General features: G+C 39.7%; 2 protein-coding genes across 5 annotated transcripts; both read left to right on the plus strand.

Annotated features, from left to right (window-relative positions):
- The first annotated feature begins 18,776 nt into the window (after positions 1–18,776).
- Positions 18,777–40,936, plus strand: LOC129720230 (uncharacterized). Its single transcript, XM_055671680.1, has 2 exons — positions 18,777–20,786; positions 40,350–40,936. Exons 1-2 carry the CDS (start codon positions 18,777–18,779, stop codon positions 40,866–40,868), a joined length of 2,529 nt encoding a protein of 842 aa, XP_055527655.1. The 3' UTR covers positions 40,869–40,936.
- Positions 40,937–50,417: 9,481 nt separating this feature from the next.
- On the plus strand, positions 50,418–55,533 carry LOC129721002 (phenoloxidase-activating factor 2). Of its 4 annotated transcripts, none has more exons than XR_008727329.1 (6): positions 50,418–50,564; positions 50,629–50,711; positions 50,776–50,951; positions 51,008–51,213; positions 51,330–53,412; positions 53,477–53,501. XR_008727329.1 is itself a non-coding variant. In XM_055673020.1 (6 exons), exons 2-6 carry the CDS (start codon positions 53,600–53,602, stop codon positions 55,495–55,497), a joined length of 1,281 nt encoding a protein of 426 aa, XP_055528995.1. In that variant the 5' UTR covers positions 53,328–53,408; positions 53,477–53,599; the 3' UTR covers positions 55,498–55,533. The 4 variants fall into 4 exon arrangements, 3 of the variants coding, with proteins under 3 accessions (XP_055528997.1, XP_055528996.1, XP_055528995.1); XM_055673020.1 differs by lacking the exons at positions 50,418–50,564; positions 50,629–50,711; positions 50,776–50,951; positions 51,008–51,213 and adding exons at positions 53,687–53,850; positions 53,978–54,111; positions 54,479–54,644; positions 54,706–55,533 and having other exon boundaries at positions 53,328–53,408; positions 53,477–53,624; XM_055673022.1 differs by lacking the exons at positions 50,418–50,564; positions 50,629–50,711; positions 50,776–50,951; positions 51,008–51,213; positions 53,477–53,501 and adding exons at positions 53,687–53,850; positions 53,978–54,111; positions 54,479–54,644; positions 54,706–55,533 and having other exon boundaries at positions 52,491–53,331.
- The last annotated feature ends 11,436 nt before the right edge of the window (positions 55,534–66,969 follow it).

Here is a 66,969-nt window from a genome sequence, read left to right on the forward strand (position 1 = left end):
CAAATTCGTATTTCGGCACTGAAGAATTTTATACCTAATTAGGTAAACGACTGGGGCAAATTTTAACTCAGAGAACGTAAACAACTTGAGTTAGGTAGAGAAATGTGCGGCCTGGTGATCCATGCCTTGTCGGGGAGTTTTCGGTAGAAATTTAAAAAGCCAAGAGAAATGATTACCCTGATCTCTGTTAAGGGTAGTTGGGTTTTGTTTGAAAATTTCTAAACATTCTGCGACATCTAATTTCCAAGGGGATGTTACTGATCGAACTAGACTAATGTTGTCGGTAGTCATAGCGTAATCTTCATGAAATATATGTTCGGCTATTTTGGATCTGAAATGGTGAGTTATTCCATTTTCTGAGTCTTTCTTAGCCTTTACAAGTTCTGAAGTATGTTCCTTATGCCGGATGTCTAAATTTCTTTTTGTTTGGCCAATGTAAACTTTATAACAATGTGGACATGCAACTTTATAAACACCCGCCCTATGTAATTTGTCAATAGTGTCTTTAGTAGACCCCAACTTTGTTTTCATTTGATTATTTCTACTACTGTAGATAATATCGATACCAAATGTTCTAAATTTTTTACGAAGTTGACGAGTAAAACTGACGTCATATTCAACCACTACTCTTTTCCGATCTTCTGTTAGCGGAGTGAGTGTTGTGTGAGATTTCCTATGTTGGATTCGTTTCTTTTTATCATAAATGGCTTGTATGGTTCATCTGTTATATCCATTCTGCTCACCAATATCAAAAATATATTCCATTTCGTTTTTCTTACCTTCATTACTGAGAGGCAAAGATTCCATACGGTGGATCATATCACACAACACTCACTCCCCTAACAGAAGATCGGAGAAGAGTAGTGGTTGAATATGACGTCAGTTTTGCTCGTCAACTTCGTAAAAAAATTTTTAGATTATTAGAAAAAAATTAGAAAATTTGGTATCGATATTATCTACAGTAGTAGAAATAATCAAATGAAAACAAAGTTCACTCGATTTTCTCAGAGATGGCTGGACCGATTTCAATGAAATTAATTTTAAATGAAAGGTCTATTTGCCCCATAAGACCCTATTGAATTTTATTGTAATCGGACTTCTAGTTAAGAGGTTATGTATCAAAATGTGAAAATCACGAAACAACAATATCTCAGAAACTACACAACCGATTTGAACAAAATTGATTACAAATAAACGGGCTACCTAAAAAACCCTTAACTTTCGAATTTCATAAAGATTGGACGTGTGATTAAGAAGTTATGGAAAGAAACGTGTTTTCGAGTCTATTTAATCTCACTCATGTTTCTCAGAGATGGCTGTACCGATTTTCATAAAATCGGTGTCAAATGGAAGGCCTTGACGCCCCATAAGACCCTTTTAATTTTTTTGGCAATCGGACTTTTACTTTGCCTGTTATGTTTGAAAATGTGAAATCCAGCTATGAAAAGAAACATATTCCGAGGACTACTTAAACTCACTTTTCTCAGAGATGGCTGAACCGATTTCCACTAAATTAGTGTCAAATGAGAGTTCCAGCTGCCTCATAACACCCTATTGAATTTAAATGTAATCGGATTGTAACTTCGTCTGTAATGTATCGAAATGGGAAAATCACGAAACATCATTATCTCGGAAACTACACAACCGATTTGAACAATATTGATATCAGATGAACGGGCTAGTTAAGGGTTAACTGATGAATTATGATTGAACAAGTTGTTTCATAATTCGGCTGCTCTATACGTTCCCATTCCATTCGATTATAATCGAACTTAAGCAACCGTTATGTATTAAATTGTAATAACAAACAAAGGCTAATATTTCAAAGATTACACGACTTATTTGAACATAACTAGTGTCATACGAACGAGTTATCCCTCAAACTTACAAATAACAAACTTCATAACAACTTGATATGTGGTTCAAAAGTTATGGAACGAAAAGAAATTCAAAGACTATTTAAAACTATACCTGTTTGAACGATATATATAGGCGCAAAATAATTTGAATGTGGTATCGTACTATTTATTTTGTCACAAAAGATAAAAAAAATGGTCGCAGTGATAAAATATCCAACACGGAAAAAAAATCGTGCTATTTGAACGTTCCCGGTATCGCTCGTGATGAAATTGTTCGATATATAAAGTCTTTCTTTTTGCCTTTCTCCTAGAAAGGTATAGCAATCACTGCAAAAACTAAAGGTATAAAAGTGCTCAAAAGGGCCGAATGTCGTATATCACTCGACTCAGTTCGACGAGCTGAGCATTTTCTGTATGTGTGTGTGTGTGTATGTGTGTGTAACGCTCTCCCAATCTCACTCGATTTTCTCAGAGATGGCTGGACCGATTTTAATAAAATTAATTACAAATGAAAGATATAGTTGCTCCATAAGACCCTATTGAATTTTATTATAATCGGATTTCTAGTTTAGAGGTTATGTATCAAAAAGTAAAAATCACGAAACAACAATATGTCAGTAACTACACAACTGATTTGAACAAAATTAATTTAAAATGAACGGGCTACCTGAAAAACCCTTAACTTTCGAATTTTATGAAGATTGAACTTGTGTTTCAAAAGTTATGGAAGAAACGTGTTCTGGAGACTATTCAATCTCACTCATGTTTCTCAGAGATGGCTAGACTGATTTTCATAAAATCAGTGTCATATGGAAGGTCTTGATGCCCCACAAGACCTCATTGATTTTTTTTGCAAACGGATTATTACTTTGCCTGTTATGTTTGAAAATGTGAAATCCAGCTATGAAAAGAAACATATTCAGAAGACTACATAAACTCACAGATGGCTTAACCGATTTCTACAAAATTAGTGTCAAATGAAAGGTCTAGCTGCCTCATAACACCATATTGAATTTTGCTGTAATCGTAACTGTAACTTCGTCTGTAATGTATCGAAATGTGAAAATCACGAAACTTCATTATCTTAGAAACTACAAAACCGATTTGAACCACATTGAAATCAGATAAATGGGCTAGTTAAAGGTTAACTGATGAATTATGATTGAACACTTGGTTTCAAAGTTTGGCTGCCCTTTTCATTTGATTATAATCGAACTTAAGCAACCATTATGTATTAAATTGTAATAACAACGAAAGTCTATTATCTCAAAGATTACACGACTTCTTTGAACATTAATTAAACTTCATTAACTTCATTAACAACATTAGCAAACTTCATAACAATTTGATATGTGGTTCAAAAGTTATGGAACGAAAAGAAATTCAAAGACTATTTAAAACTATACCTGCTTTGATCAATATATATGGCCTCAATATGATTTAAATGTGGTATCGTCCTATTCGAACGTTCCTGGTATCGCTCGTGATTAAATTGTTCGAAATTAAGAGTCATTTCTTTTATTTCACTATCTCTTAAGCACTAACATTACGTCAAATTTTAAGTTTTATACTCCAACTCATGGCAGAGCTGAATGCCACCACGGGTCGGTAATTGGCGATTACTGAAGGCCACGGAAGTGCTCACTGCTAGCAAGCAGTCCCGGACCATCAGCGGGAGCTAGCCTAGGTCGTGGCGAGATTCAGGCACTGGGCCGCTGAATTCTCGCAAAAGCCACACTGGCCGGAAGCAGCTCCGACGGAGCGAGTAGTGCCGCTCCCACCACCCAAATGCACCATACCGGCCATTGGGACTGATGCTAGTAATGCTCCCAATTACGGCAACTGGTCGCATCACTATAGGATAAGAGTCGGATTTCGTTTTCGTACCATGATTTTGGGCTGGCACCTGCGCCGAGCTCCCTTAGTAATGTCGTGTGATAACGGCTTGAAACGGCGAGATTACAACCGGTGCAGGGGTCTCCGTCCCGTAAAACCTGGCAGGCCTTCCAGTACGTTCCGAGTCCATTGCCGGGTGGGAACCCGGCAGGAGTAGGATCAGATGTCTTTTCCTGACTTGCGCCGGTCGGGGGTGTCATAGTTGCCCATAAGGCGCTATGGCAGCCGCCCCTAGCCATGGCCTCACTGCTCCGGCATAGACTACCTTGGGACCATTTAGGCGACTACTCCATTATGGATAAGGATAGCGGCTGGTAGGGGGACCCAATAAACAAAAATGTTGAACTCAAAAACAAAAGAGACGGGTGCGGAGGGGTTACCAAATCTCTTCGCACGAGGTGGCATCCAGCGGTCTCCGCAGAAGAAGGCGGAGACGGATGCGGCGAAGTCTGGAGGTGGAAAAACGGCGAATCCGTCGGTGTCCACACCAAACATCTCGGTAGACGGTCCCTTGCTAGTCAAGGCCGTCGAAAGGTGTATGGACACGCGGCCAAGAGTGGCGGCGCTGTCTGAACAACTCGATGCCATAATCGAGTTCTTGGCGAACAGGCGAAACATCGCTGGCGACCTGAAGCAGAGCCTCCTCCTGCTTCGGAGCACCATTGATGAAGCCAGAAAGGAGCACGAAGAACTCGTAGCTCGGGTGAAGGCGGCCGAGAAAACGGCCAGGACCGGGAGGGCGACTGCATCTAAAGAGGTGCAGACAGACGCCCCCTCGTTCGCGTCGGTCTGCTCCACGGGGCAGGTCGCTAAGCGAACGAGGCAGTCCCCGGGGGAAACGGCCCCCGGGAACACCAAGAAACGATTGGTCGTGCTACTCCCACGGGAACACACGCCAACCGGTTCAAGGTTCACCGCGGAAAAGGCACAGGTGGAGGCTACGGGCAACCCTTGGACTATCGTAGAGGGTAGGAAGCGTCGGGAAGGTGTGACGCGACATGATGGCGGAGCGGCCAGAGGACCAAAAAAGGTCAAAAAGGCGCGGAGTAGGGGTGATGCCCTCATACTCAAGACGGATGGGTCGAAGTACTCAGAAGTCTTGAAGAAGATGAGGGGGGAAACCCAGCTCAAGGATCTGGGGGCGGATGTGCGGAGTATCCGCCGATCTCGCACTGGCGAGATGATACTTGAGCTCCGGAAGGACGCCAAGAACAAGGGGGCTACCTACAAAACGGTTACTGAAAAGGTCCTAGGGAAGGAAGTGCAAGTGCGGGCACTCACCTCAGAAGTGACTCTCCAGCTTAAAAACCTAGACGAAATCACTGAGGGGTGCGACATTGCACAAGCCCTAAAAGCGAAGTGCGGGGTGGAGGTGGCTAAGGAGTCAATCCGCCTCCGCAAAGGTCCGGCGGGGACCCAGATAGCTACCTTCCGACTACCGTCGGCGGACGCTAACCTGGCCCTGAAAGAGGGCAAGTTGAAGGTCGGCTGGTCTGTATGTCCTCTGGGCATACTACAGCAACCAGACATTTGCTTCCGGTGCTTTGAGGGCGGACATAAGTCCTGGACCTGCAAGGGGCCCGATAGGAGCCAGCTGTGCAGGCGTTGTGGAGATGCAGGCCATAAAGCAAAGGACTGTGTGGAGTCTCCCAAGTGCATGGTATGTTCCGGGAAACGGGACGCCAAACACTTTATGGGAGGCCCCAGGTGCCCAGCCGGTAAGCCGGCTGCGAAACCACGGGCGTAAGGGTGACGCAACTGAACCTGAACCATTGCTTCGCGGCTCAGCAGCTGCTACACCAAGCAGCCACTGAGTCGTTGTCGGACATCGCCGTCATATCGGATCCCTACCGCATCCCTCCCGGAAACGGTAATTGGGTTGCGGATAAGTCCAGTTTGGCGGCCATATGTACGACGAGCAAGTTCCCGGTTCAGGAGGTTGTCTCAACCTAAGAAGAAGGGTACGTAGTTGCTAAGGTAAACGGAGTGTTCTACTGCAGTTGCTATGCTCCGCCACGTTAGTCTACCGAAAGGTTCACCCAGATGGTCGACCTCCTATCCATGGAGCTAACGGGCCTAACGCCGTTGGTGGTGGCGGGCGACTTCAACGCTTGGGCTGTTGAGTGGGGAAGTCGCTTCACGAACCAGAGGGGCCAGATCCTGTTGGGGGCTTTTGCAAAGCTCAACCTAGATCTGGCCAACGTTGGGAACAAAAGTACATTTAGCAGAAATGGTGCGGAGTCGATCATCGACGTGACGTTCTCCAGCCCAGGACTGATCAAGAACTGGAGGGTAGACGATGGCTACACTAATAGCGACCAGCAGGCGGTCTGTTATAGTGTAGACAACAACGAGAGGCGGCAAGCGACGGGTAGAGCCAACACTCCGACCGTTCGCGGGTGGAAGACATCGCACTTTGATGCCGAGGTATTCGAAGAGGCAATGAGAAGGGAGCGCGAGGGGGGCAGTTGGCTCCGCCCGACTGCTGACCAACTAGTTGCTATGCTATCGCGGGCGTGCGACGCCACCATGCCTAGGACTCGCCAACCTAGGAATGGAAAGCCACCGGTTTACTGGTGGACGGACGCGATAGCCGACCTTCGCAGTGCGTGCCTCCGTGCAAGACGGAGGATGCAGCGTGCGCGAAACGAAGAAGAGAGGACAGAGCGCCGCGCAGCATTCAGTTCGGCAAGATCGATGCTAAAGAGTGCGATAAAGGCCAGCAAGAGGGCCTGCTTCGATAGGCTATGTGCGAGTGCCAATACAAATCCGTGGGGTGACGCCTACAGGATCGTAATGGCCAAGACTAAAGGCGCGCTGGCGCCTGCAGAGCGATCACCAGCGATGCTGGAGCGTATCATCGAGGGACTCTTTCCACGCCACGAGCCAAGTCCTTGGCCTCCGGCAGTCGAGTCTCACGTCCGACGTTCCAGTATCTCAGACATAGACCAGAGATGGTCGGCCAACCTGCCGAGCATTCAATCCGTGAGCGACGACAGCCGTGTCGAGGCAGGGGAGGAGGCAATGGTTACGAATGAGGAACTCATCGTGATCGCCAAATCCCTAAAAGTGAGCAAGGCACCGGGACCGGATGGTATCCCTAACCTGGCGATCAGGCTGGCGATAAAAACGGCCCCCTGGCTGCTCAGGGCAGTCATGCAGAGGTGCCTGGATGACTGTCTCTTTCCGGACAGGTGGAAGCGGCAGAGACTGGTCTTATTGCCGAAGGCTGGGAAACCGCCAGGGGACCCATCGGCATATAGGCCTATCTGCCTGCTGGACACCGCGGGCAAGGTGCTTGATAGGATCATCCTCAACAGACTGGTGAGGTACACGGAGGGTGTACACGGTCTGGCAAGTAACCAGTTCGGCTTCCGGAAGGGCAGGTCCACGCTGGACGCAATCTCTTCCGTCATCAAGACGGCGGAGGTAGCAATCCAGCGCAAGAGAAGGGGAATACGCTACTGCGCAATCGTCACGCTCGACGTGAAGAATGCGTTCAATAGTGCCAGTTGGGACTCCATAGCGCTCGCGCTCAGGAGCATCCATGTACCGGTGTCGCTGTACAAGATTCTGGAGAATTATTTCCAGAATCGAGTACTTGTTTACGACACGGAGGAGGGTCAGAAGTGCGTCCCAATTACCGCAGGAGTTCCGCAAGGTTCTATCCTGGGCCCGGTGTTGTGGAATGTCATGTATGACGGAGTGTTGAAACTCAAGTTCCCTGTAGGGGTTGTGATCGTCGGCTTTGCAGACGACATAACGCTGGAGGTTTACGGCGAGTCTATCGAGGAGGTCGAGTTGACGGCCGCGCACTGTATACGCAAGGTCGAGGACTGGATGCGCTCCAGGAAACTGGAGCTTGCGCATCATAAGACGGAGGTCACGGTTGTGAACAACCGTAAATCGGAGCAACAGGTGGTGGTCAGAGTCGGAGACTGCACCATCACCTCGAAGCGATCCCTGAAGCTCTTGGGGGTTATGGTGGACGACAAGCTCACGTTCGGGAGTCACGTCGACTATGCCTGTAAGAGGGCCTCATCGGCTATTGCAGCACTATCTCGTATGATGTCCAATAGCTCAGCGGTTTATGGCAGCAAGCGGAGACTTCTTGCCAGCGTGGTTTCGTCCATACTTAGGTATGGTGGGCCAGTGTGGTCCAGAGCGCTAGGTACTAACAGTTACCGTGGTAAACTGGAAAGTACCTACAGGCTCATGTGCCTGAGAGTTGCGAGTGCGTATCGTACGGTGTCATACGATGCAATCTGTGTCTTGTCCGGCATGATGCCTATCAGCATCGCCATCAAGGAGGACAGAGAGTGTTTCGACCAACGTGACACAAGGGGCATACGAGGTACCAGAAGGTCATTCTCGATGCTCCGCTGGCAGCGGGAATGGTCCAACTCCACAAAGGGCAGATGGACGCACCGACTCATACCGGAGATATCCGGCTGGGTCGGGAGACGACATGGTGAAGTGAACTTCCACCTGACACAAATCCTGTCAGGCCATAGTTGTTTCAGGCAATATCTGCACAGGTTCGGACACGCGGTGTCCCCCATGTGTCCCGAGTGCGTGGAGGAGGAGGAGACTGCTGAGCATGTCTTCTTCGTATGCCCCCGTTTCGCAAGAGCGAGGAGCAACATGATGGCTGTGAGCGGGCCTGGCACTACTCCGGACAATCTAGTCCGGAGGATGTGCGACGACCCGGACATCTGGAACGCGGTCTGTGCGGCCGCCTCTCAGATTGTTCTGGAGCTGCAACGTGTGTGGCGGGTCAACCACCAACACGCCAGTGGTAGCTAATTACCAGTCTCCAGGTAGTTAGCTAGGAGGTTATAAGAGTAAAGAGGGTGCATCACGCACAAAAGCCACTCCCCGACGTAATACTTAACCGTCGTTCCGGGAAGACCAGGGCTGGAGACTGGAGGGGTTTCAGTGGGTCGGGACAGGGATCAGTAGGTGTCTGGGCGAGTGTTACTACCCCAGCATCTCTCCCCTAGTCTCATCCCCACACCCTGAGTTCTCTTCTCAGGTGTCTGTTTGCAGATTTCCCCGCCACCTTAAAAAAAAAAAAAAATACTCCAACTACGACATCAATATTTTAAAACCCAAAGAGTGAATATACCTTTATTAGATTTGAGCATTCATGTAAATTTATTTTTGCAAATAATAAGTTTGAATGAGAAAGGCTGAGTCTGACCACTAGGTGGATTAATTTAGGTTTTTTAACACGAATTTTTATTTTATTTGAAGACACTATTAAAAGTATATTATTTTTTATTTAATGGAAGTTGGGCTGATACAAATTTTGAATAGTTTTTATGTCCACGGTTATCAAAGTGAGCTAAGGGGTGGGCAAAAAATAAATAACACTGAGAAGAAAAAAAAGGAATAGCTTTCATAAAAATTGTGTGCAAGTTACGACGTTTGTAATTTGCATGCAAAAGTGTGTTGAAAAATATCACATTATTATCATTATTTATCATTTAGTTTGCCTTTTGATGACACTTTCACTGTCACTGGACTTGTTTGTTGTCAAATCAAGCATATACGCTGTCGAAATGTCAATAATATTAACAAAACGGCCTCAACTTTTTTTACTTCCCCTTACAATTTCTAACATTTTTGAAGACAGAAAATGAAAATAAAATTTGTATCGGCCTTATTATATTTTATTTAAGGGGTAATATCCACCAAAAAAATTTTTTTTGACATATTTTTATTGGCCTAAATCATGCTAAAACTCTCCTAGAATCGAAATATACATCGCCCAAGTACAGATCTAAACTCCAAATTCGTTTAAATCAATTTTAACCGAACAACTTTTATGCTCCAAAATCACATTTTTCGTTTAATTTGGCGATGCTCGGCTTTGTAAACTAGTAGAAGTTACCTATGATCGATATCATGTGGTTTCCATCAAGTCAATTGTTTCGCTAACATTAATGGAAATCTTCTTGACCTCGCATTCACAAACTCACCAGAGCACCTGGACTTAATTGAACCGCCCACGCCACTGTCACGGCTTGATCCCCTGCACACGCCATTCGTTTTACTGATTGACGTAAGCCCTGACAACTGTATCAAGCTTGACGACTGTTTAGACAATTTTAGTTTCGACTTCAAGACGTGTGATTACGATCAGGTGAAACTGGCGTTCAATAAAATTAACTGGGATTCTGTACTGCAAACCGATTCAGTTGACAGCGCTTTAACTTCCTTCTATGACCAGCTCTACGCAGTTTGTAACGATTTCGTTCCACGGAAAAAACGATTGTTCAATTCTACCTTCAACCAACCCTGGTGGACCCCTCAGCTGCGTCTTCTGAGGAACAAACTAAGAAAAGCACGCCACTGTTTCTTCCTAACGAAATCTGACAGCGACAGACTAAAACTGCATGATGTTGAAGCTTTGTATAAAACGGTTCTACAGGCCACTCACGATAATTATATATCAAAGATCCAGGCTAGTGTGAAACAGGATTCCTCACGCTTTTGAGATTTCGTGAAAAAGCGAAAATCATCTTCTCGCATTCCATCCAATGTAAATCTTAACGATGTTCAGTCCAGCTCCAATTTGGAGGCAGCAAACCTTTTCGCTCTTTACTTCGAAAGTGTTTTCAGTAAGTCATCACCAGTACCACGTCACAACCGTTTCGCCCACATTCCCTCACAAGACATCAACCTCCCGTGTATCCAGTTAACATCAGACGAAGTGAGGATTGCCATCGATAACCTCGGCTCTGAAAAAGGACCCGGAATTGATGGCATTCCACCGCTGTTCCTGAAAAAATGCTGTGCAGAACTGTCAGCTCCAATTACATCATTGTTCAACCGTTCGCTACGTGAAAAGACGTTCCCGGAAATCTGGAAAACTGCATCTGTCATTCCAATTTACGAGTCCGGCAAAGTAAATCGAGTAACAAACTACCGTGGTGTTTCCATTTTATGTTGTTTGGGCAAAGTCTTTGAAAAACTTGTGCACAACGTGCTATATACGGCATCAGCACCTCTCATCTCCGACAGCCAGCACGGTTTTAGGAGACATCGGTCAACTACAACAAACTTGATGTGCTATGTTACCACACTATCACGGGAAATGGAAATGAGGAGGCAAATCGACGCGGTGTACGTTGATTTTGCGAAGCATTCGATACCGTTCCCCACTACCATATCATCGAAAAAATTAAGCATATTGGCTTTCCAGAATGGGTTTTGAACTGGATTTTGTCATATTTATCCGGCCGCATCTCATTAGTTGTAGTCAACTCAGCTCGATCCCGCTCATTTTGTATCACGTCTGGCGTGCCCCAAGGTAGCGTTCTTGGACCGCTGTTATTCAACATCTATGTGAATGATCTGTACCCACTCATATCCTCTTTCAAACTCTCTTTTGCCGATGACCTGAAAATATTTCGTGTAGTTGCGTCTACGAATGACCACACTGCCCTTCAGGAAGACATCAAAATTTTGCTGATACTAAATGCAAAATTATATCATTTACACGCTCTACCAATCCAGTTCATCACGGGTACAGTATAGGACACGGTGTCTCTGGTAGAAGAAACTTATCCGAAAAAATTAGTATCGCTCTTATACTCATCATTCGAAAGCTCAAGGTGTCCCCTTTAATATGCTACTAAAATTGAGATGTTCTATCGGCGGGTCCAGAACAATTTTTTTTCAGACATTTTTTTGTAATTGAAAACCTGGTGGAATGGGAACTATGTACAGTATGTAAAAAAAATTATAGACACCCCCCCTGTACTGTTGCTTACCCAATTGAAAACTTGCAAATGGGCATGCAAATGGCTTTCTTTTCTCAATGGAGTTATTCATTTAGAGTTTATCTTTCATTTAATAACAAAAACAACATTTCATAGTTAACATTTCTCTTAACATAGTTATTTAAGTGAAAAAAGGCATAAAATTCATGTCAAAAAATTTAACACACCCTGGGAACTTACTCGCCTAATATTTAGTGTGGCCTCCTTTCGCCAGAATCACGGCTTGGCATCGATCTGGCATAGACTCCACAAGTTTTCAGAAGGTATTTGGTTCGATTTTGTCCCGTTCCTCAGAAATGACGCGCTTCAGTACATTCAAATTCGTCGGGTTCTGTTCTCAAACTTTTTTCTTGAGAATAGCCCAAAGATGTTCAATGGGTATGTAAAAAAATTAAAGACACCCCCTATTGTATCAGCACATTTATACAAAGAAACCTAGTTTGCTGCATAATACGACTATTTTTTCAAAACTGTCGAATGTCATCAAGGCAAAAGATAAAGAAACTGTCACAGGAGTTTTTTTAAACGCTTTATTTTTCAGTGTAGCAGTTAAGAAACTCGATCATTCCAACATGTTATCTCAAAAAAATATGCACACCCCCAGTCAAATGTCACTCTGTACTCGCAAAAGTTTTGTTTTGTAAATATATAGGCTGAAAACCTTAAAGTGAAAGTGTTGCTTGCTGTTGTTGTTGAAGTACACCTGCGTTTTTCTAATGTTGTGAATCAAAATGGGCAGAAAACGTGAAATACCTCTGGCCATCAAACAACTTATAATTTCACACCATAAGTTGGGACATGGATACAAAAAAAATGCTGCTATGGTCGATTTGAGCAAGAATACAGTTGCTACCATTGCACAGTGGTCCAATAAGGCAAAAAGTGGAACTTAATTCCATAGCGCCTTTCAACATCATCCTAGCTTAATAATGTCTTCGGAGCAATTGTTTGTATGAATGACCCGCATAATTGCAAATTGTCAAAAAATATGAAAAGTGTACTATACTTAAAATAAAAAAATTAACTTTTCTGTGTGAAGAGATAGAAGAATAATTTTATCAGCAAAGTTGTAGAAAATTTAAAAATATGAAACTTTGTTGAACAAATGAAAATCCTATCTCTTTTCGGTGCAAAGTTATAAAGTACACTACATGGAACTTATTCAAAAGTTAGTTTTTTGTACTTAACTTTTGTTAGTTGCATTCTACACGAAAGTGTGGTTCGGAGGAATTGTTAGAGCATACAAAACACACATTTTTGCCGAAGACCATATTTCTCCAGGACTTTTACTTACAAAGTTATATCATATTTTAGCTTATTTTTTCGATAACTTCAAGAACGTATAGGTTAAAAAGGGGCAAGTGGAATCATGATGTCAATACTTTTCCTTGAAGTTAAGCTGAAGTACTATAAACCTCTTTAGGTTCCATTTGTCCCAATCCACTCATTTTAGAGTACGGCGAGCATATGTCACTGTAGGTTTTCATATATCAAAAATACTAACTTTTTTGTGTTAAGAGATAGAGAAATGGTTTATTCGGCAAAAGTTTTAGAACGTATAAAAATATGAAACTTTGTTGAACAAACAAAATTTCTATCTTCATTGGGAACAGAGTTCCAGAGTATTTCATGAAAAAGTTACTTAAAAGTTAGTTTTTTGTATTTAACTTTTGTTAGTTACATTTTACAAGAAAACGTTGTTCTAAAGAAGCATTTGGGCATACAAAACACACGTTTTTGTTGAAGGCCACACATCTCCACGACTTTTCCTTACAAAGTTATAGCGCATATCAGCATATTTTTTCTAATTCTCAGCCACAGCAGCACCTTCTTGAGGAACTTAACTGTGTGTTAAATGAAATTTCCCTCGGAGCTCTCTTCTTCGTGAAGGAAATAAAATACGAAGCGCCCTGCCAGTCGTTGCCATCCATTATCGCCAGGCAATTTTCACAGTTTGGCCGGTGGCACCAACCGGCCGACCAAGCGCACGCAGCGATGTAGCCACTTTTCCCTCGGTCTTCCTCTTCTTGCTTTGATTCTTGTCCAATAGTGCCAAGAACATATAAATGTCGAAACGGGGGTATCCGGCGTCCACGAAGTGTCGCACGTCCACGACGTGTCGGACTTCTGGTGAGGCTTTACTTACGGTAGTGAAAGTCTCATATTTCTGACCAATGAAAAAATGCACGAGAGTAGCTCTTAAAGTTTTCGGAATCGAAATTTTGTTTGATAGATAGCAAATCGCTTAGAAATGCATGAAAACTGTAGATATCCATTAAAAAGTTGTCGCTCGCACATGTGCACGGCAATTTTAAGTTTCGAAAATAGAAAAACTTTTTTTTTTCGGTTTCGTCTGATAATTCCGGGTGGGTAAGTACCCACAGGGATTTTTTCCGAGTGGGTACTACTACCCACACTACCCACATGAAACGCAGGCCCTGGCCAGATCGATGCCAAGCCGTGATTCTGGCGAAAGGAGGCCACACTGAATATCAAGCGTGTAAGTTCCCAGGGTGTGTTAAATTTTTTGACATGAATTTTATGCCTTTTTTCACTTAAATAACTATGTTAAGAGAAATGTTAACTATGAAATGTTGTTTTTGTTATTAAATGAAAGATAAACTCTAAATGAATAACTCCATTGAGAAAAGAAAGCCATTTGCATGCCCATTTGCAAGTTTTCAATTGGGTAAGCAACAGTACAGTTTTGACGTTGGACTAACGTCTATATCGAAGTTAGGCACCTGAATTTGAAAATCTAGTAATTCAACCGGGGAAAACCAGGGAAAAGTGGTCAGGTTTTGAGCGCTTATATATCAGTCATTTCTTTTCAGAATTTCGAGGTTTTGGCATCAACCGATCAGAAATTCTTTTACGGTTGAATTTATGTAACAAAAATAACCTATTGTTCGAGATACACTATTGAAAAATTGATGAATCACATCGATTGTCTAAATCATACCGAGCAACCAATCACCACCTCTCTTCACAAGCACAGTCGACACTAACGGATACAACCGATCTGACTTTGTAAACAGTCTCACAGCTTTCAACCAATAACGAGCTCGCTTTCGGTAGCTGAAACAGGTGTTTCAACACCGTTTTAAAATGCTTCTTTTATCATTATCACTGAACAGATTCTAAACACCAATGGCTTGATTGATAGGGGAAATATTGCGCAAGATTGTCATATAATAATTTAAATATGTTTTCGATACTAAACTGGTTAAAAGTTGTGTTAAAAGTCGTGCACATTCAACCAATCACAAGCTCGCTTCTTGTTTGCTCGCGGATGGATTTTTGCTTTGGGCTATATAATAGCCTGTGTCGTCTCATAGCAGTCATCAGTTAACAAGTGAAAGGCCACCAGGCCGGTCTTGTATAATCAGCAGCGGTGGCTGATTCCAACGGCCAAACTGAGCTGCAGCAGAACCAGAGCGGTGGTATCAGGCAGCAGCGGCGGAGGTAGTGGGAAGCTGCATTTCTTCATTCAGTTCGGTGCTCCTTCGATCTGAGTTGGACCCCACCAGCGGTAATCCAATTCAGATATCGTTGGGTGAAAACGTTGGGTGTGTGTGCAGTGTGCACATATAGCGTATGTGCATCTGTATTGCTATGACATTTGCGATGATAGGGATGGCGCTGTTGCGTGTGTATGGCTAGCTAAAGCGTGTTTAAGACACTAGCATGTGTAGCATATTATGGCTATTGCGTGTATATCTTCAGCGTGTGTACGGATAGTTATAGCTTGTGTGTGGATAGCTGCTGCGTGTGTAATGATTAGTTATAGCGTATGTATGGATAGTAATAGCACATGGTTGGATAGCTTATGCGTGTGTATAGATAGTTGTATCGGATGTATGGAAAGGAATAGCGTGTGTATGGATAGCTATAGCTACAGCGTGTGTATGAATAGTTTTAACGCGTGTTTAGATAGTTATAGCATGTGTGTGAATAACTATAGCGGGTGTTTATCGAAGATTATTATTGTCATTGAAAATATTAAAACGTCTTAACGAACACAGTTGTTAATTTGATTTTACAGCAGCGATTTTAACTTCTTCAGCCAGTCTTTATTCATCGAGGAAAAATTACTACCTATGAATGATCAACACTTATTTACTAGAAATTTGATTTAGATCAAAACGGGTTCTTTTGAGTATCATAAGTTATTGGTAAAAAAGAGTTGCAAGTTTTCTCAATGAGCATTCATTAAATTTTCGTTTTTGTTTCTCGGTGCGCGGTTTTGATTTTGTTTCTCGCACACAGAGAAAGAAACAAACTTGTCGCTATCGTGAAAAATAACAAAACAATTAGAAATGCTCTAAATCACAACTGAAGAAGTTAAGATATTTTCCTGTCACTCGCCCAAACCTTGATAACAACTACCGAAAAACGTGTGATTGAGCTCTTGCTATATTGAGTTATTGAACCAAACGTTTTTTTTTTTCAAATACATGAAGTTATATGCTGGGCTGGAACTAACCTAGCATGAGTTTTATCGATTAGATGTCAAACAATTTTCAAATTTAAAATTTTCGGTTGAATCGTTCTGGGCTCCAATTTCAGATAGTTTCGTAAAGTTTGCTTTTTGCTTAGAGAGGAAAATTTTACCAATTCGCTCAATTAAATGATTGTCTTGGTAGTGCAGCAAACAAAGGGTTGATTCGAATATGTATGAAATGACAGCGATTAAATAAAAGATATCCATTCTTTTAGTATATATTATTATTTATAACGTTTTAACGTCTCAGCATCCAGAAATGCACTGTTAGATAAAATTGCAGCAAATACTAGAGTTGCAATTCTCTCTATTATTTGTTTTAATGGAATACAAGAATACCGTAGTCCAACGTCATGCGGTCGTGTCTTGAATACCACCCTCCTACTTTTTACATACTGTATACTTATCAAGGGATTTAGGTATTGGGGGGCCCGATCAGATAGTGTTGAAACCTTCAAGTTTTGTTTTTTCATATAATGAAACAATACTTGGCATGATCTTGGATTTTTTGAAAAGGGTAAAGTGGGGGAAAAAAGACTCGAAAATTTTGAGTCCAAAAACTGCTGAAAAGACAAAAAAGCTATAACTTTTTGTACGCCTAATCGATTTCTCTGAAAATTGATATGGTAATTCTATCCTATAAAAATATACAATGTCGGTTATTGAAAGTTGCTGTCGAGACTTCATAATTAGATATTAACATTTTTCTTCAAAAACATGGCGATTTTTGGAGTTTTTTTCCTTTGTCACTAGAACTAGGTCCTAAATTTAAACAATAAGTTTTATAAATCAACTCAAGAGCTTTTATTGGACGTATTCAAAAAGTGCTTCGTTTAAAAAAAATCGATTTTTTCATAACATGATTTAGGCTATCATTTGAACCTGTTGCACAAGAAGCGCAACTCCATGTTGCACCTACTTTTAAAATGCTTGCTATAGCAGGCCATAGCTCTATAACGTCCCAATTGGTCTCGAGGTACGATGCTTGTCTTACAAGCCAGTCCTCGTATGTTTCAAAGACCGTTGGGAAAGACCGTTGAAATCAATCACATCTTAAATTTTTGTTATTGATACTCGCTTTGCATTATTTTCACACAATATCAGAAGCAAATTGGTTTAAAAGATTGACCTCCAAAAAATCTCGGGTTCGAGTCGGGCTCGGGTTTCACAGTTTCGGGTTCGGGTCGGGTTCGGGTTTCCCAAAAATAAAATTTTCGGGATCGGGTTTGATCGGAAAAAAAGTTTCGAGTTCTGGTTTCAACCGGAACAAAATTCGGGTACGGGTTTGAAAAAAGCCAAACCCGACCATCTCTAGTAGCCAGTACTTCAAACATTCTTAAAGGTACAATAAGCATACCAAATTGCAGAAAAATCGAAGCATTCTACTCAAAGTTACAGTAACATTATGATTTTAGCAGCACCTGGACATTAGAGTTTAGAATGCCATTTCACCAGGCCCGGATTCAAAATCGGCGAGCAGTAGAACTGAAAAAGTTTACATCCGATTGACTTGAAATTTTAACTGTAGCTTTTTCATAAGATTATCTAGTGAAGTACACACGATTTTAGCGATTGATTAACAACAACAAAAGTTATAAATAATTAAAGTCGATTTATTTTGTCGAAAAAATTTTTTTTCTTCCAAACCGTTGCCATTTTGCGAAGAAAAATTCTTGAAAAATAATCATGTGTACTTCACTAGTGACATTTATGTAAATAATGAAAAAAAATTGTTTTGGTGATAGGTGAAATTGGGCACGACTTCTACTGCTCGCCGCGGAACAACTTTTGAAAAAAGCGGTTCACGGCAATCGCTGCACAGCCGTCATTTTGTAACAAAAATAGCAATTTTCTGCTCTGCAAGAGTTGCCTTATCCAATGATATATCATTTAATCCGGAAAAAATTGTTTTTCGAGCATTCGGTTCATATTACCCCTTAATAGTCTTATTTTTTAATAACTAACAACTGTGTAAAGTTCTTCTAAAATCTATAATTTTCGTTATACTCCATGAAATTATTTAATATAAGAAACAGCAATGAACCTAATGAAAGAGATAATAATCGACAGATCACAGACTCAAAGTAATAAAAACTTTTGGTAGAGCACAGAACAACAAGTGGGTCATCTGCATGGTAATGTTTTCAATTATAATTTCGGTGATTCCAACAAACTTGCTCGCCATGAACACCCATCAATGAATACGTACGCATACATCATATGCTGCGACCGAAATCACGCTTTTTCTGTCTATGTGGATTAACTTGTGATTTTAACTCTGCTAACTGAAAGGATCTTCAGCTATACCGCGTGTAACGTTGTATAGTGTTGGTATTTGCAGAAGCAACAGCTTTGAAAACAACATGTCGTAAAAGCAATGCCACAACCAGATGTCAAGAGGATTTGGAGATTCGCATTTTTTAAACTTGCCTTGTCAAACTTTCAAGCTGGAAACATTTTCCAGACAATTTAAATGATAGGTTTTTACGTTTAATATGATATTTTTTAAGATTTCTATTACTACTCATTATACATGTAGAAGAGTTTTTTTTATTGATTTAGCTATTCACAAAACTGGACGGATCAGTGCATTACCGGTACGTTAGCAGAGGCTTGCCAATCCACTCGACGCTTGTACGTTTATCTAGTTGCTTAGGGCGGGGGAAAAAAGTTTGCTTGCAGAAATGCTGAACCCTAACCGATGAGTCTACTTGTTGGCGTGCAAAGATGCATACCGAAAGTGAGTTGCTCTGTGTTACTTCGAGCATAATTCTTAAACTGTTAATATTTTGTGTTGCCGGTATATCTGGAGAAGCATTGCCAGAAAAACAACTATGTTCAGAAGGAGTTTGTGTTTTTTCCTATCTGTGTGGAACAATAATTGAGCAGGGTGAAGGTCTAATTGATGTTCGCCTCGAAAATACCGAATGCCCCTCGGATATGGTGTGTTGCAAGCCGCCAAACGAAGCCCCCGCGGGTGAAGCTCATTGCGAAGGAATTTGTGTTCCTTTTAATCAATGCATGCTTGGTGATGAGAAGTACAATATTGATCTTCGACTTGACCAGAAAGACTGCAGTGAAAATTTGGTATGCTGCCATTCAATGTTAATGGAACACAAGGAAGATGAACATCAAGACCGGTGTGAAGGAAAGTGTGTTCCCCCAGTACAGTGTCTCAATACAACATCCGACAGTGCCCAATATGATTTGAGAAGTTACGATCATACTTGTCCTGTTGATTTAGTGTGTTGTCAGGAGTTTTCGTTTGAAACAACAATAAATAACGGCCTCCAAAGAGATTGTCAGTGTGTGCCATTTTTCGATTGTTTAGACGATGTGATTAACACTGCAAGTATGATAAATTTAAGACTCTCTGAAGACGAATGCCCTAATGATCAAATATGTTGTAAAAACCCACGGCCCATTAGTAGTAACAACAACCAGTTTCACTGTAAAGGAATGTGCGTCCCAATAAATCAGTGTCCAAATGTATTATACAGCCTAATTGATTTGCGTAGTAACGCTGATTGTGCCCAGGATCAAATATGCTGTGCTATGAACGTTCAACTACCCCAAGTTTGTGACGGAACATGTGTACCTTTTGATCAATGTCTCACACCTGGACATTCTGAAATGATTCAATCGGGTAGTAAAAACACGTGTCCTCCAGATTTATTCTGTTGTCCGGATAGTTTTCCCACAATTCCAGACATGAATGAAGAATCTGGAACATGCCAATGTGTTTCGCCATCACAATGCGCGGATCATGGCATCGGTGACATTAAAGACCTCGATCTGAGAACTGCCGGCTGTTCCTTCGACCAAATTTGTTGTGTCAATATTCGGGATCAGAAAAATAATGAGGAGAAAAATCATTGCCGTGGTTCGTGTGTTCCCGAATATCAATGCAGAACTAAGAATACGGCAGATCGGTTGGACCTTCGAATTGGTGAAGAGTGCCCGAAGCAAACGATATGCTGTGAAGCAACAGATTTGATATTAGCAGTCAATTATACCTGTGAAGGAACATGTGTACCCAGTGGCGAATGTTCAACAGTTATGGCAAAAGATTCGATTGATTTGCGCTATGGAGAAGCCTGTCCCAAAGGATTAACCTGTTGCAAGGATTCTCTGAAGCTGCCCCATGCAATTTGTGAAGGAACCTGCGTACCAATCTCTATGTGCCATGATTACACTCAGCATTTTGACAGTTGTTCCAAAGGGAAAGTTTGTTGCAGAAACGTTACGTTTGCAGCGGAATATGCTCCAAACTTAAACGTTTGCCGCGGTACTTGTGTTACACTTCAGCAGTGTAACGACTATATAATTGACAACACAGATTTCCAAGGGAACATCCGCCGCCAAATTTTCGATAACGGTTGTCCTGAGAGTTTAGTATGTTGTGAAAGTTTTTCAAAACAACCCGGTCCCGAAGTCCCGTGGACTCAATGGATCACGGATACCAACAATATGATCGATCAAGACAGTAATAGAGTGAACAAGTCGTGTCTAGTGAACTTAAATACCGACAGATACAATGATGGACAGCAAGAGTTCTCTTGGGTGGTAACGGTTTGGAGAAAACATGAGACTGCACAAGAAGAGTATCGTTGCGTTGGTACACTGATTAAGTCCGATACTGTGCTTGTTCCAGCGGATTGCATTTACGATCTATCACATACACAGCTTTTTGTGAGATTCAGGACATCGAATGGTCAAACGAGAGAAAATGATGAGGTTGGTATAGTTTTCAATTGAACAGATAAATAACACTGGTCAACACAGGTGTAAAGCTCAAGTTGGGAAAACGGAAGATAAGAGCTTTTCAACTGTGAATTTTGATGCCCCTTGCCACCAACATTTTCTTTGAGACTTAAATGGGTTTTTTCGTAAAAATAACGTTGAAGCGACGAACCCGGCGAGCAATTAGTATGCGACACTTTGACGTATGCTGACGCGTATTGACAATTGCTAGAGGCACCAAATTTCACAGGAATGGTTAAAAACCAAATCTTTTTAGCGGCAACTATTTTGAACTATGGGGCAGCATTTTTTCGCTTTTGTCGACCGGTGTGGTTAAAAATAGAATATAGGTGCAATTTACAGAAAGATAAGTTTCCGCCAGTTCAATTTTGTTCACTCAATCAATTTTGTGTACTCTATCTTGCTGAGTAGTTATCGTGCATATGTATAAAATATGTCTTTTTATATATGCTTATTTTACTTCGGCATTTTTCAGCTGTGCCAATAACATATAACCCCTAATTTGACAGAATGGCGCAACTGCAAATCTAGGCCAGAAATAAATTCAACACAACATATAAAACAAATCTCAATCAAACAACTTTTTATTAAAAAATATTCAAAAATCAACCAAATGTTATAAATGAACTAGGCCTCCATTTTTAATACCTACGTGCAATAACTCAATGCTTACTTGCGAAAAAAAAAATAGGATTTGAGGATGTTCAAATGATCAAATAACAATTTCAGGAATTAAGATATGAAAATAATAAAAATATTATATAATTATTATCACTTTTTCCATGAAAATGAAAATCTCTAGGAGAAGGTTTTGACAAAATCATGTTTATGGTTTTTTAAATAATCCATAATTTTCAGTTTATTACATATATATTGAAAATGTGAAGGTTGTGTATCACTGATGTTTGTAGTTTTGTCATAGTTGCAATAAAAATATCAAAATGAATATCTCCAGATCGACATGAACTATCCTACAGTACGGTTGCATTTTACCAACAGCTCGAGGCTAAGTCTTAGACTACCGAGAGATATTAAAATTTTGTTTTTCGCTTTCAACAGGCAATCTTTTTAAAAGACTACCTGAGCAAAATCATTTCAAATCGCCTGGAAATACGCGAAAATTTAATCGACCATTTTTGATTTGAATGAAACCTTGCACACGTATTTGGCTTAGCAAACTGACCATTTTTCACAGGGGGAGAGATTTTTTACACCCATGAGTTACATTCTAAAAGGGCGTATGCCTTTTGGCATAGGATTTATTCGAAGCATTGTAGCCCAGAAACCGTTGGATGTATAGAAAAACTGTCTGAGAATGAGTTGTAGCGAATTGAAAATGCATCATAAAAAAATCTCCACTGTACAAAAAAAAATTTTTTTGACCAAAAAAAATTTAAAATAAAAATTAAATTTCAATTTGAATATTACAAGCGCAAAAGAATTGTATGATTGGTCTAATCAGAAAAGTAATAAAAATTCATCAAAAATGTCATTTAGTTGGGTGTCATATGACGAATATGAACAAGGATATATATTTATAGCACTTAGAACATTTAACTCTTTTCTTGAGAACCGTTCGCCCAATCGTCTTGTTGTCAAAGAATGAATTGTATATTTTTGATCAAGCAGTCCAATGAACGTATGGTTTTTGCTGGAGAACCATGGACAAAATAAGAAAAACGGACTTTTTTTAAAAAGTTGCGTATTAACGTCAACAAAAAAATATTCAGCTCTTTTTTTTAAATTGAAATTTAATGTTAATTTTTTTTTTGGTCAAAAAATTTTTTTTGTGCAGTGTATATTTTTTTATGGTGCATTTTCAATTCCCTACAACTCATTCTCAGACAGTTTTTCTATACAACCAACGGTTTCTGGGCTACAATGCTTCGAATAAAACCTATGCCAAAAGGCTTACGCCCTTTTAGAATATAACTCATGGGTGTAAAAAATCACTCCATCGGTGAAAAATGATCAGTTTGCTAAGCCAAATACGTGTGCAAAGTTTCATTCAAATCAAAAATGGTCGATATTCGACCGTAGGTCATTTGGCGCGATCTTGCTCACCTGTTGAAACGAAAAGTAATAAATTTGTTTTTAGCGTTAACGAGTGTTTAGTGAGTAAACTTGGTTTGAGATATTTCTACTTAAATTCTATAGTGAAGTGAAAGTGTAGTGAAGTTTTCCAGTTATGCCTGGAAAAAATAAAAAAGCTCGCATTGATGCGGCTTCAAAGAAACGTGAGGCATCTCCTCCAAGTGACACTGAAATTTCGACTAACAGGTATGATATTCTTTCTTCCGTTGGAGATCAAGAATTTTTCAAACTTCTCATACTGAGCATAAAGCCGTTATGAAGAAGGTTAAAGTTCCACCTATTGTGGTATTTGTAGCTAATTTAAAAGCATTTCGATCAGATCATTCCATCATTTCTGTTGGATGTAAAAGTTAATTTTCAAATTGGCCGCCAAGGCGAAATTCGTATTTTGGCCGAATCTGTTGATGGCCATAAACATCTTTTACAGTATTTGACTGAAAAGATGTATAAATTTTATTCTTTTGATGCCAAAAACGAGGGACCGTTTAAGGCTGTTTTGAAAGGTCTCTCAAATGATCAAACTATTGATGAAATTAAAGATTGTTTGTCAGAATTACTTGGTTTTGCCCCCAACTAAGTAATTTTGATGAAACGAAAGGCAAATGCCAAAATTAATCAAACTGGAATACACCAGGAAAATTACTTAGTACATTTTGATCGTACCAAAGTACATAATTTGATATGTTTGGAAAAAGCACGTGTTTCATTTAACATGCGAATAAAGTGGGAAAATTTCAAGAGACACGGAGGAATCCATAATCTTACGCAATGCCGGAATTGTCTAGCCTATGGTAATGGAACTCGAAACTGCCATATGGCAGCAAAATGTATGATTTGTGGTGACACTAGTCACACGAAAGATATCTGCTCCGCGAAAGAGACCACTAAAAGTTTCAAATGTGTAAACTGTGGGGGAAATCACAAATCTAATTTCTTTAATTGTCCTGCAAGGTCAAAAATTATTGCTTCCAGACAACGTAGGAATTCTAAACAACCAGTTGTCAATGTGGGTATACAAAAGACTTTCAATACTGTTCAGGCATCACCAGCACTTTCATTAGCAGGTGTATCTGTAGGTAATATTTTAAAATCAGGTAAAAAATTTCAGACAAATAATCCTGTTCAGGCAACACCAGGCTGTTCATATGCCAGTGTCCTTTCAGGTAATATTTCAAATTCAAACACTAACAAACCATTCGTGTTTGATACTGAAAAGTCAGCCAGTATTGATTTAGGTATTCCAACACCCGAAAAGATTGATTACCTACAACAATCCATGCTGCAGTTAATGTCCGCTTTGTTGAGCTGTAACTCGATGTATGAGGCTGTTCAAGTAGGTATGAAATTTACAACTAATATTGTTATGAAATTGAAATTCAGCAATAATTTTAAATAATGCTGTAAATTTTCTAAATTGGAATGCTCGCTCTTTAAAAGCGAAAGAGGATGAATTTTTCAATTTTTTAACAGTCCACGATGTGCATATTGCAGTTGTGACTGAAACGCTTTTAAAGCCAAATATTAAACTATAAAAGAACCCGAATTATATAGTTCATTGGTTTGATAGAATTGATGTTGCCGGTGGTGGAGTTGCAATAGTTATCCACCGTCGAATAAAACATCGTGTTTTACCCCATCTTGAAACCAAAGTTATCGAGAGTTTGGGAATTGAAATTGAAACAAGTATTGGCAATTTATTTATAGCAGCAGTGTATTTGCCTTTTCAATGCACTGGTAGCGAAAAAATTATTTCAAGGGAGATTTGCAAAAACTCACAAGAAATAAATCTAAATTTTTAATCATCGGTGATTTTAATGCGAAACACCGATCTTGGAATAACGCTCAAAGCAATTCCAATGGAAAAATATTGTTTAATGATTGCTCGGCTGGATTTTATTCAATTTTATTTCCAAATGGGCCTACATGTTATTCTTCTATTAGGAATCCATCTACAATTGATTTGGTACTAACAAATCAAAGTCATTCATGCAGTGATTTATTAACTCATGCTGACTTTGATTCTGACCATCTTCCCATAACATTTTCTATTTCCCATGGAACTATTTTAAATCCCACTAGATCTGTGTTAAATTATCACAAGACGTCAATACCAAAGATCTCGTGATCCTGCTTTGAAAATTATTTTTCAAGAATTACAAAAGGAAATTAAACATAGATTCACTCTCTTGCGAAATGAGAATTTCATGAGAGAAGTTAAACAACTAAAACCTCATTCAAAACCTATCTGGAAGCTTTCGAAGGTTCTTAAGAAATCTTCGAAGCCCATTCCAGTCCTTAAATATGGTGATTGCATTTTTCTAACGAATGAACAAAAATCTCAAAAACTTGCTCAGCAATTTGAGAGTGTTCATAACCTCAATTTGAACGTAGTAAGTCCTATTGAAAATGAAGTAAACCAAAAGTATGATCAGATCATCACCCAAGAATTTCTTCCTGATGAGGTATTGGAAACAAACTTGAATGAGGTGCGAACTATTCTCAAAAAATTCAAAAACATGAAAGCACCAGGAGATGATGGGATTTTCTATATCCTCATCAAAAGACTTCCCGAAAACTCTTTAAATTTCTTGGTAAACATTTTTAACAGATGTTTTGCACTAGCACATTTTCTTACGAAATGGAAAAATGCCAAAGTCACTCCAATTTTAAAACCCGAAAAGAATCCAGCTGAATTGAAATTCAAACTTTTTGAAAGAATAATTCTTAATAGAATGATAACACATATTAATGAGAACTCAATTCTTGCAAATGAGCAGTTTGATTTTCGCCATGGGCATTCCATCATCAGTTACTTAGAGTAACAAATATAATTCGAACTAATAATTCTAAAGGTTATTCGACTGGAGCTGCTCTTCTAGATATAGAAAAGGCATTCGACAGTGTTTGGCATAAAGGTTTAAGGGGTTATATACCTGTTTGGTCGAGAAAAGTGAGGGAAGTTTGAAATACGCAGCCTAATCTTTGCAGTATCTATTCGGCCAAAGCATGAATGGTTAGTTCCCATGACATCTTCGGACTACTTACTTACTTTCTTCTATGATGATAGATCGTTGAGATCATATACCGAAACCAGAATACGTCTCCACAAAACTCGGTCTTGGGCTCCTACTCTCCAGTCTCCCCTTACACCCGCTTCTCTGCCATCCTCGTCGACAGCACACATTCAGCGCGTGCGAGGTCTGTCGCATAGATTACCAAGATAAACCAATCCATCTCAACCGCAACACCAACACCCGCAGAACAATCACGTTCTCTGCCAGCTACCATGTGATTTGTTTTGGCAGTGTTTATGGTGAATCCAATTCTCCGACTTCCCTTTTAGGAGCCGGAAAGGCCTCCTCAACAGCTCTACGGTTGACACCAATTATATCAATGTCGTCCGCGAAGCCCAGAAGCATGTGAGACTTAGTGATGATGATGCCGCTTCTCTGCACACCTGCCCTTCGTATTTCACTTTCTAAAGCTATGTTGAACAGCAAGTTCAAGAGCCCGTCACCTTGCTTCAGACCATAATGTCACAAATGCGTCCGAAAATTTACCCGCTGTCCTGACGCATGATGTGAAACCGTCAAAAGTCGCACGTAACAGTTTAACTAGTTTTGTTGGGAAACCATGTTCTAGAATTATTTGACACAGCTCGTTGCGTTTCACTGTGTTGTACGCCACCTTAAAGGCTTTCTACAACGGCCTCAGTGGAACGGGGTACGGGATAGAATTTTGTAAGCGGAATTGAGGAGGGTTACCCTTGCCTCGATAATAGCGACAGTCGAGTCTATGTCCCTGCTTGTAGGTAGGGCATGTGAGTCCTTCCATTCAGTCCGCAGGTAGTTGTTCTTCAGACCATACTTTTAGGATAATCTGGTGAATTGCACTACACAGCCGCTCGCTCCCAACTTTGAAAAGTTCGCCCGTTAAGCCGTCCTTCCCATCGGCTTTGTGGTTCTTTAGTTCTTTGCGAGCATTCTTCACCTCGTCCGATTTGGTGGGTCCAGCTTGTCCGACCTCCCCAATTTCTATCCTGTTTTCCTTGGCGACTCTCTTATCTTCCTCATCGTACAACACCACTACAAAATGTTGCTTCCAATGCCTGGCCACCTGCAATTTATCGGTAATCAGGTTCCTCTCCGGTCATTACACATGGCAGGTACTGACACGATCCGATTCCTGATTCCGTTGCTCGTTCTATAGGATCTCCTCGTGTCGTGCCTGGTGAGGCACGACCGTAGCACAGTGGGGTGACTCCATACAAAGGCTGGCCAAGCAAAAAAAGTGTCGATAAATGCGACAAAAACTTTGTATTTACATAATTTTGGGGCGCTGAACACGAATTTGGCATCCATTTTTTGTTTGGGGCTATCCATAAAGCACGAAATCCAATTTTTAATATTTTTTGGCACTATTTTCCATAGAACTTTATGATCTTTGACCACAAGTAGTGCCACCGGGTGTCCTCCCCATTGAAAAAAAAATACGCTATTTATGGACGACCCCTCAAACTAAACAAATTTTGCCTAAATATATATATATATATATATATATATATATATATATATATATATATATATATATATATATATATATATATATATATATATATATATATATATATATATATTTTTTTTTTTTAATTAACTGAAACAACATTAGTGATACAAACTAATTACAAATTGAAAAAAATCATCATCAGCATCATCGTCTTCCGCAGTGATCGCTTAAATCTCGTGTAGAATTGAGCCGTTGAGAGCAAAAGTGGTACATGTGCCATTTTACACTTTTTGGGTTTTTTGCATAAATTGATGCAGAACGCAATAATGTACTAGAATATCCAAGAAAAACCGAGATCTGATAACCTAAACCAAAATTATAGCCAACACAATTTTTGGTAATTAACACAATCACCATTCCGTTGTGAGCAAAAGTGGTACATGTCCAATCTGTGCGTGTTAGATGAATTGCAAGTCGAGGATCTTAGGATATGAAACAATCATGTCTTCAGCAAAGTTGGTCAAGTGATTGAGTACTTTCCGATGAAGATCTGTCTGCTTTGGAATTTTCACACTACGTGGTGCTAGTGTACCCGTGACTATTTTGTAGCAGAAAGCATTTTACCTATTTCAGTATCAACTCGTATGCTGTTACCAAATACATATACACCAGCGCCACGAAGAGACAGAATTCCTCAACAAACAGATCATCATTCTATAGTACTCAATTACTTGGACAACTCTGCTGAAGACATTAATGTTCTATGTCCTAAGATTAGAGAGCTATAATGCATCCTTCATGCTCACACTGGACATGTACCACTTTTGCTCTCAACGTTTTCTGGTTGTCGTTATTTTTCCCATAGAACAAAAGTGGTACGTGTTTTTGCATTGAAGTTTGTGTAAGTTTCTCAACCAGAACTCGTTATGCTTTCATGTACCGTCTTTTGAAACCTTTCCAGCATTGATTTAGTGCAGTTGTGTTGAAAAAAAATTGTTGGAAATAATTTACTATTTGAGTATTTTCGTTTACCGCGTCTCCTAAAAAATTTACTTAATGGCACATGTACCACTTTTACTCTCAACGGCTCAATTGTTTCCAGAAAATTTGAAGTTCATTATACTTATCAGCAGGGAAAATGTCTTTCGCAGCAATTTACATTTCTTCTAGTAATTTTCGATGTTTAGTTGGTTCATATATATTTTATCTTCCTAATCCGGTTTCTATGGTTGAAAGAGAACATTTTAATACATGTATAACACTATGAATTGACAACTTACTAGACATTAAATTAGGTGGTGCCGCTGAAGTTGAAGGCTCCATAGTAAAATTCGACGAATTTATGAATTTGAATATTTACAACAACTTTTCCTTTGACGTCAAAAATATCCAAGCTATCATTGAAGCTACAGAGCGTTCCAAAGTAATGTACTTTTTTTCAAAAAAATGTCAAAAAACGTCAGTATGCCATGCTTTGAAAAGTCATAAAAAATTCAGATTTCATGATACTGCGTCCAAATTTTGTGCTCACGTTTCTTACGGCGGTGAAGCCAGCAGCTCTTACCTCCCGGTATTTCTCCCGCATGTGACGCGTCACACGATTAGCTGCTACTAACGTGTTGGCGTAGGCTCGGTTCTTCGCTACCGTCACCTCTAGACATTCAGCATCGAACCACCCACTACGCGTGGTTCCCGTAGTCATGCCTATCACTTCTCGCGCTGTTTCGCTGACCGCATCATAGATGTGCTTCCACTGCTCGTTCGGGTCCTCTCCAGCTGGTTCACCGATCCGTCTATCAACTTTCTGAGTATACTTTGCAGCAACTCCATCCGCTGATAATCTCTGGATGTCCAGACGTATCTTTCTCGTCGATCTCGAATAAATACGTTGGACAATCGGGCGCGAATCTTGCCTACCACGAAATAGTGATCCGAGTCGATGTTTGGCCCTCGAAAGGACCGCACATCTTTGACGTCTGAAAAGTGCCGGCCGTCGATCAGCATGAGGTCGATCTGGGAGCAGGCCTCTCCAATGGGGTGTCTCCAGGTGTGCTTCCGAATGTTCAGACGTGCAAAATGGGCCATTCCTCTGGCCTCTTTCTTATCTCCGATGACGATCTTTATACCGTGTTGTGAGCACTCTCCATACGTTTTCTCAAGGAGCTCATAGAACTCCTCATTTACGTTATCGGTTTTATCGTTTGTCGGCGCGTACACGTTGATCAGGCTGTAATTGAAGAATCTGCATAGACGGTCATTAATAGGCCTCCGCCTAATGACACGTTTCATTTGGTTTCCGAGTAACACGAAAACGACGCTCCGTTCCGCTCTCTTGCCGCCACTGTAGTAGATGTGGTACTTGAAAGTAATGTCCGCGGTCGGATCAACCGCCCGGAATTCACGTTCCCCGGTTTTAGGCCAACGCACATCTTGTATGGCTGCTACCTCCACTTTTGCCTTCCGTAGCTCTCTGGTCAAGATGCCGCGCGTGATGGTTCGAGCAGAGCCCTAACATTTCAAAAGCCAAGTTTCCAATCGTTGTCCTTTTTCGTTTGCCTAGGTCTATGCCAATTGTTCCGATTCGTATCATTCTCTGTATTGTTCGTAGTATGTTTATTTTCAGCATGCTGCCTTACTAGGGCTACGATGCCTCGTAACGCGACGGGGCCGTCGTCTTGGGTGTAGCTGGCGAGACACCGCATATCATAGTTCAGCTGTCCGCTCCGGATCAGTCGCTGTTTGAGCCGCCCTTAACCTGGGGAACAGACGCTCAGGTAAGCTGCTCTCCAAGGAAAACAGCTCCCCCTTCGCTGTCAGCATACGACCAAGTTTCCACCGATTCACCGATCTTCCCTCGGTTGCTCGTATACCAGTTGGTACCACGTGGAGGTATGGATAGGAGTTGCTGGGCATTATACATTATAGAGTACTGTAATGAATTTATTTTTTCTCACCCGTCGCCATGCGATGAAGAAACCCCTTCCTTTTTGCGGAGGAGTTTTCACACGAGAAAAAAAACGAGAAAAAAACGTTCCTTGTCTTTTAATTACAATGAACATTCCTAAAGCATACATTCGCTGGTAAGTGGCTCGGCAGGTAACTTCGAATATCGAAGCAAGCTGTTCCTGTGTTTGGCATGGATCCTTAATAAGGATCCTCCAATTCCTCCAATTCAGGGTCTTTGAAAGTTATTGGCCTTTCTTCACGCGGACAGTCGTCAACGTCATGGAAATTACCCTCTTGAAAGCGAGTGACCTAATCACGGCGCATTGTTTCGCTTTGGGCAGCATTTCCGTAAAGTTTTTTAACTCTCAGTAGGCTTCAGCCACCGTTTTTTTTTTTTTTACCATGTCTAGCAAATGTCGATTGTGGTGCACAAAATCAAACATCTTCACAAAATTAAAAGTTCATGACGCCACACAATAAAATGACTCGCCAATTTTTTGTTTAAGCGTAAGTTATATCTTCGGTTCTGGTTCTGGTTTATTTTTGGCATTCTCATAAAATTGCAAACATTGCACGCTTTACTAAACTTTATTAAGGAATTTATAGCTGGCGCCATCTGTTGACAAATATCGAAAACTTAGTTGTGTTCCTAATATAAGTATCAAAATGAATTGTTTCTGTTGAATTTTCTTGTCCATCTTTTAAAAACATAGATCTTTAATCGGACAAAAACTGACCTCAAAACAAAAACAGCTCTGGCATGGTTTTAATATATTCCACAAAGCAAAATATTATCAAGCAAAAAAAACCTTGTTTCTACATTCCGATTCGGAACTCGACTTTCTGTTTATTATAGACAGACTTTGCAGCCAACTGTTTATTTATTTATTTATTTATTTCATATTCCTTTTGTTTACTTGTATCTAGTCCTACAATGGTTACTCAATAAACGAACGATAATACAAGAATGTCAAACTATAAACATCATACGTTTTTCACATTAAAAAACCATCCTTTTAAATTGATTGAAGTTCAGAAAGATTTCCACGTCAGCTCTCGTTGTAAGTCTGGCATAAACGAGATAAAGGCGCTGATTTTCTTAGGATTATTCTCGATCTAGGAATGCTGAATAAATTCACCGCGCGCAGACCATGCGTGGGAAATCGGTAGCTGAGATCGTTGGTAAGATTACAGTGAATAGTGCCATGGACCAGTCGATGAGGCGTAGACACGTCGAGGATGCGCCGACGAGCACTCAATGATGTCAGTTTCAGGCGGCCTATCCTTGTTTCGGCTCATATATACAGAACAATAGCGGGGCTGCTAGCGCTATGGTCCTTCTGATACTTACAATCTCTCCCGAACCGCGAGTCGAACCTGCGACGACTGGCTTGTTAGGCCAGCATCGTACCTCGAGACCAGCTGGGAGGGTAATAATATCAAGCATCTAGAGCATTAATGGATCCGCGTGGTAGTGAAATTATGTCTTAAGTTGAGAAAATGGTTGGTAGGTGTCTGATCTACATAAAATGTCAGCAGCATGTTAATTTTCCTGACGATACTGAAATACGTTTATCTCGACGTAAGATCAACTCATGTGAAAATCTGTTCAAAGTAATACCAAGAGTATAAGCTTTTTGCGAAAAAAGGGTTCCTTTCTTGGCCAGAACCAGAGCTTTGAAAAATCCTTTTCTAAAAAGACGCTTGAACGTTTTCTCGTTCAGTTACATGCTTTCCTTTTTGTGCGATCCTTCGCTCATTTTCAACTTGTATCTGCAGCATGTTCAATTTCAAAGAACGGTTTAAAGCAGAGCGAATGTGGAACGAGCTGCGGGCAACGTTTGCTTCCGCAAAAGGACCGCCGCTTTGTCTTTCATGTCCGTCATAAAATCGTCTGCCGGCATTCACATACCACTTTTCGTTTGCGTTCATGATCGACCGAAAAAACAGTCAATCAGTCTTCAACATTCACGAATATGCAACGGGCTGCGTGCGTTGTTTCCGCAAAAGGAGCACGGCCTCGGTATTCAAGGCCGTTCGGGAAACTTCGTACAATGTTCTGTCTGCATTACCATTCCGTTTTTCGTTTATGTTCATGATCGACCGAAAAAACAGTCAATCAGTCTGAAGCATTCTTACGTTTGAGGCGTAGCGAGAGAATTCCGAAATGATGCTTAACATTCGCATTGTTGTCAAAATTACGATTTGTGGTTGGAATAAGTTTTAAATATATATATTTTAAATAAACAGCTCGCAACGTTTGTATCCGTTGTTTTTTCATAAAGTGAAAGTGGCACATGCTACATGGCCGTCGTATCCAAATTCAATTACGTTTTAATACAAAATTCCAATTCTTTTGATCGACTCGTTTTGTTGCATGCTCTACACTGCATTAGTGCAGTTGATTCTATGAAAGTAAATTGATTAACAGCATTTAAAGAAAAATCAACCACTCGTGCTCGCAAAAACACAAATAGGTAGGTATATACCGTAAAACGGGGTAACATTGATCAGTTTTTTCACGTTTTCGTAAGTACGCTGGGGTCTTTTTTTACGCGGTTTTTTATGTGGTTTTTTTATACGCGATTTTTATAATAACGCGGATAATTTTAACGCGGATTTTTGACATAACGCTGTGCTACAAATGAAAAAAAAAATGCAAGAACTTCTGAAGTGACCTAGTGTAGGTTATAGGTCTTGTTGAGTGTAACATACTATTTATCACATATAGGTAAAATTTGAAAAAAAAAATATAAATCATCTTATTTTATTATATATGAATCATCTTATTTATTTTAAAACTATTCATCACATATAGGTAAACTCTTTAAACATATTTATATTTTTCAAAGTTTTTTTTTTTCGCCTATCCAAAACAACCAAAATATAAAAAATTGGTTGGAAAATAACCGAATTAAACATAAAAATGTAAGCTAAGGTAAAAAGCAGGGTTTTGACCATAACTTATAATATTTGGGTTTTTTTTAAAACTTAAAGTAAACGCGCAAGTAACACATGACTTAAACTATAACCTGTTATATACTGATAGTTTAGTTATTTAAATTAGGCATGTAAAAATAACAAATTGTACTAAAACCAATCGATGCGAGAGACTTCTCTCTCTCGATAAATGATAGCATGAAAAGACCGAATATAAGAGCTTTCTGATTTGAGCCGTGAACGAGTACGTACGGAGACAATTAAGAAGATTAAATCTAAAGATAGTTTTTAATAACTGATTGAAGGAGACCCGACTTATATGTACTAAGTAAAAGCCTATATTGGCTGATTAATTAGATCATTGATCTAATATAACCCACACTAAGTCACATCAAAAGTTCTTGCATTTTTTTATCATTTGTAGCTCCGTGAAATAATTGTGCGATAGAAGCCAAAAATACTGGTTTTCTAAAAAAATATATATATAACTTAGCCAAATATCAACCGATTTTCACCAAAATACTTTCATTTGATTCGGAATTGAATATACTTTCAAAATTATAGTATATTTGTGGTATGTTTCTTAAAAAAACGGCAAATTTCAAATTAAGTCGAAAAACTGCGTGAAAAAATCTAAAAACCTATATTTAAAATCAAATAACTCAACATTTTTCATTGATATTAGTAAACACTTGTATATATTTTGAAAGCTCTATTCATCCCCTTTCTAAAACTGCTTAAATATAAAAAATCGGTTGATAAATGACTGAGTTAAAAAATATTATATGCGCTGAGGTCCAAAAAACCGTATTTTGACCCTAACTTCAGATATTGAGGGTGTTTGTAAAATTTCTAGTATAAGCGAATGTTATACTCAACAAGACCTACAACCTACACTAGGTCACTTCAGAAGTTCTAAATCGCTGTAGCACAATGACGATTATTTTTACGCGAAATAAGTTCAGTATAAGTAAATCCAATAAAGTAAAAATCAATCGTATGGTTCATGACAATAAGATATTCTGTTTTATTAATCTAAATAATGCATATTTTTAATATATTTGCTGTTATTATCAAAAAATAGGCAATTCCCGTTGATTCGGGAAGAAAAAACAAAAATACATTAATAATTTTACAACGATACGAGTCAGGGTCGTTGCGATTTACTTCCGTTTAAGAAACGAAAGCTAAACATGTAGCAAAATTATTATAAAAATGTCATGTTCTTCAATGAATTTTCGTTTTAGAAGCACTGAAAACTTATTTTGCGTGTTTCGTTACCATTTTTATATCATTTTTCAAGTTTAGGAACATACTTCAGAACTTGTAAAGGCTAAGAAAGACTCAGAGCGGGGGCCTAGTGTGGTTGGTAACGTCTCCGTCAACCACGCTCGACGCCTGGGTTCGAATCCCACCGCCGACATAGGTGTCGATGGTTGTGAGGTGGCGTGATCCACTCACAACCAACCCAACTGGTCTAGATTCAATCCTAGCCGACACCGGGAGATTTTCTGAGGTGAAAAATCTCTGGGATCACGCCTTCCATCGCATGAGGAAGTAAAGCCGTTGGCGCCGGTCCGTTAATAAACGGGTCGTGAGTTAGGGTCCTGGGTGTGGAGTCGCCTCCCTGGGCGTCGGTGATTGGCCACAACAGTGGCGGAACTAGACCGACGGAAAATAAGCGAGAATAAAAAAAATAAGAAAGACTTAGAAAAAGGAATAACTCACCATTTCAGATCCAAAATAGCCGAACATATATTTCATGAAGATCACGCTATGACTACCGACAACATTAGTCTAGTTCGATCAGTAACATCCCCTTGGAAATTAGATGTCGCAGAAAGTTTAGAAATTTTCAAACAAAGCCCAGCTACCCTCCTTAACAGAGATCAGGGTAATCATTTCTCTTGGCTTTTTAAATTTCTACCGAAAACTCCCCGACAAGGCATGGATCACCAGGCCGCACATTTCGCTACCTAACTCATGTTGTTTACGTTTTCTGAGTTAAAATTTGCCCCAGTCGTTTACCTTATTAGGTATAAAATTCTTGGGGTTTCACTATTTTCTCCACAGTCCAAATAAGCACTGACGAAGGCACTATGTCAGTGCCGAAATACGTATTTGCAAGTAAAAAGTGAAAAGTGATAGAATTAAATAGTGAAAGTGAATAAAAAGTGAAAAGTGTAGTGAAAATTTGTCTATAAAGACGCTCGAACATGAGTGAATAAATTCGAACATAAGTTAATAAGTTTAGATTTACCTACGTGCCATTATTTTTAATCGGATCTTATTCTTGAATGGAGTTTTTTAAGCAATTTTTTAAAATTACGCGGTTTTTCATACGCGGATTTTTTCAACGCGGTACAACCAACCGCGTAAAAAATGACCCCTGTGTATTTATATATTTTACAACTGAAATTATAGTTTTCATATTTTTAGTACCAGTATTGGCATCCTTTGAACTTGAGAAGTTAGTTTTTAAAGCCCTTCGAAAATCTTGAACATTAAAATATTTGTTTTTCGTCGTTGTTTCCTTATTTGGGGTAACTTTGGATCGGTGTCAATTTTGAATTGTTTTGAAACTTTTTTGGACTAAAAATGTTAGATATTGCTTTGATAACATGTTTAGAGACGTTTTCCGGATTGACATCACGTTCTCCTTAACTGCTCTCATTACGGAGGATAGTCCTGTCCTTGCACCTAGCCGCGGCCTACTGCGAGTCATTTTTATGCCATATGTAATTTCACCTTTCGATGATGAAAAACGTAAACGTTGCGAAATGTGCCAGAAGTTTTTTGTAAGTCAGCAATCGTTGTAGAATGTTTGTGTTCAGAAAACGTATGTTGATCATATATGCAAGGCCTTTCCAACAACGGAAGTATCAATAGGTCAGCTCTAGCCTCTAACGTTCTATGCTCTAGCCAAGACAACTTCCTGGCGTAGACCAGGATGATGTCTGGTTAGAGCATAAAACTGAACTTTCTCAACATATATAATTTAATTAATTATAAATGTAATAAATTTCCATAAATTTTTTTCTAGTTGATTGAGAAAATTAGATAACGGATTTGGAAAACATGTCAATGAATACGAAATGTTTAATATTCGACTAGTATAACGTGCTTTTTTGGCACTTACTGAGAGTAAGAAATACAACGATCAAATTGATTTTAAAATTTGGTTATCAAAACAATAAAAAATTTCAAACAATTCAATATTGTTCAGATCTCGAATGACACAAGACTAAGATGTTTTACTCAAATTTATCAAAAGTAATCACGGGGCAGTTTTATTTCAACTATTCATGAGAAGGGTAAAACTGATCAATGTTACCCCGCTGATCAATGATACCCCGTTTTACGGTACAAAATATTGATTAGAAAATATGATTTCTTTTACACCTTCACGAAAGACTGTGAGGCTAAAAACATAATGGCGCGGCCTGCGCTGCGTGAGCGGTTCGCCCTACCGTGGGTTAATGTACAGCCTTAAGTATACCTGTACATTAAACTGCGGTAGGGCGAGCCGCTTTCGCAGCGCAGGATACGCTACAACCACAGTCGAGTCACAAAAAAAATCAAAAGGCCATCCACCTCAGATGCAAAGCACACAATTAGGAAATGGCAAATCACAGGTGTTAATTGCCGCGCAAGCGACCAAGTTATTTCATTCTTAACTTCCCGCTTTCGGTGCCGTCTTCGCTGGCCCGCAACTCAGCGAAGCTGTAGAAATGGTACCAACTGCCCTATTCACTTTGTGCCTTGAACGTATACATAATGAAAGATTGAACGAAATAAACGAGCGCTGCCATAGCGAATGACCGCCACCTAGGAACTAAAAAAATGTTCAATTCCACTTTGACTGCTCTTTCTCCAGGCGATCGCTGTACTATGCCGAGCAGACAAGTTGACTGCGGAAAGCGATCGCATTCGTGTTTTAACAGTCAACTTGCGATCCTTTACAAAGCACTGAGAACAGTTCGAAACATAAAAGTCTGACGTCTGCTATGAGACAGAATCATCGCGTCTTGGTAATTCATTTATATCTGTTATGCCATTGACATTTTATTTGTTACTAGTTGACCCGGCAATTTTTGCTACGCCAATTTTTTTTTTCATACAATTGATGTCAAACACTCAAACTGATTTCACCTAAATCCAAAGATTTACCTGCTGATTTGTTTATAGTTTGCAAATGCATAGAATCAGACATTGAATACGTTAAAACTCAAAAAATCGATTCTAAAAATACCCATATTGGATGACATTCGGTCATTTGCAGCTAATTTCCAGAAAAGGAAGTCGTCAATGTGGATTACAAAATGGCTTGTAAGTAAATTTCTGGCCTCTGACCATCAGTCTGGTACCGGAAATACCCATATTGAATGATATTCAGCCATTTTTGGTTATTTTCCAGAAACCGGAAGTCACCATTCTAAAATTCAAAATGGGGTCTGAGGTGGATTTTTAGTATCCGTGCAGTGTTATGAAAATGACTGCAAGACAATGACAGCAAATTTTTAACTGATCCGGCTCTCATTGTATTGCACAGCTCTCTCAGTTCCCCACACGTTCGGTGAACAGTCCGACAGCAACTGACGACAGCGCACATGCAACTCCATACGGGCTGTTAGTTTTCATCTCCTTATGTCTGTTGGTTATTCCAAGCTGTCGTAAATGACAGCCTATAATCTTCCGACATCCTTCAGCACGATTCCGAGCGGGATGTCAGGTGATTATGATACACGACAGTCAGGCCGATGAAAGAATGAAAGAGAGATGGTGCGAAGCACGTTTTTTCTTACGTGGGGAATATTATCAACAATGGAAACGGTTTTCTTTGTATTGAATATGCCACCGGCCTGTGAAAAAGGAGAAACGAAAAAATGCGAGTCGATGACAGCCGCAGCCGATCAGCAGACTGTCACACTGAGCAAACTAGGCTGTCATGTCCGAGAGAACAAAATACATGCGCAAGAATGAGCTGTCGTACGCAACACAAGACAGTTTCTTAGCCTTGTGTTAGCTGTAGCTGTATGTGAGCTCTCATGAACAGCTCATGCATGAGGCTGTTAGAGTGAAAAGAGAGAAAAGTCGTCAGTATAGTGTCGCTCTCCAGTCATTCTCCTAAGCTTGTATCCGTGCGTCATCATGATTACGAAAATATCATATTCGGTCACTTTCGGCTGTTTCCAGATACCGGAAGTTGTCATTTTGAATTTTAAAATGACATGTGAAGGTAATTTCTGGCCTACGGGCGTCATTCTGGTTCCGAAAATAACCAGTTTGGGTTGTAATCGGCCTTTTTGGGCTGTTTTCCAGAAACCGTAAGCCACCATCTTAGAATTCAAAATGGGATATGAGGTTGATTTTTGGTTTCTATGCATCGTTACGATTACGGAAATATTCTTATTGGGTGGTATTTGGTCACTTTCTTAAGCTTGAGCTTAAACGACCGCACATTTCGTAGTTGCTCCGTGATCGATCTGAGCTAGTGAAGTTGCACAAGGAACCACGCAAATGACTACTTGGGATTAGTATGCCACCTTCAGTGTACAACAATTCTGTAGCTACTGCTTTGTTCAGATCGATAACGGCGCCACGTCCTTACGATCATTAGGGTAAGAAATGATGTTGAAAGGAAAGAGGTGCTACAGCCGTTGTTGTCGGAGACCGAGTTTTTCTCTGCATCTCCACGACTGCGACGGAAAGGAAAGGTTGTATCACCGCGGTAGGTGACGAAATCGAACTATGTTGCGCGAGAAGTTAGCTCATTACGAAGGCGAACGAGGAATCTTTAGTGTCAAACACCGCGAATAAATACAAGCGGCGCGCGTCAACCATCCACTACCTGATGAATTCAAATTCCGACTCTTCTCGAGAAAGCAAACGCACTCTGGAAGACGGGGTTCTTTGATAGGTATACATTGTGTTGTTATTAGTTCAATCACCATATTTATCAAACGAACTCGATTTGCGACAGGCTTTTTAAAAAGCAACGAGCAGGCAATCTTCGGCCGAACGGTCTTACCAAGATTAAGCTTATCCCTGCATCTCTATTATTGGGTGGTATTTGGTCACTTTCGGCTGTTTTCTAGAAAACGGAAGTCGCCATCTTAGAATTAAAAATGATGTCCGGGTTGATTTTTTTGCCTCTGTGCATCTTTCTGGCTCCGAAAATATTCGTATTGCGTGGTAATCCGTAATTTTGGGTTGTTTTCCTGCGGTTCTCAACCTAGGGTACGCGTACCCCTAGAGGTATGTAAATGCCTTCAGGGGATACGCAAAAAATCTGTAATGGCGGACAAAACAATTTTTCTTTATAATACTTCAATTATTGTTCAAACTTGCTATTAAAACATGACAGTAACAATCAAATAAACCATAGTTCAATTGGAAACCTGAACTAGTCTCCCACAACATGACCTACCACTACTCTCTCCCATTCTGCGAGAATATGCCAAGCCAGGGGGTACAATTGATTTGGAAAATATCGCCAAGGACTACGCGGACAAAACAAGGATGAGAAACGCTGTGCTAGAGGGGCTACCTATTATGATTCCCAATAAAAATTAAAAGTAAAAATAAAATGGCTGGAGCATACATTGAAAGCATTGTAATAGCTCTTGGTGTTTTAAAAATTACGCTCAAATCAACATTTTACGTCAAAATATTAAGAAACCCAATTAACATAAAATTCAAAACGATCAGAATTGTAGCATGACATATTTTGCTTACATCAGTTACAACCTTAATTAAGTTAACGCAACATTCTCCATCGAAACCATGTACCACAAATAGTAGTCGAATATCATTCTTTTCATTTATTTCTCATTCACTACAATTACTGGTTTAACCGTCATTGGTATATGTGAGCTGCACTGCTTTTACAATTTACCTTGCATCACTAGGTTAAGACCTTCCAAAAGAGATTAGGCATACACGAAAAACATGCATTTGTTTGTTCGTTTGACACGTAGGCTCTAATAATGCTAGTTATAATGTTGAATGGCCCATGTCGAAAATATTTTCTTCTCTTTCTACACACAGATCGTTCCTGCCATTAACAAATCAGTACATCCGGACTACAGTAGTACTGCTCAGGACAATAATATTGGACTACTCATCTTGCCCGAAAGTTCACACCGTAACAAACAATTCGTGTGTTTATTCGAGTATAACGAGCAAATCGACGGCGAAAACTGTGTGCTGATCAGCTGGGACGGTTCCACCGGCCATGGTTCAATGACGGAGCCATACAAACATCGAGTAACATTACAAAGCGCTGATCAATGTCAACCGGGTTTTTTGTGTACAACTAGCAACGAGTGGTCAAGAAACTGCATTAACTTTCAAGGTGCCCCATTGATGTGCCAATCGTCATCCAGCCACTGGAAGCAGGCGGGTCTAGTAATGAAGCACAACGTTCGCTGTGACGCAACCGGCATTCCTAAGTCTATACTTGAAATCAGTACGTTTTATCCGTGGATCAAAGAGCAGCTTTCACCCAGTTTCGTTCAGAAGCCACGCGATCGTTTGCCGTTTAATCAGTATCTTCCTGCTTCGTGAGATCAAAACTCAACATTTCATTATGAACGGAACGATGTTCTCTGGTTGATCAATCATCGTGTTTTTTCCGAATGTAAATATCTGTAATATATATCAGTTATTGTGCCTATTATTCAAACAGCTCATTCATTTTTATTACGAAACTGAACCAAAGACCATATTTTAATCTGCTGTGTAGGTATGTACTGCTGAATTCAACATGAGTAATGGGAACAAAAACAAACAAAAACCGAAATTGATACATCACAAGTGAAAGATTAGCGTGCGGTGCCCGTATACATGTCAAGGCAATTGGGTCATTAGTGATCCGATACAGAAAGCACAACCTTTCTTTGGCGAACTGTTGATGACACTTTTTGTAACCTGCCTTTTCCAATTCAAGCTTCGGTAAAGGTCAACTGAGATCCAAGTATAGATGACAGTTCTAAAAGGTATGCTATTCACGTCGATGCATTAGTATTAGTGATCGTTATGAACTTTTCCCAATTTTGAATGAAATTTGAAATGATTTTGCATTCTAAACCAAACTTATAAAACATACTTTCCTGAAAAGTTATAGAAATGATGTTGAAACAAGTTTTATTTGTGGGGAATACATAAACATGCTGCGGTTTAGGGAAAATATGCTGTTTTTCATCAATTTACCGGTAACCTTTTCGCACTTTTCGTTTTTTTCTTGTGCTCTAATAGCGCTTCTAAATAGAGTCGCTTATGTTTCATACAGTAAAAAAAGCCATGAGCTATGACAATGACTAAGATTATGCTCGAACTATTAGAAATATAGCATTTTCATATATTTTATTTCGACATATTGTCGCAATTTTTCACACTAAATCTAAATTAATATCAATTTCTAGTGTGTTTCAACTGGAGATTCACTCTCCAACCAAAAAAATCAGATATAAAACAACATAAAACGAGAAATTTCCAAAAATGTTCTGAATTCCATACAAAACGCGAAATTTTTCATAACGAGATTTGTTTGTGTGCGTGGATAGACAAAAATGTAGCATACCTTGTAGAACTGTCATCATACTTGGAACTGAAATGAGTCTACGGTTGATGACATATAGTAAGTGTGAAAGTGACAGCAACAGCACGTATGGAAACTTTGTACGAGGGTTTTCAGCGCTTCTTTATTGTCTTACTAGGGCTGCCGCGGCGATTTGTGTAAATGAGTTGAAATAAAGCGTATACCTACATTTTATTCATTTGCAATCCATGTTTGAGAGACTAAATCTCATGCGAATTTCAAATCATTACCCGGAAAAGCATTAACATAATTGTTATTACTTTTGTCGTTTTGGGGTAAAGCTAGCATTAAGTCAAACTAAATTAATTATAAAGTGTTGAAAGAGGAATAAAATGTTCGATTGTTTCCTTAGTAAGCATTACGTATTAAAATAGTCGATTTTTCTTATAAATATTAAACGAGTTGTTTGTTAATCAGCACATTACACGATATAATCTATAAACGCTTGGTACCATCACCAAAACTTAGAGCAACTGTTCCCCTTGAACAATATTCCATGTTTTCCCAAATTGACCGCGCCAGTGCTGAGAACGACCATTTTCAAAATAAAAGTTACGTTTCGGGTCTTTACGGGTTAAATCTAATAAGTGCTATCTTAAGATTTCGTAAAAAGTAATCAAAACAAGGAATTAAGCTCTCCAAAAATCATTTCTTTATACTTATTTTTTCAATACATCAACGACTTCCTCATGTACAAATAAGTCACACTTTAAACTACTGACCTTGGGAACGTACCGCAACCTCTCCATTGAATTGCAATTGGCAATACTGGCAGAAGAATCAACTTGTTTATATAACGACTGAAACGGTAAATTTAACGGGTTTATCGGCTTAGTCAGTCCGTGTATATTAGCAAAAACGATTTGTTTTTTCTTATTCCGACAGTTTCGGCGACTTTATTTCACCTTTTCAAGGAGTAGAAAAAGGTGAAATAAAGTCACCGAAACTGTCGGAATAAGAAAAAACAAATCGTTTTTGTTAATATACACGGACTGATTAAGCCGATAAACCCGTTAAAAGAAGAATCAACATTAGATCGAAAAGTTATGCATGGGTGTAACGGCAGGTAGAGGGGGCGGAAATAAGAAAACATAGCGACCCTAACTCAAGCGCCAGGTACACAGTAAAAAATTCTGAATTTTACACGTCACGAAAAATATTTCTTAATCTAAATTTCAGCTGCTTCAGACGTATACCACGCTTTCGTTCGATAATTATGTGCAATATCATTTGAATTTGCGTGGAATATTATTCTATTCTATCATAACCGATGGAGACAATTTTTTATATGCGATTCGACATAAAGTCTTTAATAAAGTCTTTATGCGATGCAAAATATTCAAGAACAACTCCACAAAATAAAAAAAGTAGGAGGGTGGTATTCAAGACACGACCGCATGACGTTGACTACCGTATTCTTAAAAAAAAAAAAAATTCCATTGAAGCAAATAGTAGAGGGAATTGCAACGCTTCTTTTACATAACTTCTGTAACAAAATTTCGAGGCTCCAAAAGGTACCAGCTTCCGATTATTCTCGTCCAGAATTCCAGCCATTTTAGTATTTTGCAGTAGCCATTTATTACTAACAGCCACCAGCATAACGGGAGAAACCGGCACGAGATGACCGGTACTATTTTGTCTTTCCTCCTTTCAGCTGCTAACAGCTAGCGCTGTCGTGAAATTAACATCAACATAAACATGCATTTTTGCAAGGTTTTTTTCCGCTAGCAACAGCAGTTGTAAAACATAAAATTCAACTAACCGCTTCTATTATAAAACTGCGAGGAACCAAAAGGTGCCAGTTGCCGATTTCTTGTTTACTGGTTTCCGTCCAGAATTCCAGCCATTTTAGTATTTTGCAGTAGCCACCAGCATCACGGGTCAAACCGGCACGAGATGACTGGTACTATTTCGTTTTTCCTCCTTTTAGCTGCTAACACCGAGCGTCCGTATGTACCCGGTACGGTTTAATAATGAAACTGATGGGGTGAAATGTTCGAACGATACGTTTTATACCAAGGCTTCGTCAGATAATTAGAAAGAGGGAGGGGCTACATAGATGATGGGATGGTAGAGACAAATGTTTCTTGAAAGCTGCGCCGGCCGCTGTCATAATATTAACACCAACACAAACATCCATTTTTGCAAGGTTTTTTCCGCTAGCAGCAGCATTTGGTAAAACAGAAAATTCAATTTGCCGCTTCTGTAACAAAATTTCGAGGCACCAAAAGGTGCCAGTTGCCGATTATAGTTTCCTGGTTAGTCCGTCCAGAATTCCAGCCATTTAAGTGTTTTGCAGTAGCCATTTACTACTAAAGCCACCAGCATTACGGGTGAAACCGGCACGAGATGACCGGTACTAGTTTGTATTTCCTCCTTTCAGCTGCTACCTAGCGTCCGCATGTCACTGGTGCGGTTTTGGAATCAGAATTATGGGGCGCCGGCCGCTGTCGTAAAATTAACACCAACAAAAAGATGCATATTTGCAAGGTTTTTTCCGCTAGCAGCAGCATAAACATCGGAAACAGAAAGTGACAACAACAATAACAACAAAGTCAGATCGATTGTATCCGTTAGTGTCGACTGTGCTTGGGAAGAGAGGTAGTGATTGGCTACGCGGTATGATTTAGACAATCGATATTGATTACCAATTTTTCAATAGTGTATCGCAAACAATAGTTTGTTTTTGTTACATAAATTTAACCGTAAAAGAATTTCTGATCGATTGATGCCAAAACCTCGAAAACCTGATTATAGATGACTGCAAAATAAGCGCTCAAAACCTGACCACTTTTCTCTGGTTTTCCCTGGTTGAATTACTAGATTTTTAAATTCAGGGGCCTAACTTCGATATAGACGTTAGTCAACGTCAAAAAAATATATGGAAAAATGTGGGAATAGAACATAATTAAAAAGAATTGCAAGAAAGTGGTCTTGTACCTTTAAAAAGTAATTTTTTCATAAATCACGTTTGGGCAACCTGAAAACAATTTTTTAGAAAGTTTAAAAGTTCTACAAATATTCTATAAATAACATTATTTTTCAATTAAGGGATGAGCACCTTGAATTTTTCAACATCGGTTATTTTTGGGACAGCCTACTGGTCACTGTGGTATAGAAGGAAATGAAAAAGCCGACCTCTTAGCAAGAACTGGTTCTTCAACTCCTTCAGCGTCCATGCTTTATGTCCATGAAGGGCCACCGGGAGAATCAGCGTCATATACAGCGCTAGTTTCGCGCGATTGCCGTAAATCATTGTTGGAGGAAATCCTAGCTCTTTACTCTGCCCATTACCTCTGCATCCTTACAAAACTTCTTGGAATCATATCTCAGTTTACTTTGTAAGCTGTGCAGATGGTTGGAGTGACACTCTCGGCTCATCCGTTTGTCTTGCAACGAAACTCCTTTCTACTCAGAGTATCTTCTTATAGTCGCTCACTTCAAGGAGTTTAGACACCGCAATTCCTAGAGGTAAGCGTTTCGATTTAAACACAACTCGCTTCGGTACGTGACGATCTATAACATAACTCTTACTTACTTACTTACTTACTTACTTAGATGGCCGTACGTCCTAAGACATGGCCTGCATAACGCAGTTCCGCCAATTTACTCGGTCCATGGCTGCCTGCCTCCAGTTCCGCGGGCACCCGGTACTCTGCAGATCGTGCTCCATCTGGTCCACCCATCTCGCTCGTTGCGCCCCTCGCCTTCTCGTTCCCGCCGGATTTGAAGCAAACACCAATTTTGCAGGTTAGCTATCCGCCATTCTAGCTACATGCCCTGCCCAGCGTATCCTTCCAGCTTTAGCCACTTTCTGAATACTGGGTTCACCGTAGAGGCGCGCAAGCTCGTTGTCTCATCCTACGCCTCCACACTCCGTTCTTCTGCACACCGCCAAAGATGGTTCTTAGCACCTGACGTTCAAAAACTCCGAGTGCTCGCAAGTCCTCCTCGAGCATTGTCCACGTCTCATGCCCGTAGAGAACGACCGGTCTTCTTAGCGTTTTGTACAGGATACACTTGGTGCTAAAACTTAGATTTTGCGACCGTAGTTTTTTATGCAGCCCATAGTAGGCACGACTTCCACTGATAATACGTCTCCTTATCTCCCGGCTGGTATCGTTGTTCTCAGTTACCAGAGAGGCGAGGTACACAAACTCGTCGACCACCTCGAGCTCATCCCCGTCGATTGTTACCGTATTGCCTAGGCGTGCCTTGTAGTGCTCGGACCCACCTGCAAGCACATACTTAGTTTTTGACGCATTAATCTTCAGTCCGATCCTATCTGCTTCACATTTCAGTCGGGTATACTGGTCTGCCACCGTCTTAAATTTTCTGCCGACAATATCCACGTCATCCGCAAAGCAAATAAATTGACCTGATCTGTTGAAAATCGTGCCCGGCATGTCAGACCCCGCTCGTCTCATAACACCCTCTAGCGCGACGTTAAACAATAAGCAGGAGAGACCATCACCCTGTCGGAGTCCCCTGTGAGACTCGAATCCGTCCGACGTTTCACCCGAAATTCTCACACAACACTTCACATCCTCCATCGTAGCCTTAATCAGTCTTGTCAGCTTCCCCGGGAAGCCGTTTTCGTCGAGAATTTTCCATAGCTCTTGTCGGTTTATTGTATTGTATGCGGCTTTAAAATCGACCAAAAGATGGTGTGTAGGGACTCTAAACTCACGGCACTTTTGGAGGATCTGCCGCAGTGTAAAGATTTGGTCAGTCGTAGACCGTCCTTCCATGAAGCCGGCCTGGTAGCTTCCTACAAACCTGCTGGTTAAAGGTGACAGGCGTTGGAATATGACCTGGGAAAACACTTTGTAGGCGGCATTCAGGACTGTGATCGCTCAATAGTTCTCGCAGTCTAGTTTGTCGCCCTTTTTGTATATGGGGCAGATAACCCCTTCTTTCCACTCCTCCGGTAGCTGTTCTGTTTCCCAGATCTCGACGATCAGCCGATGCAGCGAGCTAGCCAGTTTGTCGGAGCCCATCATTATAAGCTCAGCTCCGATGCCGTCTTTTCTGGCCGCTTTGTTGTTCTTGAGCTGCCGGATCGCATCCTTAACTTCGCTTATTGTTGGGGGTGGCACATCTTCGTCGTTCGTTGCACCGACCACGTCTTCTCCGCTCCTATTGTGGTCTCCTGCTTGCATGCCATTCAGGTGTTCATCGTAGTGCTGCTTCCACCTTTCGATCACCTCACGATCATCCGTCAAAATGCCTCCATTCTTATCCCTACACATTTCGGCTCGTGGGACAAAGCCTCAGCGGGATGCGTTGAGTTTTTGGTAGAACATTCGTGTTTCGTGTGTGCAGTGCAGCTGCTCGAGTTCTTTACATTCCTCCTCTTCTTGGCGACGCTTTTTTCCTTGAAGAGTTGGACTTGCTGCCCCCGTTTCAGTCTATATCGCTCCACATTCTGACGGGTGGCTCTACGCAACATTGTTGCTCGCGCTGCGTTCTTCTCGTCCAAAATTTGCCGACATTCTTTGTCGAACCACTCGTTACGTCAATTCGGTTGCACGTGTCCCAGGACTTCCTCCGCAGCACAGCTATTTTCACGGTATTCCAGCGATCCCCTAGAGGGGTTTCTTCAAGCTCTCCCTCTTCTGGCAGTGCAGCTTCGAGCGATGACGCGTATTGTGTTGCGATGTCGTGTTGCTTCAGTCGCGCGAGATTCTACCATGGCGGGCGACGGTACCGTATGTTATTCACAACGGATTGTTTTTGGCGTATCTTCACCATCACTAAGTAGTGATCCGAATCGATGTTAGCGCCTCGATGTGATCTGACGTCGATAATGTCCGAGAAGTGCCGACCATCTATCAAAACGTGGTCGATTTGTGTTTCTGTTCTATTCGGTGATCTCCAGGTGAGTCTATGGTGGAGGCTATGCTGAAAGAAGGTGCTACGTATGGCCATGTTCTTGGAGGTGGCAAAGTCGATTAGTCTCAGGCCATTTTCATTCGTCAGCTGGTGTGCCCTGAATCGTCCAATCACCGGTCTGTACTCCTCCTCCTGGCCAACCTGATCGTTGTGATCTTGACATCATGTTTTGGGCAGCGGTCATATTGACTCTCCAACTGCGCGTAGAATTCGTCCTTGTCGTCCTCGGTACTTCCGGGGTGTGAGCTATGCACGTTGATAATACTAATGTTGAAGAAACGGCCTTTGATCCTCAACCTGCACATTCTAGGGCTGATTGGCCACCACCCGATCACCCGCTTCTGCATCTCTCCCATCACTATAAAAGCTGTTCCCAGCCCATTTGTACTTCCACAACTCTGGTAGATGGTGTGACCATCCCTGTACGTACGTACCATCGTCCCCTTCCAGCATACCTCCTGCAGCGCTACGATGTTGAACTTGCGGGTCTTCAATTCCTCGGAAAGCACGCGGGTACTTCCTAGGAAGTTGAGAGATCGGCAGTTCCATGTTCCGAGAATCCAATCGGTAGTCCGTTTTGGTTGCCTAGGTCCTAGGTCCGGTTCGTACTTAACGTTATTGCGTTCGTTGCTTTTGTTTTTTAATGGTGCGGGCTTGCAAGGCCAGCGACCAACCCCTCTATGTCGCAGGAGGGCCATCGTAGTGCCATTGTTTAGAGTCCCGGGCACTACCAGGACTTGAGAAGGACACTGCGTTACTCAGAACGCTTCTGTTGATGTCGATCCCAGAAAACAGCGGCAGTGATTTCCGGTGCACAATCAAGATTGCTGACGAAACATAAATCCAATTTTTAATTCATCGGCAAGATGTACGGCAAGATTAGAACTATAGCAGTCAAGCAAGTTATTATTTTCATCGTGAAAGGACGACGTCGTTGGATCAGCAAACAGGAAACCACAGACTTGTTGAGTCCGACCCTGAACCAACATCAATAGTTACTAAAGCAACGTTTCCTAAGAAACGTAATATAATATTTAATCCCAATAAAGTGAAAAATTTGTTCATTCGTTATCAGTTGCTTGAAGAGACAACACGTTCATTTCTTGTTCTCCGAAATCCATCACTTAAGTCCAGATACTTGTAACAAGACTAACAGACATAACACCTTAAACAAATTTTCACAATCATCGTTCGGATGATATTATTACGTTAGTAACACAAGCACCGTTTGCAGCCATGTTCGCGCTGCGTCGTGTATTCAAATTCAAATTGGGAACCACAAAATATGTATGACAGCTCCTTAGACGGTGTTGTCGCGCGGTGACTGTTATTCGATTGGAAGTTTGAACTAATTGTTTGTGGCGATGGAGCTAGGTTCTAGTGTTACGTCTGTTAGTCTGTGAGTACACCATCGGAATTAGAGCGCCACTTCACACCGGAAATGTTGAAGTTGCAGATCGTGTTTCACGAATTGGAATGTGTGTTGATAAGCGTCACGTCACGTGTTCTGTCAGGTGGGATGTAGATGGATACAAGAAAAGCGAGTAACCGGAAAGCGTTCAGCCGAACCCAAACTTGTTCAATGCTCGCCCAAGAATTGTTATTTACTAAAACTGCCTTGAATCGATGAATAACACCACTCCTCATCCAATATACGGTCATCCATGGACCTCTACCGAATGAAATGGTCTACTACCAGGAATCGCTGCGATGTCGACTACCCGCCGCTGTAAATAGTTCTCGAGCAAGCAAGCCAGCTCGCATCGGTGCATTGAGAGATCGGACGTCCCAAGTATCCAATTTTAAATCGTTTACCTTTTCTGTATCCGTGTTCGTAGCCTAGGTCTTTGCCGATTGTTCTGATCTGTTTTGGTACGGTACCTTACAAGGGTCACGATTCCTACATCCTGCTGATGGGGCTGCCATCTTAGTTGTAGCTGGCGAAATACAGCATTTCATGATTCAATTTCTTATCCCGGGTCAGACGCTGTTGTAGGTCTCTCCTAACCTGGAGACTCAGCCACGCACGATACCCCTCATGGAGGTTGGGATAGGTACCACTGGATAAAGGTGAATGACCACCTTATCGTCTCGAGTTATACGTGTCCAGCCATTTAACAACCAAACTTCTGAATACATCTATGGTAAATCAATTTAAATCAAAATAAAGCAATTCCCGTTAAAATAACACAGTTTGAGAATATACCTCTGCGTTCGTTTTTCCCCTAGAAATGTATGTAATAACGGTGACGCTAATCTAAATCTTGTTATTGTTATGTAATTATTGCAAGCTTCATTAGTGATAGACATATATTTTGTAAACTAAGTGGGTACTGTAAAACTACCGTTGGAAAAACTTCATTTTGTATTCATTATAAAGCAACAACTAAATCAAGCATTTTGCAGATCGACAAATAATCTAAATCAAAAATTGAACGTAAATTTATAACAACTAGCAGAAAAGGTAATACACTAAAGAATCTTTAAATTCAAAAAACAATTAATATAATCTACAAATGGTAATCCGGATGGACAAACATGAAACCTGATAATTGCGATGGGAAACTGGTTTCTGGATTAAGACTTATACACCGCCGAATCAAACAACGGGGTCGCAGGCACACAATACATTAGTACAACTTACAGTCTGCAAAAATCCCGCGTTTGAAGAGAACGTCTCGGAACCATTCTCAATGAAAAATATGTGGAAATTTCTTTCGATTTGGACTTTGTGCTGCATCATCCACGAGCTAACCGTTGAGGCTGCGGTATGTCAGTAGAAGTTTGAAAATATTTATATTGTGTAACAGTAAAATTTAAAATTTGTTGTAGTCTTGCCAAGGAGAATGCGTCCCAATTGCTTGTGATAAAAATAAAGTTCTAAGCGGCGAAGAAACACCCATATTCAATCTTAGGTAGCTTATTACACCAAACTGTACACTTTAAACCAGCACATCAGGACGATTTGACGTTTTGCAGGTTAGAAACAAACGAGTGTGATAATGTACTCGAAGTTTGCTGTCCCACAACAGATATTGTTCCTCTGAATGTCTCCCCGTCCAGACCGACACGTGTTGGTGAACAATGTGGCATTCGAAACGACAATGGTGCGGGAGTTCAAATCACCGGAAACACCAAGGGTGAATCACAGTACGGTATGAACTGAAAAGTTAGGGTGTTGCCATTTAAAAAGAAAATAATGTTTTCGCAGCGGAATTTCCATGGACGTTGATGTTATTTGCCGAAATGGTCATATTCGATGAACCGAAAGACATTTACGTAGGTTCTGCATCACTTATATCATCTGCAGTGGCATTGACTGCCGCCCATACAATTTCGCAACCTCAAGGCGATGAGCTTTTCGTACGTGCCGGTGAATGGGATCTGAACGGAGATAATGAGCTGCTACCAATACAGGTTTGATCACTATTTGTTTTGCGATCATTTAGAGTCATTTGAATGATGCGCATGGTTGATTCCATCGACAGTTTTTGTTTAGTAGTGTTTGATAGAGTATTTTGATACCCTTTCAGAATCGCCGTGTGTCCAGAACAATAGTTTATGAAGGATACAACCAGAAGCACCACAACAACATAGCACTTCTTATCCTAGAAAAGCCGTTTGATCTAGACAAGCACATCCAACCGATTTGTCTCCCATCACCATCAATTTCCTATGATCGGGAAACTTGTTTCACTGGTGGCTGGGGTGAAACCAAATTCATAGATAAAAAGAGGGTGAATATTTTGAAAAAAGTTCAAGTTCCTCTAATGGACCACGATCAATGCGAAGCTGCCTTCAGAACGACACGACTGGGACCGAACTTCTCTCTAGATCGTAGTTATATTTGTGCAGGTGGAGAGGAAAAGGTTGACGTCTGCACAGGGGATGGAGGCGCCCCGTTGATTTGTCCGGATTCCAGCGGTGTTTATTACCAGATTGGTATAGTGGCGTGGGGCATTGGCTGCGGACAACGTGGTATCCCAGGGGCTTACACAAATGTAGCTATGTTCCGTGCTTGGATTGAATCACAACTGTAATCAACGGTCGATTTTTAATTATCGACGAATATGCGGGTAGTCGTAGGTACTAGTATTTCTTAAACATTATGAGTCTGAAATCGGTTTCAAAATAAAAAGGAGCGACGTTACGAAAACAGTAAAATACGCTGTACAGATAACGCAGACATAGCGGAGTGTTTTGATTAGGGTGAACTGTTATCAACAGATTTGTTAAAGGAGCATTTTGTTTCGACAAACTCAAAAAATGCAGATCAGCTACTAAATGTCAAAAAAAACTGACAAAATGCAAAAACAAGTACATGTGGCAATGATGAGTTTCTTTTGCAAAATTTTGTGTAAATATGAATCGAGCTTTTTGCGAGGCTAAGCGTGCGACATCTGGCGAAAATATGGCTCATAGTCAACAAGTCTGATTGATGCGCATCAGAAATTTGGCAAAACCCAGATTTATCTGGCCTAATGGCCGCTTAATGTGGACTTTTAGCACAGACTAACGAACGTAACACTTCAAGCAAATTTTAGATGATAATAGCACTTTAGGCAATTATTATCTGCACCATTAATGTTATTAGTTTTTTTTTATGGCGGTGCCAGCTTATTTGCATATGTTCAATTGAAAAATCGTCAAAAAAGTGGCGATTTGTATCAAACTAAAAATTAAAAAGTTTATCGGTCTTATCCGCGGAATTAGAATATGTAGAATGACAGTGCTAAGATGTTCAAGATTAAAATGATGCTGATAATCCGGTTATTGTCTTTGATGCGGAAAAAACTCCTCACTCCTATTGATGGCCTGTTCAATCTATGTGATGATAGCAGCCATGCTAGACCTGTCGCTTTATTTGCGTATGTGTCTACTTTGCAGTGGCTTACTTTTCTAAAAATAAAACTAAAAACTAATTAAAGAAAAAGTGCAGTTAAACAACGGACGGCAAAATTTCTACAAACAGGATATGCAAAGCATAGAACGTGTCGAATGCGGAATGTACCAACATTGCAAATAAACAAAAATGAACTGTTGCGTTTCTCACGTAAAGATTATTTTCAAGGCAGATATCGATCACGAAAGAATACAACACTAAATTCTCTACCTTGAACGTCACGAATATCATTGCCCAATTTGACGCTTCTTGTTCCGAAACAGGTATATTGCCTCGGAGTTCCCGGTGTTTTGTAGAAAAACCGGTCCACGCTTTCATCTGTTTTGTTTTCATACCCGGGGTTTTTTCTTTGAACTGGCTGTTGTCTATGTAGACGTATGTGAGCTTCCACGGATGGCGCCTCGAACACAGTGAACTTCAATCCTATATCAATGTATCATGCACCAACGTAGCGACGCTCGATTTTCTGTGGTATTGCCGCATTGTTAGATAACGTATTCTCTGACCGATCCACTTTGTAGGTGATCCGCCGATCGCCAGCTACGGCTGACCGCTCTCACTCTCTCACAGTCAGTACGCGATTGTCTCTGAAAAAGTGCAGTTTGTAAGTCGGTTCTAGAGCGGTCATTCTTGTAAGTTTTTGTTCTTAAATGAACATGCAGTTTGAAGACAAGAAAAACAAACTCGTTCGTCTAGTATTTGCTTTGAGGCCAGTAATATTTTTTTCTTCTTCGTTGAAAACTTCTCAAAAAAATAATCTTTCTTTACTCATTCTAGATTTGTCTTTAACTTCGACAAATATGCCCTTTAGCTACACTAGGTCAAAACTTAATCATTAATGAGATTAGTCCATGAAGTTTAACGGCTTCGTTATTTTAGCAACTTTAAAACATTGCGGCAATGCAGTCGAACGAGTTATTGTTTTGTGCGCCGAACCGTTCAAGGACGTTCGGTTATGCTGACTTAATTTCGTGTTTTTTGCAGCAGTTATAATGAAGAGAATTTCGCTGGCTCTGGTCGCGATCGCCTTCGGGGTGGTAACGGCCCAGCAACCAATCGACAAGATATATTTTCCCGAAAACGAGACATCGATTCTGGATTTCGCAAACAGGGCCGGCATTGACGAAGTGGTCACACCGGATCCATTCGGCGTAAGTAAATCAATATAAGCTGGTAGGAATGACTCGACACTTTTGGTCTGCCGATACATGTTGCTTGCAGCGTAAAACGTTTTTAAATTTCAATAATTCTGTTATTTTCTAATTGTCACCTGCTCAGCCAAACTCACCAACGCTTTCACCGATGAAATTCATCACAGCTCAAGGCGACGAATGTACTTGTGTGCCGTACTTCATGTGCAGAGCGCAACCCGAATTCGCCGAACAGAACAAATTCAATGAAATTGATGTAAAGTGAGTGCCAAAACCTTATTTATCCTAGAACCACAGGCCAACAGACGTAACACTGGAACCCAGATCCGTCGCCACAAAAAAACGATCATTTCAAATTTCCCATCAAATGGCAGTCATCGCACGAAAACACCGCCCGGGGGACAATCTCATACATATTTTGAGGTTCCCAATTTGACACATCCACGAACGCTAGCGCTGATTATGAAACACAAGATGGTGTTAGTGCTACTAATGTACTGGTATCAACCAAACGAAGATTGCATTGAAAAGTTGTTCGAAGTGTTATGTTTGTTAGTTTGTGCTTGTGCGATCAATATCGTGTTTTATTATTGCAATAACGTATACGAACTGTCTATCATACACACAGTTACAATCCTGAATCCTGTCAAGATGTTCTGGATGTATGCTGCCGCGCACAAGATTCTCTTGTTGTACCGATGAATAACACTCCCGGGACAGTATCATCAAGGCGTCCTGTTGGATGCGGTTTACGGAACGTAGGAGGAATCGATTTCACACTAACTGGGGATTTCGTTAGTATTTGTTATTTTTTTCGTTCAGTAGGCCACTAATTTTCGAATACCTTCGTTTTAGAACAACGAGGCAGGTTTTGGTGAATTTCCATGGACGGTTGCCCTAATTAATACAGCAGATGGCTCCGCACGGTGTGGTGGTTCGCTGATCCACCCGAATCTGGTTTTGACGGGTGCTCATTGCGTTCAGGGAAATCAAAGGGGTAGCTTGAAGATTCGTGCCGGTGAGTGGGACACCCAGACGACTAAGGAGAGGTTACCATACCAGGAGCGATTGGTAACTCGTGTCAATAGTCATCCCGATTTCAATCCTCGATCGCTGGCATCGGATATTGCCATTCTGGAGCTGGAGAGCCCCATAACGCTAGCAGATCATATCAATGTTGTATGCTTACCTCCGAATAACTACGATGCACGTCGTTCCGATTGCTTCGCTAGCGGCTGGGGAAAGAATCAATTCGGAAAAGCAGGTCGTTACAGTGTGATTATGAAGAAGGTTCTTCTTCCACTGGTAGAATCGTCCAGTTGTGAACGTGAGTTACAGAGAACTCGCTTGACCAATCGGTTTAGACTGCATCCTACGTTTATCTGTGCTGGGGGTGAATCTGGAGTTGATACCTGCGAAGGAGATGGTGGCGCTCCTTTGGTTTGCCCCACCGGTTCCGCTAATGAGAACCGATACGTTCAGATTGGTACAGTCGCTTGGGGTATAGGATGTCATGAAAAAATACCGGCAGTGTATACAAACGTCATGAGATTCCGTGCGTGGATTGATAACATTGTACGGACGTTAGGGTTCGATGTTACGGTGTATGATTCAGTGCAGTCCCAGTTTGCGAGTTTGTTCACATAGAGACGGATCACAATAAAAATTGTTCAGTTTCTGAAATTTGTTTTTTTTTTACCAATTAGGCTAGGATTTATGTAAACTGTGCTGTTTTCCTAATATTACAGTTTCGCAATATACACTGAACAAATGCAACGAGAATAGACGACAAGTTGTACTTCACAGAGGATTATACAAATTATAATATAGCAATTTGAAGTCAACGCAACTGAAGCAAGCAACTGAATGTGATTGACAAAAGTTCGTTTGACAATGAGTCTACTACAAAATTCTTAAAGAATGCACGAGGAATCGATGCAGACCGCGAGACCGCATTAACAGAAAAAAAATTTCATTTTAGCTCTTGATTTTCTCTGAAAATAAATATTTATTTCAGTCGTGTTTAATGTCTACAGTTAAGTTTTCATTCTACCTCGAAAAAGTGTCAAGTGTCAATATTTTGTATGTGAACAATTCTTTTCTTGCTTTTATGGACAGCATATTACTAGCCACATAACACATTTATTTTAAATTTATACTGATCATAACACTTACTCTGTACGAAAAGTATCCAGGTATAAGATTTTCTACGTTGTTCACTTGAAGTTTTGGCCTCACGTTTTGCGCTACCAAAGTACCATAATCTCTTTGTTTTTCACTGTTGGTACATTATCAACAAATGCCAGTAAACCTATACATAAAAACCTGAATTAATCCACCTAATGGTGCAGAAACCTTTGTTATACTAACTATTACTTTATACATATTAGGCCAGTCAATTACAAATCGTATACCAACGTAAGTTCAATTTCAATAATGAATGAAATGAATTTAAAAGATAGTTTTCAGAGAGTTAACCAAAGACGATCATTGAATTAAAGCTTGACGTGGTTTTCGCAAATAATATGAATGTTATCACTGGAGTACATGAGTCTTATTTTCTCGATCGCAAACCAATTTTTAAACGCTGGCTAGAAGCACTTTATTTTATTTTTTTTTAATCGAACATGGGGCACCAGTGATAGATAACAATGATGCTGATTTCACACTAGAACAGCAAACATGTATGTTAGTTTAATGCGGTTCTACTTATTCGCTTTATTTTCAGAAATCGCAGGACCTAGATTTATGAATCAGCATCAAGTTTTTTTTACGAATTGAAGTTAACTTCTACAAACCTGCTCTCGAAATATAGTTTAGAATTATACAGGAAAAAAATATAGCTATTGATGAAAGTTGTCAATATAATTCTATCTCAAATGCATTATCTGAAAATGAAGGTTCTCCACGATCTTTGAGAATTTTGGATTTTCAGAGTGTAGGCGAGAACATTATTCTTTTCGAAGGCCTAGACTGTGTGAAAAAATCCGAAATAAAAACGTTTTGAACCTTGCTGCGATAACGATAAGTGGAATAACATGGATACTCTGTTTGCACTTAGTCTTAAATTAGAAAGCAATATTTATATCTTACATGAGCATATTGTATCATTCATAGAGATAAGTGACTGTTCACCTGCGCACACTAGTAAACGTGTATAGCCATGTTCACAAGGTACTTTAGATTCCTGGTCACAAATTTAAAACATAAAATAAGTGTTCACCTGAAAATTTTTCCAGCTGTTCAAAACGTAGCATTGCAAACAAAACTGTGATTTATTTGTGTTTTTCTCGACGGGTGGCACTAACACATTCGTACGTAAATAGGTCTATACATCTTTGGTAAAGCTTTTCAAAATCTAGAGAAACATTTCAAAAGGTCCTATCTGCTTTGATCAATTTTTTGATCGATCACTTTCATTCAATCACCACAAGCTATTAAACACCTTTTATGACACGTTATTTGCACAAGTTGATAGCGGAGGGATCACTCTAGCCTTCTGAATAAAAACCAAACTTGGGAGAGTTACAAAAGCTGAAACATTACGAAAATAAAAAGACTCTCCGGAAAAAAACGATAAAAGCAGATAGGACCTTTTGAAATGTTTATCTAGAAATATCTGCATCGCTAATTGTTTTACATTTGCACACTGTGGGATCAAATTTTACTACAATGCCGGGCTCCCGAAAGCTGTAAATGTTTCTTACTCTTCGCAAATCTAGGTTCAACGTATAATTTAGTATATATTTTATAAGAAGTGAGGACGGAAGCTTCGGAAGCGAGAAAAGGAGCTAAGTAAGCATTACAGTTTCTTCTAAAATCTATAAATTTATATTATCTTAAATTTTCAAGAAAAAGCTAAAGGGTAATTTATTTACACCAGTTAAGACACACTACGAAGAGTGTAAAGGTTATGAAAAGCCGTTGATGATTGTTGATTTCCTTTGAGAAATAAATAGCGATACGAAAAAAAAGAGGGATAGAAAAGAAGAAAGAGCAGTGAGAGAGAAATATGATCCAGAAAGTAAAATATCTCATGTCTAAAATATACTTTGTTTAAAACTATACAATTCAAGCAACCAATAAAATATCGCACTCAGTATGATTTTTAAAGAACTCTGGGGCTTTTATTTGAGCATGCGAACATCAAAATCGGAATAAGCGTTCTGTAAAAAGAGTTTTTTTTCGGTATTTTTCTTTTTTGGGTCGATTCTGATATACTACACATATAACAACATATTTACACATACATACATATAGGCACACATACACAAACATACATAAATTGTTAAATTCGTCGATCTGAGTAAATTGGTATACAACACATGGCTCTCCGTGCCATTAATTTTGCCTTAGAAGTTAAATGTCTCATATAAAAAATACTCTTTGATCAATATTTTAAAATCTAAGCCACTAATCAAAAATCCACTCGGTAGCATTCTGGGGGAGCACAGCAGCTTTCGTTTGCGTATAAGATCATTAAAATAGGATATTGCGTTCTGTAAGAAAGGTGCGTTAGTATTTTGCGGCACATTCATACAGACAACACACATACACACACACACACACACACACACACATAGACACACACATACACACGAACAGACATTGCTCAGTTCGTCGAGCTGAGTCGAATGGTATATACGATTCGGCCCTCCGGATCTTGGATCTATTTTGCGTTTTTCGACCGATTTTATAACCTTTGTTTAGTATAACAACGGTAAAACTTTGCTACCATCTTCATTGACGAATGAATTGGTTTCTCTCGAACATCTTCGTTTCGATGGATTTCGATGGATTCGTTATAATTTTATTGGCCTCAGCTTCTAGTCTGCAGCTAAATAAATTGCACAGTGGTCCAGATCGTCGATTTAGCGGTATTTATTTTTTTGTGCAAAAACAGCTGTTGCTAGGTTAACAGTATATCTGAAAGATATTGTGTGTTTAAAAAGGCGCTTCTTTTTCGAAAATAAAAATTAGAGTGACTCTATTTTTAGCAAAAATAGCAAAACTAACTTTTTTGCTGATAAACACACGGTTCTTTTTAGTTCAGAGAAGTTGTAGATACATTTATTTTAAACAACTTGCATACTTTTCGCGGTATGATGAATTTAATAACGAATTTCTTTATTACACCAGCTCACCTCGTTTTGACCTGGAAGCGCACTAACTGCTGTCAAATCCCTTCTTTATTCGCTCGATTTTGACCCAGTTTTGACCTGCCGTGCTGCCCGAAGCGCACTGTAAAATTTGTCAGCTTCAACCCACTACCGCACGTGCTAAATTCGTAAACAATTATCTGGCATTTCTTTCTTACTTGCGTCTTAAATGGCGATGACGTTTTATTATTCCTCGGCAGTTTTGCCCGCACACAGTGGAATAAAGAAATTCGCTATAAGATAGCAAGTTAGGGTGTCACTGAAAAATCTAGTTTTTTCGATGTAACTTTTTAATTTTTGATTCTATCAAAACTTGGTCTTCAAACAACTTTTAGGTCTTTTTGAGGTGCATATTTTCTCTGAATACTTGAAAGCGCTATCTCATTCACAATAAAAGTAATTAGGTTTTTCCCTTTCAAAATACGCCCTTTTCAAATGTTTGTATCTAGTTAAATAGCAAACACATACCAAAACTATTGATTGCGTTTGAAAGGTCGTACTTTTCTGTATGATTGCGAGGTAGATGCGTAGATTGCGTTTGAAAGGTCGTACTTTTCTGTATGTAATATCTAAAATTTAGAGTGTGGATATTTTCCTATCTCAAATAAATCCAATTTGAACTTTGCGTTTTTTGTTGGATTTCGCGATACATGTCACATGCATGCTACCATTTTTTTTTTATTCTTTTGTATTCGATCGATCTATATCACTAAACCCAAACGTAAGATCATAATAAATAAGTAATTTTATCATAATAATATAGTTTTATGACTCATGAGAGCCGTTTTCATAGAAGTTTGCAACACTCAACATGACATGAACATGAATTTTTATGTTCTGTTTGTGTTGTGTGTTTCAGCATGGCGTGCATTTCTTCAGCACTAAATGCAATTGTTTTCTGATTTCTTCTGGAGTAAACGGTTTGAATTTGAATTTGTTTCGTGCTTCCTGTGCCTCGCCGTTTCACAGTCCAATTGATAGAAGCGTACCTATGTAATTTTACGAGAATGTGAAAAAGAACGAGATCCAACAGTTTCACAGAGGCTTAGAAAAGAATATGTTCATCATCATAGCATATGTTCGATTTTCTCAGTATATGTTTCATACTCCCATTTTATTGTTGATTAACGTTAGGATTAGGTAGAAACTCTAAAATATTTCTTCATTGAGGCTTGTGATCTCTGATACTAATTCATATATATTGACAAATCTGCGAGCTAAATTCTGTTATTCTCACCATCATATAGAAGCTCACTAATTCGCTTTCAACGCATTCCGAATGGCGATTTTTCGTGCTTTAGAAACCGGGTTGTCGGTACTCACCACAATGGTTTAGCCATAGTTAAACGATAGCTTACTTTCGCCAAGAGATGCATGAAGCGAATGTAGGCGTGCGAGGGTGACATCCTAAATTTGTATATTTCAGGATCGTCAACGTTACGATCGCTTTTCAATGTTTTTCCTTAACGATGTCGTGTATAAAAATCTTGTGAATTTATTTTAGTGGATTAATTCCCCACTTTTGTCTCCTTTATGTAGGAAGCCATTTTCTGTGTAACTCAAATGCTGTCGATAGAAGTAGGGTGAAGTTTTTTATTTTCCGAGATGATTTTGCTAATTTCCTGGGTTGTCATTTGGGCGTTTCGTGTTTAAAAAACCTTTTTTGGTAAACATAGCAGAGTTAAAGCTTGCATATAATGCAATACTTTTAGTGCTGAAGTAAAGCACTCCATGCTAAAACACATGTAGAATATAAAAATATACTGTTGGCTGTTTTTTTATGAAAAAGGCTTTCATGAATAATCAAACTATTTGAAAAAACCTTATTTTTTTGTGATCTTACGTTTGGGTTAGTGATAAAGACCGATCAAATACAAAGCAAACCAAAGTTCGAGTTGGATTTATTTGAGATAGAAAAATGTCCGCCCTCCAGATTTTAGATATTATATACAGAAAAGTACGACCTTTCAAACGCAATCAATAGTTTTAGTTTGTGTTTGCTGTTCAACTAGATACAAACATTTAAAAGGCGTATTTTGAAAGGGAAAAACCTAATAACTTTTCTTGTGAATGAGATAGCGCTTTCAAGTATTCTGAGAAAATATGCACCTTAAAAAGACCTAAAAATTGTTTGAAGATTAAAATTTGATAGAATCAAGAATAAAAAATTTACATCGAAAAAACTATATTTTGCAGTAAAACCCTTACTTGCTATAAGTGGATAAATAAGTGGATCTACAACTTTTCTGAACTAAAAAGAACCGTATCTTTATCAGCAAAAAAGTTAGTTTTGCTATTTTCGCAAAAAATAGAGTCACTCTAATTTTTATTTTCGAAAAAGAAGCGCATTTTCAAACACAAAATATTTTGCAAATACACTACAAACCTAACAACAGCTGTTTTTGCACAAAAAATTAAATGCCGCTAAATCGACGATCTGGACCACTGTGCATTGGAGTAAACCAGCAACATAGAAATGAAAAATAAATTGAAAAAATAAAATGTATCTATTTATAAATTTAAATAACTCAGCGGTTGCCAACCTGGGGTACACATGCCCATGAGAGTCATGACAGTCAAAATCAGTAATTGCGGATACATTTTTAATATTATGTTTTTACACAATGTTTAAAATATAACTTTTCAAAAACAAATTTTCTGTCGTTTGATTGGAGACCACTACTAGTTCCATTACAGATTACTGTACTTACAATTACTGTACTTATTTTCATAGATTACTATATGAAAAATCGTAAGGGACCATCCATTAATGATGTCACGCGTTTAGGGTTGGGAGGGGGTTTCAATTATTGTGACATATGAGGGAGGGGGGGTTAGCTTGAGTGTGACATCACCTTTAAACTAAAAAAAAATGATAAATAAATAAAAAAGTCACATACCTAATCACAGAGTTCAACTCAGAACTATTTATGATATTTGCATCATTAATTTATAGTTCTACGATCCCCTTTTTTTTTGCTTAAGATTTGCTTTAGATTAAATAAATGACAATTTTTTCCACGTTGAAAAGCATAATGTTCATTAATTTTGTTTTACCGTGCATGTTCGTTTATGAATGACAGCGCAATTTCATTAATTTTTAGTGTCTCTCAATCCAATCCATTCTAAAATTGTGGAAAACAAAAAAACAATATCGCACGCTTAGCCTTGGGGCTAATAGCGGTCTCGATCAACTAGATTAGTTGAGAGAATTCGTTATCGATATTGTTTCTGGCACATTTTGCATGTGTAGGATAAGTACAACGATACACCGTGCCCCAGTGCTGAGTCGAGAAAATTTCCAGCTCGAAAAGATCCTCGACTCGATCGGGAATCGAACCCGATATCACAACCGTGTGGGAGAGCTAGCCGACCGACATCGCTAACCACAGAACCACGGGGACCAAATTGTGACAAAACGTAAATAAAAATGCTTGGCTATTGTAACATGTGGAGAAGATTTGGATTGCGAATTGATTGAAGAAGTGGAACTAAATATTGATGATCTTTCAAAAATCAGCAATGATGCTGCAGTTACTGCCTCGGCTTTCTATGTCGTCGATACGCGACTCCATCAACAGCATCCTTGGACTTAGAACTAAAGGTCTTTTCTAGTTATCTTCTATAATCTTCTTTTCCTTTTAGTTTCAGTTTTTCTTTCAGTAAAATCGTTCTTATTAAGAAAAAATACATTCCTAACAAATTTCTCGATTTTCAATCAATTGTTACCAAAATAGGGGGAGGTTTAAAAACGTGACGTAATTAAGGGGGGGGGGGGTCAAGGAAGTTGTGACAGCTTGTGACAAGGGGGAGGGGGGAAGTTAATTTTTTTCAAATTTTGCATGACATCATTAATGGATCGTCACTAAGCAACAAAAAATATAGGGGGTACAATTGATTTGGAAAAAATAGCCATCTTTAAGAAAACTTAATACATATTCGAGCTACACAATATTATCATTTCGTTTGAATAGTCTTATCAACGCCACTTATATAATGTACAACCACATACTAACAGGCGTAACACTGGGGCCTAGCTCTATCGCTACAAAAAAACGATCATTTCAAATTTCTAATCGAATAACTGTCATCGCGCAATCACTTCGTCTGGGGCGCTGTCATGCAATCTCATGCATATTTTGTGGTTCCCAATGTGACACATGCACGTACGCAAGCGCCGATGTAGAAATACAAGACGCAGCGCGATCACGGCAGCAGATGGTGCTAGTGTGACTATCGTAAAGTACTGCTATCATCTGAACGATTTTTTCCCTTGTAGAAGACTGAACCACTGCGACCATTGTTTCGTCTATTGTGGTAATCTGAATTTTATTGAAAATTTGTTCGGAGTGTTATGTCTGTTAGTCTGTGGTACAGCTAAACCGATTTATTCACTATGTAAAACGATACTGTTATTAAACATCATATATTGGTTTAATAACTGTTGCATTGAAGAGCTGATATGCTAGTTGTACATACTACAGTCACACCAGAGACTAACAAACATAACACCACAGACAAACGTCCAAGCAAGAACAACATTGATCAAAATTTCCGTGTTAATTTTCAAAGTAAATTGCGTTATAGATCACTTGTACACTAGCGCCGCCTGGTGACCTTATCGCTACAATACATTTTTTTTCGCTAGTGTACGAGGCTGGCGGTACTGGTAGCGCTATCTGGTTACGGATTGCTACTACAAAAAACTTTACACAAGTTTGGAACTCAGCTTGGACGTCTGTCTGCGATAACACTTCGTGCAAATTTTCATTAAAATCATCGTTAAATTGATAACAGTAGTTTACGTAAATAACACCAACACCATCTGTTGCCATGTCAGCAATGCGATCAGAATTTCAACAGCAGCGCTAGCGTACGAACATATGTCAGATTGAGAACCACAAATAAACGGGTTTGATTTCATGATAGCGGCTCAGACGGTGTTAACGCGCGATAACTTTTATTTGATTGTGAATTCGAAACGCTCGTTTTTTTGCGGCGCTGGAACTAGATTCCAGTGTTACGTCTGTAAGTCTGAGGTGACACTATAGACGCAGACAGACGTCCAAGCTGAGTTCCAAACTTGTGTAATAATTTAAGTACTAGCAACTCGTAACCAGATAGCGCTAGCAGTGTCTGGACGTTCAGTTACCACGATTTTTTTGGAATTTATACATACTTACGCATACGACACAACTGGAAGCAAAATGCAAGTGGACGTGGTTCATACGGATTTGAAAGCCGCATTTGACCGAATTGACCATCGTATACTTTTGCACAAAATTAACCTGCTTGGTGCCTCTGACAGCTTAGTTGCATGGACCTGTGCACCTGTGTGATCCATTACTTCGGGTGAATTTGGGAGCGTGCATCTCAACTCCGTTCGTTAACTTGAGTGGTGTACCTCAAGGAAATAACTTGGGACCGCTGCTTTTTACAATATTTTTAAATGATGTTAGTATTTTGCTTGGTGATGGATGTAAACTTATATATACCGATGACCTGAAACTATATATCGCCGTGAAGTGCAAAGAAGAGTGGCACCGTTTGCACCGTTTGGTGCTATCGTAATAAGCTGATTGTCAGCATCCCTAAATGCTCTGTAATGACATATCATCGGAACTCGTAGCCTATAAAGTTCAAATTTTACATCGATGGAGTCGTGCTCAACAGAGTTTAAGAAATAAATGACTTGGGTGTGTCAATGGTTAAAAAACTCTCCTTTGCTAGTCATCGATCAGCCGTCATTGCTGAGGCTAATCGTCAGTTGGGGTTTATAACCAAAATTGCCGATTTCTATGATCCGTGTTGCTTGAAAGCCCTGTATTGCTCTTTAGTGTGAAGCATCTTAGAAAGTGCTTCATTAGTTTGGCTTCCACATCAGCTGACCTGGAGTTTACGAATTGAAAGAGCTCAAAAGATATTTGTCCGCATTGCTTTAAGAAAACGCCATGGCGTGACCCACAGAATTTGCCTCCATACGGTGATCGGTGCAAGCTTATCAATCTTGACGCCCTAGCTCGACGACAGAAGATTCAGCAGACGACATTTATCGCTAAGCTCCTGAAAAACGAAGTAGACTGTCCCAGACTGCCATCATTACTTGATTTTCTTGTCCCATCGCGTTCTTTAAGGACGGCGACTCTTCTTCAAACATGGTTTCATCGCACAGCGTTTGGATTTAATGCGCCTATGTCTTCGATGATACGTGCATTTACTTCTGCTCTCGAATTTGGTGAGCGTTCCAGTTGTTTCTCCAGTAGAGTAGCAAGATCTGCTTGTTCTATATTATGACATTGACGAAAATGATATATTCATATTCATTAATACTTTATGTTAGATGGATAAATAAACTAATAACTCATATCTAATAATGCAATTCTCTTTAAGAATTTACACTGAATTTTCGATCAATGTTATTCTTGTTTGGACGTCCGCCTGTGCTTTAGATAGCTACTGCGTCCGTGTACAAAACTAAACTAATTCGAAGTGATTTTCTCTGTAAAGCAACATCTATTGGCGTTCATAAAAGTATTACCAAATGATGGGAATAACATTGAACTTCATTTCAAATCGAGAAGTGTACAATAAGTCAAGTGATGCCATATGGCATCATTGAGTTGATCGGACCCTAGGCAATGTTTGGGTCATCATTTGTAGTTTTCATAAAAACATTAGATCCAACAAAAAAAATTAAGTGTAAACTTATTTTTTTGAAAAAACAAAATTATTATCTACAACTTTACCGAAGACGTCACACCGATCAAACAAACAGCTTTTTTTTAAATCCTTCTCAACATAACATTTTTCAATAGCTTCTCAAAAACGGACCATGTTCCAAAAAATAAAACCAATAGCAGAAAAAGGCATCTCTTGTTCATATAACCGTCTATGCAAAGTTGTAGCTAATTGAAAAATGGACGATTAAATTGGTTTCCCGTTGCACAGCTACTTGGCCCTAATTATTCTACTAGTTGTTTCACGACCATAATTTAGATGAAACTTTTTAAGTGGCAAAAGAAATCGGAAACAATACAAACACTGTCAGCGATTAAAAAAAAATCTTGTTAGAGGCCGTCCACATTCCACGTGAAAAACTTAGGGAGAGTAGGGGATACGGGAATATCCACGCTTTTCTACGGTGTGGGGCAAGTGGTAATAATAATGTCAATGTGAACAAAATATTTTTCCTAAAATAAAACAAATCTGAGAGAGTCGTTGTCAGCAGTTTATTGGTTGACCATTCGCTTCTTTGGTCTTGTTCTGCTTTTCGGTTTGAAATTTAATGATTTTATTATTTTATTATTTTATTGTTTAGTATATTTCGCGTGCGTTTATTGTCAATGTTAAATTGATGCCCTTTATCCTTGTCCTTTATTATTCTTTTCGACTCTTTAATTAAAACTGAACGTTTTCTTTCTTCCAGAATCTTTTCCAAGCTAAATTAAAAATTATTTGGTTCAGAACTATTTGAGATTTTTTTTCAGACCTTAAAATATTTCGGGTTGAATTTTAGCATCATCAGCAAAATTGTTAGTTATTTTTCAAATGTTTTAAATTGAGTGTAAACAGGCGTGTATTAATGAAGTAATTGAAGTATGTGAATGTTTAAACAATTAGGACATTAGACGGTCTAATTTAGACCACAGATTATACTAGTTACATTTTTTGTTTGTTTTTTGTCTTCTGTTCAGAAGCGTTACTATTTTAAACTTAACTTGGCTAGGGACACCAAAGCTCACAGGAATGGTTGAATAGCTATACTCTTCAATATTTTTCGGTTTGAGCTTTTGGCGTGCACCTGTGTTGACCAGTATTATAGAACTGGGACTATTAAAGGTGTTTAAAGTTTCCCGCGACGTAAACTTATGATAAATCACGGCAGGATTATTTGCAGCTGGAAGTACCTGAATTAAAGCGAATGCGATTTATTTCGTAGATTTTGATTTACGAGGTTTTT

The sequence above is a fragment of the Wyeomyia smithii genome, chromosome 2 (genome assembly GCF_029784165.1).
Source record: "Wyeomyia smithii strain HCP4-BCI-WySm-NY-G18 chromosome 2, ASM2978416v1, whole genome shotgun sequence".
Classification (NCBI taxonomy): domain Eukaryota; kingdom Metazoa; phylum Arthropoda; class Insecta; order Diptera; family Culicidae; genus Wyeomyia; species Wyeomyia smithii.

Excerpts from the sequence above, each read along its gene's own strand:
- LOC129720230 (XM_055671680.1), top strand. The coding sequence starts at position 18,777 with ATGCATACCGAAAGTGAGTTGCTCTGTGTTACTTCGAGCATAATTCTT. Across the intron at positions 20,787-40,349 it reads AAACGAGAGAAAATGATGAG|ATCGTTCCTGCCATTAACAA; the intron begins GTTGGTATAGTT and ends TTCTACACACAG.
- LOC129721002 (XM_055673020.1), top strand. The coding sequence starts at position 53,600 with ATGCAGTCGAACGAGTTATTGTTTT. Across the intron at positions 53,625-53,686 it reads GTCGAACGAGTTATTGTTTT|TTATAATGAAGAGAATTTCG; the intron begins GTGCGCCGAACC and ends TTTTTGCAGCAG. Across the intron at positions 53,851-53,977 it reads TCACACCGGATCCATTCGGC|CCAAACTCACCAACGCTTTC; the intron begins GTAAGTAAATCA and ends TCACCTGCTCAG.